The sequence below is a fragment of the Malurus melanocephalus genome, unplaced genomic scaffold (assembly GCF_030028575.1).
Source record: "Malurus melanocephalus ecotype Western Australia unplaced genomic scaffold, MMel_1.1 scaffold_147, whole genome shotgun sequence".
In the NCBI taxonomy this organism is placed as follows: Eukaryota; Metazoa; Chordata; class Aves; order Passeriformes; family Maluridae; genus Malurus; species Malurus melanocephalus.
In genome coordinates, this window is record NW_026623379.1 from 1,640,363 (window position 1) to 1,712,451 (window position 72,089).

The following is a 72,089-nucleotide window of genomic DNA, read 5'->3' on the forward strand; positions in this document are numbered from 1 at the left end:
ACCTTTTCCTRGTAAGGCAATACCTGAGAAGTTATTTTAGCTCATCTATTTGGAGACAAGAAGRAAAATATAGATTCATTTTTTCATCCTATAATTTTTGTGACTGATCTCTTGTTATTTCATAATTTTCTCAGTAGCGTGGGATTACCTGTTTGGAGGTCAATATTATTCTTAAATCCCAGCACAAGATGTGTTTAAACAGTTTTGTATTACTGARAAATTAGCTAAACTCAGAGTTACTCTGCCCTCATACTTTTTMAGTGTACTTTTACAAAGCTCCTGTGAAAGCTGAAGAGGTTTSCTTCTTTGTTCATTTTTATCTTGGYAAACAGTCCCCCACAAYRCAGGCTTYTCACAGATATCTCWCTCCTCTCATGGGATTTGAGTTGGACATGACTACCAGAGATAGAAGCCTGCAGTTTTGCTGGACTTCTTGTGATAGTGTGCAAACAGCATGAATATTGATGCAGCCATTATTGGACTGTTTGGAGATGAGTTAACGTCCCTCACCCCTTTTAATAACTGGCTTTCTTTGGAGGGGCTTCTGGCTGTATCCATCACTACTTTTCAGATGTAATAATAATAATAATAATGATGATGATCATGATGATAATGCAATAGAGATGAGCTTGCAAAATCTCAGGTTTTTTTTCACAGGGTGCACACCTTCTAACACCTGATGATTACATTGGTGACACTATTAACCCTCTGAGCTCACGTTTCACATTGTATCTGCAACCTTCCAGGGAAAAGGTTCCCCTCCAATGTCATGGGATTCCAGCATTGCATGAAGGGCCATTATCCACCAAAGGTGTCCTTGCCTGGTGCCTCACATGTAGGATGCTGTCATTGGCCATACCCCTTAGCTGAACCAGGCCTGGTAAGTTATGGGTATTACAGCATGTGCAGGTGCACGTGTGCTGTGCCTCTGTCCCTCTGTCTGTCGGGTAAAGATCACATAAAAGACCTGATTTACKGGGAAAATTTAGGCAAGTTCTCCATTCCTGCCCCTCCCTCACATAGATTCTTGCAGCAGTCAAGAGACAGTGGAGACCTTTGAATTATCCTTTGAAAACAAATGGTGAGGACAAATAGAGGGAGTCTTTCTCAAACAGCCTGTCATTTCAAAAGAAGGCCACAGGCACAAAAACACTTGGCACCCTTGCCCAAAATGGACTCTTGAACTGGACAAGATACATGGCTGGAGGTTTAGCAACTTATTTATTTCTCCTTCTGCAAATACTGGTGCTAGGACACTATCACCTACGCTGGTGTTTACATTTCAGCCTGCTGACAGGCAAGRTGGACAAGTGTGGCTCAATCACCTCTTGTTCAGCAAAATCGCACCAAACACCCACCACTCATGGTGGAAGTGGTTTAACAACTGCTCAATTTGCTCATACTAGTTAAAAGAGAAGGAAAACCAAGCAACATGCTTGGCTGGGAAAATTRCTAAGGAAAATATCATTGGTGGTGCCACAGCTCTCAGGGGCCGTCCAGGGTGGCACAGGTTCTTCACAGGTCTCAGACCCTGGGCTGCAGTGCTCAGTCAGGGCATTGGTGTTTTCGTGTACATGGGGAGTTTCTGATTTCTACCTCAGAAGGAGAAAGCAACAGTTTATTCAGAAAGCAACAGTTTATTCAGGTTTCAGTGGGAAATCTCCCACTTTAGAAAGGGAAGGTATGTAAAGCTAAGGTGGTGGTTCTTAGTCCAAGAAACCCAATTTGGTGAAAATCTTTCATCATCCAGGCACTTGCCTAAATCTGCCATCATGACAGAGCTTTTCTTACCTCATGGYGGCTCTCTCTTACCTAATTGACTGAATCTGAACCCAGGTCCCTCTGTGAGTAGTGACAACACATCCTCTTCTAGGCAGCTGGAACATGCCCCACAGGCATTGCAGGGACTCTCCAGGCCTAAGAGAGCAGCCCACAACACTCATCATGCACTTCAAAATTGATTCTTACACACCTATAATTAGGTGAGATGGATGTCTTCACAAATAAGTTGGTCCAGTGATGTTTATTTCTGGCCAGATGCTGCCTGCTGCTCCCACTGATGACCACAGTGCATTTACCTCCACTTCTTCCAATGAGAGTGAAGTGTTTTGCTGTGGGGGATAGAGCTATGGATTTGTTCTTCTGAATRTATAATCTGTGTTGCATCCATATAGCATCTGAAATAATGAAACATTTAATTAGAAAAGGAAGTGATTCATWACATCAATTTTAAAGTAAAATGTTTTATCATGATGAAACAAGAAAGTTGCAGTGACTCATTTTATCTTCCTTTAAATGACAGGGCATCCCAATAYATATGTGCAATTTGAGGGAGTCTCCTTTGAAATCCAGCCCAGTATACTTATTTCTCTTAGCTAGAGATACAGTATGACAAGGCTTGGGAGCCTGGGGTGAATTTCCCACATGACACTTGCTGGGTGAAGAAACTCTGCTGAAGATGGATTTACACCCACGCTGCAAGATTGCTCCTTCAGCCTGCCGAGATCCTGGCTCCGACTGTGGATTGTCTTGACTATGCCAAGTAGCATCCATGCATTCAAACATATCCATGCTCTTCTAGGCAACAGAATGTGTGTTTTTGGTGCATGTCTGGTATTTGAAATGTCCTTTTCTGCCAGATTGCCACCACCAGTTAATTTTCAAAAGTAACTTTCAACAATATACAAAGAGAAGAAGGAAAACAGTGTGAGGTACAGAAAAAGTTGCTGTGAGACACACTGACACAGCTCCAAAGGCAAAAAGCTGTGCAAGAGAATTTCCTGTAACTGATGACTTATTAAACTAAGGTGTGTTTATGAACTACAGGAACTGGTTAGTTATGTACTTCCTGGAAGTACTTCAGTGTTGCCAAGAACGTTTAATTCACTTTAACTGATCAAAGTCAGCTGTAACGCAGAAAAACCCAAGTTACAAACAAAACCTGGTGTGCTTTAGAAGAGGGAAGAGCAGGACTGGCGTGTGTCATAAGCCACTGGAGCCAGTCTCAAGCTTTTACAATTTACTTGCTGCATGTCTGCTGTGTCWTCCCTTGCAGCCCTGTCCCCCACTGCTTTCTATGCAACAGCCTTGGCCCAGGAAATGCCGAGTGTTGCTCACCTTCTCTTGATGTTTGCAACGTATTAACTGCACCACTACCACTGTGGCCAGGCACTTCCCTCTCTAAGGAAATAAACCATCACACTATTTTATACTCCACAGAGCCCATCTCCAAAATTAAAACATTTCAAGCCCTGCTCCAGTATAAGAAGTGCCTGCMCAGAAAGCTTCTGCCGTGCCCCTGTTGCCCATCCACAGTGCCACTAGATGGAGATAAGCAGCTCCTAACAAACTGAGTGTGCCATGGCACTGTTTAACCATGACAATTGCAGCTCCAAAACTGAAGTTGTCTGGCAACTGTTCACACACAAAAGGTACCCAGAGAGAAAGCAGTTGTAGGCCTTCAGTTTTGCATTGGAGCCTATAAACCACACACCCAGTGCTGTGTGCTTGCTTTTCCACCTCAATAAACCATGACATTGTTTACTTTCAGTAGATTCCAGCACAAAACCTGAAAACATCCAGCACCTGCTATCAAAAGAAAAGTAGATAACCAAGGTAYTGGCGTGAACTGGGAGGAGGTATGCTGATGCCATGTGTTGAGAAGAAGGAGTAAAAAAAGCAAGGTACTGTTTGTAGCTGAGGGGATGAGCCAGAATATGTGCAAATGTTAGTTACCTCCTTTCCACCCTGTGTAACATTGAGGCAGGGACAGATAAAGAGGATGTGATTTATTATGCAAGTTAAACGCTCACATAACCGGGAAACTGTGCATAATTGAAGATTCCACAAGAAAAGGCATGGAAGGCTTGATCCTGTTAACAAATGAACCAGACCTTGGAGGAACCTGAAAGCAATATCCTGGATGTGGTATTGAGCACCACTTAGAGAGTGTCAACCTGAATTTAATACTTCTATCTTACCAATAAAGAAGGTCTCTTCTCAAGAGCATAGGCTGGTGCAGGATTTTAGATAATCCAAATAAAAAACAAATAAGTAATGGGCAAGCACTAATTTGACTGTTTTGGATTTAGAAGATGCATTCTTTTGCATTCTGGTAGATGAACAGATATCTAGCAATGCGAATAAAGATGCAGCTCTTCTGGACAGAACCACCACAGAGATTAAGAGAGAGCTCTACTCTGTTTGGTAATGTATTTGCAACAGAACAATGGTCAGGTAACAATAACAACATAAATCTGTGCCAACATGTGAATGAAAGAAGGTTGATTGGCAGAAATATAGAGGTATTCAAAAAAGAAAAATATTTCAGCGTTTTGGTGGGTAACTGTGCTGGGAGGAATGGTTTATAGGCAGAAGACTGGCAAGGAATATTGTCAATAGCTCAAGTGACTGTGCAGCTAGAAATAAGCCTTGATAAAGCAGACWGAACAGCAGGCAGGGATCCTCTAGCATGGACAAACCCAACAGTGCCCGTGTGAGCGTCTGCCCCAGTGCTGCTTTGGGGATACCCCAGTTAGCAAGACSATGGAAATAGGTTTACTCTTTTTAATGGTCTTAAGCGTGGGTTTGTGGTTATTATGCTCGGCTTCTTGTGAACTTTGAAACACACACACTTCGGATCAACAAATTCTCACAACCACTAGAAAACCAGTCTGCTGTGTAAATAATCCTAAAACCCCTGTAGGAGGGGTAAAAGGGGGAATAGTTCCAGGGCAATACTTGCAGATTTCTCTGAGTTATCTAAATGTGAGTGTTATAATGATCTGCTAGTTCTATTTGGTAATTTCTCAGCATGTCCAGAAACTTTCCATTGCTGCACCATGTGAGCCAGGAAGGTTGTTAAAAATTTTACTAAAAGAAATCATTTCTGGATTTGGAATTCCAGAGGGTTTATCTTCAGACAATGGACCACATGCCTTTGAAAAGGTGGTTCAGAGGGTGTCTAATTTCCTTCGGTTTAAGTGGGATTTGCACACTGCTTGAAGACAACAAACTAACGAAAAAGTAGAATGATTGAATCAGACTATCAAGAAAAAATGTAAGATTCTGGGTAGATGTATTGCCTATTGTTTTACCTAGAATCCAGATCACTCTATGTGCTAGAGAGGGACTAAACCCCTTTGAAATTCCATATGGCAGACTTAATTAATCTAATTAATACTGTGGTGACAAAAGGCGATCAAATGCATGTGAAAGACAACGGTACGTTGAAAAGTTATCTGTTATATCTCTGTGGTGGGTTTTGTTCTCTCTGCACAGCTATGAGACCCTGCCTTCCTTTGGCGGTGCCTGCCCGCAGCTTTCAGCCAGGAGACGCTGTTCACATCCAGACCYGTCAGGATGCGCTGCTGGTGGAGAGAGCGTTTAGCTGTAGTGTGGGTGATGCAGCTTACAGCCTGAAAAGGGAAAGCCAAGGTCAGCAAAATCCTTCTGTCCTGGCTCTTTTTGGCTGTGAGCCTTGGCCGGACTTTCTCAGTTTCGGAGCTGCCCTTTGTGCTCGGTGAACGCCTCCGGCTCAGTACGGGCTCTCAGCAGGCGCACATCACCATCTAGCGGTGCTGCGGGGCAAGGGGAAAGGGGAAAGGCTGCCCTTGCTCCTTATTATTACTGCACTTTATCATCGCGGACTCTAAACGGCACCAACCAGCTCTGAGATCTGCACTCTCCTTCCCAAAAAATGTACCATCGCATTCTTCCGCTCCGGGCAAAGCCCAGCTCAAAACTGAAGAAGTGCAGCGACTTGTCCCACTCAAAAGGAATCAGGACAGAAAGCTGATGCTCACCTTCTCCTTTTTCACACTGCACTAGCAGCTCTGCAGATATGTGCTTTCCTTCCCACCTATAAACACCAACCGTCACGTTATTTACTCTCACCAGATTCCAGCTCAAAAGTTGAAAACATCCAGGGACTGCTTGCAYACAAAAGTTTGCAGGACCAAAAGATGTCTCTGTGACCTTCTCCTTGCAGTCTGTCAACTGCACCACCACTGCTGGGAGCTGTGCATTTTGCTTGCCAATTGAATCATCACACATGATCACTCCAGAGTGAGACCATCTCCAAAACAGAGCACGTTCAACACAAAAGGTTGAAGACAGAATGCTGTTGCTGGACTCCCCTTTGCTCTGCAGCCCATAAATTGCATCACAAACACTGTGGTTATGAGCTCTCATTCCCACCTAAATCTGCTCTTAGGAAACTTCCCTGTCTGATCACCCAGGAGCCACYYTGGCAGTCACATTCCCATCTCCAGAGACTTTATTTATGTATATTTACGAATATGAAGCCTCTACACAGTGGGTGTCTCCAGTGACCCCATGGGTGCCCCTCYTGGCTCCCTGCACACCCACACTCTCACAGTCAGGCAGGGTTTCCTTACTGGATTAACCCCCAGTTTCCCAGAGCAGAGCCCCAGATATCTGGATCAAATGTCCACTCTGGGCAGGGTGGGAGCACAGAGTGGTCGGGTGTGGGGGGAAGGGCTCTTGGGGGTGTTACACGTAGAAAGGGAAGGCCAGTGACAACCTTCTGTCCTGTCACCTTTGCMACTGAACATTTACCATTTTGGAACTGGGCTCCTGAATGAGAGCATGACGGTGGGAAGGAAAGCATATAGTCCCAGGGCTGGTGGGACACTTCAGAAAATAATTCTTGAAATAGTGGACTTGCCCAGCCAACTAAATGTAYAATGACACTCTCTAAACCACAAGTGTAGCTCCAAAATTGAAATCCTCCAGTTACTGCTCCAACATGAAATTTGCCCAAGCAGGAAGCTGTGACTTTGTCTTCACCTTCCCTTTGCAGCCTAYAAACTGCATGASCAACAMTGGGGCTCTGTGCTTTCCTTCCCACCCCAGCTCTAAAACTAATAATGCCTGAGCACTGGAATCATATAAAATTTGTCAGGACAGACAGATCTTGCCAGCATTTRCATTCCTGCTGTCCCTATTCCACAGCACCACTAGATGGGGCGATGCACTTGCCTATCAAACTAAAAGTACCCTGGCACCAAATCAACCCAAACGCAGCTCCAAAATGGAAAATGCACAGTGACTGCTCCCACAGAAAAGGTTCCAGGACAGAGAGCTGTTGCTGGTTCTAGATCTGCACAGAAAGCAATCTGAGGGAAAAAAAGGGARCAAAAGGGGGCTGTGAAGAAAAGCACTCGGAGAACCATGGGGTAYACAGGATGGCACCTGGTTCCCAAATCCACACACAAAGGGATACAAAAGGTAAGAGATAAACACATTATAGTGTCATTTCTCCCTTCCCCCCATTCTCTCTACCTCTTGCTCTCCACATCCCCTTACTTCTCTGAGTTTTGTAAYATTTGGTGGGTAGAGATGAAGCCAGGACGTGATGCAGGTGTACAGTCAGAGCCACTGGCCATTGCCCACTATCCCTGTGTAGGATGGCACCAATCTGAAATATTGCAGCAGCACTCAATTTGGCAATTCCAGTTCTTAAACCAAATGCTTTCTGTAAAACACAATTCCCATTGCAGGCATGGCCGCAGTCTCCTGATTTTCAAGATTGAGACTTTTAGGGCTAAAAGAACAAATGAACTCAACAATGAGTTGATCTTATGTGGAATAATGTGCTGCAACGATGTACACTGTAAACAAGACCACAAACGGTGAAAGGCACTTGTGGTTAGCCTGAAATTGTTGATGGATTTACAGTTGTTGSTGTAATTTGTAGCCTGTAAAAAACAGTGTCCATAAAGCCTGCTAAAAAGCTGTGATGCTTTCACAAAACACAATTCAATTTTCATATATCGTTTTTCATTCTAACCAATTTACTTATTGTGAAGTTCAGGTAAAGAGAAGCTRAGAGCACTTACTGCACATTAATTGCTACAGGGAGGTGTAAAACTGTATGTCATAGACTGCTTTGAAGRATTAAAACCATGGTTGTATAGATGTGGGCAAAAGTTCTAGAGAAACTTTRCCACAAATAATAATTTGCATTTCAAAATTAATCTTCTTCAGCAAATGCTTATACMCTTTCCAGAACTGCTTCTTCCAAATGCAAATGTTACTTGAATTCACCTTCGCAAGTGTTAGCAGAAGAAAATTCAAACTTAGATTAATGAGAAGTTGTAGAAAGTGAACTTGGATTTCAGTGAAGTGAATATTTTTCCCTGAAAATTCTTTGTAATAAAAATTGTATTAATTCTGTAATATAACAGAATTGGTATATGAGCAATTGCAACTCCCCAATACAGCACAAAGATGACTGGTAAATAATTGCAGTGAAGGTTTTTTTGGCTCAAAAAGCTAAATATACCAAGTATATATGGATTAATAAATTTGCATAGATGAGATTAATAGGCAAGGAAGGTAGCTGCTTGCGAATAGGTTCTTCTTGATTTCTTAACTTGGTTGACTGGACATATTCGATCCAAACAAATAAAGAGGACTGAATTGTTAATTTTGGACAACATACTGAATTCTAACATATCTGAGAAATGCAATGATTTAGGGTACAATGAATCAGAAAAGTGTTKTTCTTATGAAATGAAAGAATTCTGCATTATTCCAAAATATAGGAACCTAACAGGGAAATATAGCTAAACTGTTGATTTTGAAAGGCAGTGAAATGGGGAGAATTTTGCAGTGGAAATACTGGCTAAGACAGAGAGAGGCAGGGAGCTTTTAAATATCAACATTAATCCTAATCTGTTGAGAAGCAATAAAGGCGTATGAGGAGATAATGCTTGGCAGAAATTATGAAGAAGACAATTCCAAAATTCAAGTGCTGCTTTTGTTGCAATTGTCATTCTCTTGAAGCTGACTGAATTCAACCAGACTGGCAGAGGGGAAAGAGAGAGCAGAAAATCTCCCCCTCAAGGACCATTCCAGCTGTAATTCAGGCTACAGCACTTTTCGTGCTGAGAAGGAAGCACGAGGCAGTTCACATCTTGTTCTGTTACCCATGGGCATGCTTTCCAAACTTCAATACCAGCCTTCTGTCCACTCATTCCAAAATRCCAGTTTTTAAACAGAAACTACAGGGGAAAACCAGAAAAGAAACAATAGACCAAGTGGTAGCAGAAGTCACATTAGAGAAGTTTTCTATATGGATTTCATGACAGCAGAGCAATAAATGAATCACTGTGTTCCTTAGAGTCAGAGAGCTCCTCTCTTTCTGTTAAATTGCTCTTGAGGCTTTTAAAACAGCAGCTTTAAATTTTCCCATGTGCCCTGGAGTATGCTTTCCATTGCTTGAAAGTTCTAAGAATTACAAAGAACTGTTCTTCGAGTGGTTATCACWGTTCAGAAGAAACCATCAGTGTTACTGATGCAGCAAAGAGAGTGGTTTCATGGGGATTGTTTGGCAAATACAATTTGAGTGTAGGATTCTGAAATGAGATCAATCTTGATGACTTTGTTGTCATCAGTAGTTACAACTCAGTACTGCTTTACACTCAGCCCTATGGGTATTTTATAAGCAAGGGAGATCAGCTACTATCTCATGACCTATAGAAAAAACATGAAGAAAATACTTGCCCATCCAATCCTTCCCTCCAACTCCCAAGTTTTCAGGATAGTTATGAAAAACGGATGCTGCAGAGGAAGTCAAATGAAATGAGGGACACTGTTGCCCCGTAACTCACCGGAGAGCTCTGCTCAATTTTTTGTATGCCATTCTGTCATTTTTCTTCTTTGTCCCCACATACTKGCCAGTGCTTCTGATTTAACATGAAAAATGCCTTGTCCCCTGTCTTCCCACTTCAGAATGMCACTTTCTTCAGAAGAAAGGAGCAGATCCCTCACAAATCCCCACAAATGAGAATTCGGTAGGTCTGAAACATGAAGAATACAGCTATTTAGTAGATGTTTTCTTATGTATGCCAAAGTTCTGGGGCTCTGAGCAACCTGATCTAGTGAATGGCATCCCTGCCCATGGCGGGGRGTGGGGGGGAAAGGGTTGATCTGTAAGGTCCCATTCAACCCTAACCAGTCTGTGATTCTTTGATTCTAAGCGAATAATTAACATGCAACTGTACGTATTGCAGCAAAACAAAACATGGTTTTTTTTTTCTCAATGTTCTGTTCAAAATGCTTCTCGTGCAGACACATGAAATCATGGTGTGCATGGGTCAAATGTGCCATTACGTGCAGCTCCATGATTTCTTGGTTTAGTGCTGTACTTCTAGAAAGTCAAAACTGACTCAGCATTACAGAACAATAAAGAAGAAGCAAAGGGCCTTTTTTTTTTTTAAATTTTAAGAAACCTTTTCATCTCCTATATACTGCTGATGTTTAAATATAATGTTTCCTGTTAAATGGAGCTTAGTATATACAAACAAGTTTACTTACAGTCCTTGTTTCATAGCTTTGTTACTTCTACATCAGTAGAAAAGGAAATACCTAAAAGGGAAAAATATACTTATTTTCTTCACAAGAAAAGCTTCTGAACTGAAATTAAAGTCAAGTCCTGGTCTCCTGCGTCACTGCCTGGTGAATATACCTCATAATAGATGTAGAAAATGCAGGCTGCAAAAACATGAAATAATTTTTGGTCTTATTTTCTGCAAAAATGATTTATTCTTCCCAATGTGACTATGTCTATGTTTTGGGGTTTTTATAACTTTTGAGATATTTTTTTCTTACCCTTTACATTGTGTCTGTATATCTCTGTTCATATAAYTCATGTGTATTGTTTCTTTGCCCTCTGGTTCCTTGGCACTTCATTTTACCATCATCTAYATCCCAGTTTCTCTCCCTTTCTTTACAGTGAGATTAATCCTTGCTCATTCAGCACCTTGTCCCATGAAGATTACGCCTTCAATTTTCACTCCCTCCTTCCCCCAAGTAAAAATCTTCTCTGCTGCTGGAAATCAGATCTTCACAGAGCTGGAACTTGTCTGCRTTATTAGGACATTATCACCTTTTAAAGGAGTAATTATTTTCACAAAACATGAATCAATGCCGTCATATACAAATCTGCATTCCAGGAACTTAACTCAAGTTGTGARTGTGGTACACAAAACTGGGAAAAGCTAGAATTAATCCTGCTTGTGTAGCTGTGGTTTGGCCATTTGATTGTKTTGCAGCCAGGTCTGGCACTGCAGGACCACATCCTGTCTTTCCTCACGGGCCTTACGTTATTCATAAGGTGGATATTCATGAGCTGTTGTAGTTTGTTTACAAGGGTCCAATCTTTCTACTGATTATAAAAAGTTAATTTTCTTAATGAGATTTTCTTCACAACTCTGCATTCCTTCATTCCCTTAGTGACATCCTTATCTCCTACATATAATAATGGCCTTCAGAATGGCCTCTCTGACAGGATATAAAAGCACTGACTGGGTGGAAGAAAGTGCTGGCTGTCAGTCCCACTGCAGTGCAGTGCCAGCCTAAACAGGGGTGGTTTTGTTCTTGTGGCAGTCTCTAGTCTTGCTCACCTGTCCTATYGGCAGCAGTCTCACTCACTGCACAGCCCCGCTGCATTTTGATGAACCTTACCCAGTTTTTTTCAGTGATGCTGTTTCAGCTCCAGCCTGTCCCTCGCTGCTCACTGCGCACCCAGGTCACCCTCTGCTGCTCATTCTGYCTTGCAGCCTCCACTGCAGCTCAAAGGTGGACCGGTGAGGGATGGATAAATTCCAGCGGATTGTGAGTAAGCTGATGCTCACCACTGGGAGCCGCTGTCAGCGTCAGCTCCCACGAGATCCTCCAGGACTTGTGTGCCTTAAGCCTTTAATCCTTTTCCAGGAGTCATAAAACTCCAGTTTGGTCAAATACTCCCCTAAGCCAGAGAARGCTTGAGCCACTGAGGGCGTTGAGCAGCTAAAATGCTCTCAGATTCTCATTGCTAGGGCATAGGGAAAMGGCCTTCTGAAATTCCCTGCTTGGTGGAAACTCCTTTGTTCGTGTCACCACAATGGAGCTGGGTCGAATTGCCAAAGCTTGGCATGCACATTAATTGATCTTTGGCAGGAGTGAATAGCAAGAAAAGGKATCTGCAGCAGCAATTGCACTTCTATTTCAGCAATTACACTGAACTAGCAATAGCTTAGTTTTTGAATCTCAGCTCATTTACGCAGTAATARAACTTCCAAGACGAGGTTGAAAATAGTAAATTAAAAGTGCTTTAATTCAAGTGCATCATTAAGCATACTACTAATGAGGTGGATTATCAGTGCATTATCACTGCACTTCTTAAAGAGTGAAGAACAGGTTTTGTTTTACGGTATTATCATGAAACAAAATTTGTTCTTTACTGTTTAAGGAGCAGACCAATCATCACYACTTTGAGTTACAGGAATGACAATGTCTTGGGTCTTTCTACATCCTGTCAGAATGCAAACCTCCCTTGGAACATTAAGGTTGGCCACTTCGAGTAGAGAACCAAAGGAGAGAGGAGTGCTTGTGTCCCTTTGGAGGTGGGACTGGGTCACAAAAATGAGCCTGGGCTGTGTGTGATGCTGAGGCCAAAGCGTGCAGTGGGCATGTTGCCTGCCTGCCCTATTTCTGGGTATTTCTCATGCAGTACCTAAGTGGCCTCTGTCTTTTACCTTTTTTCAGTGCTCAGGAATGTGGATYCCACATTTTCTGTTAAATTCATACAAAAATGCAATTTTTTTTTTGTTGTTTTGTTTTGTTTTGTTTTGTATTTGATATCTGGAACACGAACCATATACCCTGCTATTTTAGATTAAATAAGATTAAATACAAGTATTTGCCACAAATGCCTGCAGCATCCATGAACTTTTGCTGGGTCATGTCAAATAACTGCAAGCCACTGATATTAAAGTGGAAAAGGAAATGAATTTTGCATTAGTGTGTACTGGTCACAGCAAAACTGTGACCACTCCCCAATGTTGTGATCACTGTTAGGGATTGATGGATGCCCAGAGAGAATTAGAGTCTGCAACACATTTGACAAGAAAGGAATTCTGCAATGAAAAATTCAGGGTACACTTCTTTTTAATAAACTTATTTCAAGCAAAACAATTGCCTTTGTTTTCTCCTGACTGCAGTCTTCCTTCTTTATTCCTCCAGAACACATTAAACCCTGTGTTTTGCATTTCCTGGGTTTTATTGTACAGCATGTTRTATTTCATTTTCTGTGAGATATTTCAAGAGAAAGTGCTTTCACCTGGAAATGGAAACTTCCTCTTAAAACTGCAATAAAAAAAATTAAGAGGTCAAAGCAGAATTTGCAAGAATTTAGAACTCTGTAATACAAAGCAGTGATATGTTCTTACACCAAATTAACTTGAGTCTTAGATGGGAAAGTACTCAGTTAAAGCCACATAGCTACACTTAATGGCAATAGATAACTTGTATTAATTTATTACAGTTTTTCATATAATTCCAGCAAGTTCTTTCACTCATTTCATACAAAATAATGCTAATGTCATCATAGGGAATATTTTTTTGTTAGATTAAAAAATGAAAAATATATTACTCTGAGCACATATCACTGGACAAAGAGCTTCCAAATAACCCTGCCAGGCAATTATAGCCTAAATGTACTTAGCCAAWTAAATTCCAAATTTTTTAACAGGCTTGTCTCCTCAGCAATGCAGTTACAAAGGAAATGTGTAAAAATACATATATATTTGCAATAAACTTTTTTTTTTTAAAAAAAGAAAAATATATTTTAACTGTTACTGATATAAAATTCAGGTCTGGTATGATATATATACTGCAACAAACAAGCAAAATTTGTGACTCAAGCTWGTTTTTTTTTCTAGAATCAAAACACAGGCATTTGTTATTGTATTTTTAACTTTATAAGGATGACTAGCAATTCTTCTCAGTTTTGATTCTTAAGCAGTTACAGGAATCCAAGACTTGAGGAATTTTTGCTTTAGGAAGTTTAGGGATTCCAAATGAATTTTGAATAGATGATCTGCAGTATTTATTATATAACTTGAGTGAGGCAGTTGTAGAACAGTAAATAGCAAAAGAAAGGCCATGTGGATGGATGGCCATGAGGATGTGAATGGAAGTAGTATAAAGTAATCTGAAGACATTTAGCTCATTTTTACATCTCACAGCATCTTACACTTGATCTGCGTGTCAGAGTTTCTTAGTCCACTCATCCATTATTCACAATGGAAGTTTCAAACGAATCCAGAACATGGTATTTGAGGCATTGCTTGTGTGAAATTGTAATTCAAAATGGGTTACGATAGCACTGCAAACCAAGTGAAGAGTGTCTGTCTAGACAGCGAGTTCAGGGTGCAAAATGATGCAAATAGGCTGGAGGAGTTTGCAGAGTAAAATTAACTCAAAGAGCTTGAAATTGTGACAGAATAACTGTAATATGGATCTTGCATCCTACATGGCTTCTGTAAAGTAATTAATACTTCTAATTACTTTAATTACAACTCCTAAAGGTTTACAGAGGAACTTGTGGTTGCTTTCATGAATCATTCCCATGCTATAAATATCTTCATATGTATGCACATACAGAATTAATGTAATCCTTTGTGCTGTGTTTTAAACCCTGAGATGCTACTGTSACATTGTATCAAATCCAAGAGGTGGGCAGAAACTCTGGGTCTGACTTTTGGGACCCATAGCTTGAGGATATTTGAATCTCAGATTTAATYCACCTCCTTATTTAACAGGAAAATCAGATGAGTTTGACATTGGATCAGCTTTATAAGCCCTGCAGACTCAACACACCTGGTTCTGTCAGGGTCTGAAGGCTTCTGTGGGGGAGAATGGGAGTGCTGGGAGCACCAGGCTCACAGGCCTTCTGCCAGGGGAAAAAAACCAAAAAAACACCGTTTAAAATTAGGCTTTAGCTCTACAGGAATCCTGACTTCAGAGGCTGCTCAAGAAAAGCACAAGGCTGAATCGATATCTGTCAGAACCAGGCATACTTTTTTTCCTCTTCTTTTAATCCTCTGCCAACAGCCTCCTAGGAAAACAGGAATATCATAACATCCTCAACCAGGCAGATTTAGAGAAGATGAGCACCTCTGTGGGGCTGGGCATGAACCCAGCCCTGTGTTTCAGGGGCTCCCTCTGAACTGCTGCCTCAGGTCAGTCCAGACCCTTTCCCGTGTCTGTGTTCCATTTGCAGCCGAGAGAAAAGTTCAGGGAATTGCTCTCCATCTACAAGAGTGTTGGATTGCTTATTATTCTTCCACCTAAAGGTAATCTGAAAAAAAAAATCAGAACCATTTATTCTGCAAATCCACAGGCACAGTGAATWTGACCGGTTTTGTCGGTCCGGCTTGAAATTTTGATCTGATTTTGATAAACACCATCTTCTCTGGCAATATTTGTACTGTCATATAAATGGACATTTCATTCATGGAACAGCACTCATCTGATCCAGTTTCTGTCTTTGTTTTGGTTTTGGAAAGATGCAGATGACTTTTTTCAAATATTTCATGGCCCCTTGTAGTACTGGTGTATTTGATGAGCATTTTAAAGGTGCTGACACCGAGACCTCACCTTCACATGTGGTCATGCCTTTTGTATCTCAGATCAGAGTAAAGAATTCAGGGAGATTTGCTGTCTTGTGAATGATGAATGTGATCAAGGTATTATGCCAATGAGGAGGGAAAGATCAACCAAAGCCAAAGGGCCTGTGGAAGATTTCAGGGGTTTTTAAGAGAAAAAGAAAGGGGCAGGTAGAATTTCATTCTACCATGCAAGAAGGGCATGGTAGAATTTTGTTCTACCAACAAAAGGGCCAGTACATCCCCTTGTGATAAAAACATGCTAGGATTGTGCCTAAAAGTACACTTGACATGGTGAGGGGAAGACACCTGGCATGATGATGGGGAATAGTTGAGGACTGAGAAGAAAGCATAGAAAGCAGACCTTTCCTATTCCACCATTTTACAGTGATTTTCCACTTTTCAATAAGTGCAGGAAAACAAGCTAAACAATATTTTTGGTGACACAAATTTTAATGTCATCCACTCTGTGTTAGAAAAAAATGTCCCCAAATACAAATGTTGATATATTCTGATTGCCAGAAAATAAAAACGTTAGAATTACCAGTGTGGTCACAGAAAGGCAAACTAAACCTGTAGCTCTTCAGTAGGAGCACAGCAATGGCTGCACTGTCCCAGGTGACAGTCCTCAGCCAGGGTCCTGTCCCTGATCAGGTGTGCCAGAACTATTCCATATTTTTGCAGAAAATATCTGAGGAACTGACTTTGGGCTCGTACATTAAAATTCTAGTGTGCTTTCTAGAAGGGGAGCTGACCCAGCAATAGCCTGTAAATCAGTAGTCTCTCTGTTTCTTTCTAGGCAGTCTTGCCACCACAGTTTCATCTCTTTTAATTGAGCTTCCACTTTGTTTCTACCAAGCACAAAACAGGTTTTCAAAAGGCACTGGGTTCATAATCCTTRAGCCTATTACTGTCCCAAGAAGAAAGTCTAGATCCGATGTTATTATGCTGACCTACATTCTCCTCTGGCCTCACAGCAAAATGCTTTTCTGTTCAAGGGCTGCTTGTGCAATGCTGGTGGCACTGCTGTGGTGGCTTCATCTGTGTGTGCTTGACCTGTCACCTCCTTGCTACTGTGGAAGAAATGTCAAGGAAATTCCCAGGCTGGTTTAAATTTGATTCACGAGAGAAACTACTGTAACCTTTCCTAGAAAGCCTAAAAGCATCAGGAACTGGGCAACAGGAAACACAGGGAGGAAGAAGCATAGCTCCTRCCTTGGTCAGAAAAGGCTCATTATTTCCACAGCTCATCTTTGCTCAACAGGAGGCATCTGACCTGGCTGCTGTGTAAAGCTGTGTGTCTTTGGAGCTGAGGGAGGTTACACTCAGCTACACGTGGAGTTCACTTTAGCATTTTTTCTGGGGTGTAGGTGTTGCACCACTGCTCACCTGGATGCATTCAGAGCTGTGCAAGTGCTGCATCACAGACCTCATACTGATAACAAGTAGCAGTCTACAGGAAAGTTAGAAATTGCCAAAATGCATCAGATGGGCTGCTTTGCCTTTGGCAAATGCTGATTTGCTGATAACACAAGTTCCCTAGGGATTATTTCAATTTCAGTGTTGTGGGGTTTGCATTTGGGTTTTTTGTACATTTGTTTAAAAAAGTGGAAGAAGATTAAATAACAGGCAGATCTTTAACAAAAATCAAAGCAATTCATCTGAGTGATCCAAAATTAACTTCAAATCAACCACATCAGGTATTTAAAATACATGTTTAAATTTTGGAACAGAATATTTTCTGTGGTTTCAAATGAAATTTAGAATTGTGATCTAAAATGAAATGAAAACTAATGATTGAAAAAATTTCAATTCCTGCAGGGCTTTAAATACAACCATTTAGTTAAAGCAAGAGGATTTATATTTTATGTCAAACTTAKTGATACAGAAACAAAACACTACATGATCAGTTATCTAGGATTAGCACCACCAGAAGCCATGTGGAAATTACTGTTRTAACTCAAACTGTGTCTTGGCAGGCAAGGTATTTTTCCATATGACCAGCAGTGCTGTCATGTATAAGAACAAAAGTAGCTTTGGAAGAGAAAAATGTTGCATACAGCCATAATTTTTTTTCCCAGTTCTGACCAAGAGTTTGGTTCATTAACATGAGTSGGTTGTACAACCTCCCTTTCCAGAGGCTCTTGAAGGATTCATCCTGAGTGCAGAGAAGAGTACCAGGACTATTTAGGAATTTGAACCAACTGTTTAGAAGGGAGATTTCTAACAAGCAATGCTTACTTAAGCTTCTGAACAGGGATCTGACCTGACACCAGAACATTTGGAATGAATTCCTTCAAACAGAGTTGTGATTCCCCGTGAGATGCATGGCCTGCTAAAGTGTTTGGTTTCCACATGGCAAATTCTGTATGGGGAATGCTTGCAGATGCGTTTCTCTGGTGCTTTCAGAATCTTTGTTCAGCTTAGTATGTACTTACCTGGTCATTTGAAGAACTAAATCTCACATTTCTACTCTTCCATTATACAGTGTGGTGGAGTGGTGTATTGTGTGGTGCTGCCAACACAGTGGGCAGAAATAAACAGCTGAAAGCCAATTTCCACCTTGGAGAGAATAGAATAGCTTCACAGGTCACTAGAGAGACACAATTTAAGAATTATTGCAAAGACAAACCTGCTCATAGTATCTCTTTCACAYTCTATACCTGCCTCCCAATGTGTAAGATTTCCCAGAAATAAATGTCTGGAATGAAATCCAGGATCCATGAACCATAGAAAGTAGATATTCCCAAGGTGAAAYAATATCTAGGAAGACGGATGAATAATTACAACCAAAGGGTGTGGGAGAAAATCCAAAGCCACTGGATTTAAAAAAAAACCAAAAACAAACAACCCTTAGAACTAGGCACATGCTTGATATTGTAGTTATTGTGGGGACAACTTATTCCTCCAAGCTGGGAAACTAAATTTGTGAAGTGGAATGGSAACCTCGGTCCCTATCAAGGACTAGATTTGAGCTCACAGGTGTGGAGTGAAGCTGCCAGCTTCAAATCCTACCAACAGGTTTGACCATATCCCTTACAGGCAGCAAAAGCTATTTGAGAAGTCTTGTTTTACCTATATGCAAAGATATTAATAATTACCATTAGTTTCTGGAATATCCCATATGGAGCTATAGATATTCCAGAAATGAATGGTAATTATTAATATAATTAGCAAAGATAATATATTTTCATATATTTTATATAAACAAGATATTGGCTTGGGTCACATTGAATAGTATCTCACCATTAACTGGTGCTGTTTACATATGCACATATCTGCTTAAATACACTTAGGGGACAAAGAAAGGGGAAAAGTCACTCAGATTTTTTCAAAGGAGAGCTTTACAACTCTTAATTTTACTCCATCTGGTGCTGTGTTCACAGAATCTATAAATTAGCTTTCACATTACAAACAATCCCTTTTGATTTAGTGATACAGGYCAAGATTGTTAATTTAATAAAAGGTGTTGAGGCTCATGCTTGTCTCCACCATTAATTCACTAAAGCAAAGTCAGCTGTTTATCATTGAGAAAACTGGTGATGCAGAAACAGGATGGCAGGCACTACATCAGCTGAGTGCCTGATAAAATCATCACAGCAAAACCATTTTGGCAGCCTACAGCTCTTTTGCAAACAATGACTTCAGTAAAGAAATGGAGCTTACTTTTAGGTAGGTGATTACTCCTGATGCAGCAGTTAAGTCCAGAAGTAGGTYTTGGGAGCAAGGGGAGGCAGGAGGCTTCAACAGCAGCACTTAGAAATAAAGCCACCTGCAGGACTGTGATCTATGCAACACCTTAGAGACAGGCTGGTTTGGTTCTGCAAGTTCTTATACACACCCCTTTTGATTACAGTGATAATATACAGCATAACATAGCCCAGAGATGGGGGGGAGAAACATTCTCCAGTACAGAAAGTTTACCTTTATCCTTTATTGTTTTCTTCCTCTTTCTCTAAAAGTGTTGATTTATGCAAGAGTGACTTAGAGACCACCTAAACAAACCTGCTGTGTTAAGCACTTAACTAGGGAGAGCCTCACTCCTTCTTTTGTGACCTTAGCATGGAAGAAGGGCTACCAAATTTTCTTCAGAGCTCTCAAAACCCAGGAACTGATGTTCTCACTGGTTGCATCTGTCAWACCAATATGCAGAAAAATGACTGGCTTAAAGCCCTGCAGGTATTAGAAAAAGGACAGCACTCACCTGAGGCCAAGTGACATCTCTGTCTGCCTGAGCACCGTGCCTCTCAGACCCACAAAACCCTGCTGGATTCTAGCCCAAATGCAGCTGCTTTTAGGTCTGAAATGATCATTATGAGATCTGAATGCTCATGGATATGATGCTTGGCATGACTGGAAGCAACAGATCAGAGACACCAGAGGTAGCAAGARTGAATTGGTGAATGAAATGCTTACATCTAACACAATAGGATACTTTGAAAAAATATATAAATTAGGAATAGTTTTGACCAGAGTAGATTGAAATATTTTTGTGCCCTGGCATTCCACCTTAACTAGTAGTCTCTTGAGGATGTCTGCATAAAGAGCAAGAGTAAAACATTTAGGAACATATCATTTCAAGTGGAGGCATTTCTTTGCTCCATCGCTGTGCTGACGGGTGCCTCGTGAGCTTCACCGTGCTGCTGTCACGTGCATCTCACACYGGTGCTGTGACACGGCTGTAGGGACAGGCAACTCTGATGCAATGTAGTGTTTGATGGTGTGAACACAAGGAGAGCTGACTCACAGGGAGTGCCACATTTTACCTTCCCTGCACAATCAGGGCCATGCCAAGAGACGCTGCTAATGGAGGTGCTCGAGGGCCACCCKGGTGCAGTGTCCCAGCAAGCCATTTCAGAGCAGCACATGGTCCCAGGAGAATTACCTTCTTGTTACAGAAGATGAGGGCTGACAAATGTGACTGAAGCCTACAGGCTCCCATGTGGCAAATGCTTAGCCCTAGAGGACCCTCCTTCCCTCTCCCACTGCACTCTCCTTGCTCTCCTTTAACTAACTGAATTATCTCTCTACTCCATGCTTCTTTTTTAATTTCTTTCTCTGCTTACTTTTCTTCTATCTTTCTCTCTTCACATTCTCTTGRAATGGTAGAATGATGGGATTTGCTTCTAGCAGTGGGGAAAATGCATATATACTGTGGCAGTTCTATTGCAGACAGATCTTTCCAGAAACTCAGTTTGCAGTGTGTGAGACGAAACTCATAAGGTTGTGCAACAGCTTATCATCTTGTCCAAAGCAACCGTCTGATTTCCTGCAATTTGGCTTCTGCRTTGATAAAGCAGCACATAAACTGTGGGATAATCAGACAGGAAATTGTCGGTAACCTTGTAAACATCAGTAACTGTATAAATAAGGAGTTACTGTACAGAAGGGATCTCAAAGGCTGTATGAACTCAGTGTCATAAGGGTAGCCCTGAGAAATGAGCTATTAAATAAAAGACCTCCTCTCATTTCTCTGCCACTCAATGAAGATATTTAAATAAAATTCTCATTTCTCAAGGATATGGGAAAATCCTTCTCTTTTGATGCAGTCTTGTAGGCATGTTTCTGTGCTTGCAGATTCACAAGGCAACCCCAGTCCATGCTGTGTACTTGATTTTGCACAAAAGTACCTGAGTCTTAGTGCCCAGCTCCTGAACAAATGCCTGCAGGCTTAAATAAACTTGACTAAACTCTTGGGGTTAACAGAAAGAAGTTATCATTGGATTTGTCCATGACATCATCTTTCACAGTTTTTAATAAAATTGTCAATCACAGAGCTTTTCAGATGGATTGGAGAAGTACTTCTGGGATGTGCAAAAGGACACTGAAGAATTCCACAGTGGTCTGTCTCTGATTCAGATGCATCTCTGATTTTGACTGGCTAAAATGGACTTTGTTCACAGTCTATTAAAACTGGCTTCATCTGATATTTCCTAGTTTACAACCTGTAATTATTTTTTATCACTCACCGTCATAAGAGCGGCCCGAAAGAGACTTTGACTTATATGATGTGGAAAGTGTGGGGATGATAATACCATAAATACTAATCTAGTTTTTTTCTTTCAGCTACAGAAGCAGAGCAACCTGATTAACTCTGSTGCCTGCATCCAGAACTCACCAAACAACTCTAGGTCAGCCATAGCAGAGGATGTCATGAACACACTGTATCATATCTTCACCCCTACACATATAAATCCTCTAAATAAGAATAATGCCACACTCAGCATTTACCAGCACCATGAATAGGTAGTTATTCAGGCTTCTTCTTTTGTAGTAGCTACTGCTACCAGTTTCCTGTCCCCTGAAGAAGTGCAAATTTTCCACAGGGTTTTTCTTTTTTTGGTGTAACACCATATAGAAACTGTGCTGCTGTCTAGAGACGGGAGATTCCATAAGTGAAAAAAAATAAAATAAAAGAGAACATGTATAAACAAGTTCCCAGGTCTCCTCTGAGATACCATTCCTTTCCATCCTAAAGATTTTCTACACCAGACAGGGCAGRGCTGGAGAATGATGGAACCACTGACATCCTCCTTGTCTTTATGTGGAACGATCACTGTATGATAAAGACGCACACGCTGGGACGTTTTCTCCTCTAAGAAATGAGAGAAATGTGAGAAAACAGTGTCGAATGTTTTTAGTATTAGAATTAAAACTGGTGACAGAAAGAAACAAAGCCTGACTAGAGCATTGGTAGTGAAGAATAGACAGCACGTGAGCTTTTTGAGTTTGGCAACAGATGCTTATATTTGTGATTGGAGATGGATCAGAAAGGAAACTTTGGTTCTCCAGCCAGCCCAACAGCATGGTTTTGACTTTTTTACAGAAAAGGATGCTTTGCTGGATTCTCTTTGATGCCAAAAAGCCTTTGTGCACTTTTTAACTCAAGAAACTGCATTTCCTGTATCATGGAAGAACTTGTTTTCTCTCTTGCCTTCTACTTGATAGAAAGGAAGCGGGGCCATAYCCTTCCCACAGGCACTGGTCTCTTACCTCAAAATCCAGTTCCCTGAAAGGATTCCATTTTTAGATCCCACTCTTYTTCTAACTACATTAACTACCTCCCAGCTTTAGATGCTGTGACTGGGCTGCAACAAACTAAAGTATGTAGATTCCCTGCTAAGGAATATCAGGTGGAGTGACAGCCATTTTACTCATGTCACCAGAAATGAGGTGACAAAATGAGGGTCAAAATGCTTYACACAACCTTCTGTTAGTTTTTTTAAGGGGAAGAAAAACCAAGGGTGTAWCTTTGACCTTTGAAATATGATGGTAATTCCCCTACAGACTAAGGTCAGAGGAGTTAGGAAACAATAGAGTTGATCAATTTGAGACAGCTCARGGGTTAGAAAACAGAAGGAGAGATCAACTTAATGCTATAAAAATTATCACCATTTAAAAATACCTTTCATCTCTGAATTTACAAGGCCCATAAAAAAAGCAAAATAAAAGTGCTCATTTCTCTCAGAAGTCCAGATGGCCAATATTCATGAAGAGCTCTATCTACACAGGAGTTCATAGAATTATTTAGGCTGGAAAAGACCTCTAAAATATGAAGTCCAACCATTAACCCAACACTGCCAAGCCCAGCATTAAACCATGTCCTAAACACCACATCTACAGCTTTTATAAATACCTCCAGGGATGGTGATGCAACCCCATACTGGGCAGCCTGTTCCAATTCTTCATGAGGAAAACCTCAGTGAAGAAACTTTTCCTTATATCCAATCTAAACTTCCCTTGGTGCAACCTGAGGTCATTTCTTCTCATCCATTGCTTGTTTCTTGGGAGAAGAGTCTGACACTCACCACACTTGAACCTCTACATGAAAGTAAGGATCTTGAATAAAAGCAAGTAAAACAAGGATCCAAAGGTAAAGAATCTCAGATTTATTCTGACCTGGGGAGCATCATTTGTATGCATTTGGTGCTACTCATTATTTGATGCTCCCTGGAAATGTTTTCATTTTTCTGTTTAAAAAACTGTGGGACAATACAAAAGTCTGATTTACACATATGTACACATAATAGGTTTATTGATTTAACAAACCTGTCTGTGTCTTAGATAAATACATTTAATCATTCTTAAGTTGAGGCCAGTTTTTTTGTTCCTACTCCCAGGAGCCTAAAAGGGCATACTTCATGAAAATGGAGCTTTAAGTAAGTCTGAACAAAGCTTACCTTTCTTTACACCTTGCAGATTCTGTAGCTTTGTAAGCTTGAGTCCTCCTTGTTGTAAAGCCAATGCTCCCATCCCTGTAATTGTTAGATGGGGCCCTGAGCACCCTGGTCYCATGGAAGGTGTTCCTGCCTKGGGAGAGGGGTGGGTGGGTGTGGAACMAGATGGTCTTTAAGGTTCCTTCCAACCCAAASCATTCCATAATTCTATAACCACAGGACTGTAAAAGCAACTCTCCACTTACTTTAACTCAGCAAATTGTTGCAGTTTAATGAGTTAGGCCATGTAATGTGAAATTCTGTTAATTAGACTAATTGAAAGAATAACAGCTGGCAGCATGCTATCTCATCAGCAATGAAGGATGTGGGGTCTTCACAGGGAGGGGCAATTTGAATGTCAGATGCTGCATCCAGCACCCTGGACTGAGGAGCAGTTTATCGCGTGGCAGGTTGGGCTGAAGCCCTCTGTGCTAGGCAAGTTTTGGAGACATTGGTGGGTTTGGATGCCTCCAGCATGGTCCTTGAGAAAGGATGCCTCTGGGTCCTAGGGATGCTAGGCAGCATGCTTGGAAATATTTTGGTGGTTGGAAAATAAAACCAGCAGAAATTGCGGCGTGTTGCACCCAGGCTTATCCCTACTGATCCCAGTTGTAASCCCTTCCCTCTTCAAATCTGGGTTACCTGCTCACTCCTGGCAAAGATCCCTTCTTTCCATTTGTTGCCAGAAAGCTCAGTGTTGCATAAACTGACCTGTGACCAGAAATTCTGCTGGTAACACCAGGCTCAGAGCCAGGTGAATTTGTAGGCATCTGTGTGATTTTCCTGTTTCCACCCCCATCATTCCCTGAAACTGGTGGGATGGAGGAGAACACCATTTGTGTTCCAGATCCTTCAGCTGGGCTAYGAGGTCCCTCTTGACTGACCTCAGACTTCTTGTTGGGACTTCATCACTGCCCACCTGAAGAGACCGTAATGGGTAATAACCAGAGGGCTCTACCAGGCTGGAGAGTTTCCTGTCACTAACTTTGTATGTTTGCTCATGAGCATTCAGGCCCAGGGACAAAACAAACAAAGCTAAAATGAGCCACATGAATGTGGCCAGCCTGATGTGGAGTTCATGTACATTATCCCTGAACAAGCACCCCCCTCGCACACACAGCCAAATCGTGAGAAGCTGCTGGAAAATGTGTAACAAAACTCCAAGATGCACCATCACTGACAGCCTCAGGTTTAAACAATCTAGCTCTCAAGMAAGAAACTTGAGATTAAAATATAAACATGAGTGAGAAATGGTGCCAAGCTTGGAGGGATTAAGGGATTCAATGAAAGATGAAACTTCAGAAAGTGTTTGAACCTGTTTCAAAATCCTTGAAACTCAAAGGCACAGAAAAGTAACCTCTTAGTTGCTACACATGCCTTTGCCACTGCCTGCAAAGGCAGCTCATTTGTTTTAGTGGCCAGAAAAGTGAACAGCTCTCAGAGACCTGTGAACTGCTCCAGTTAAATAAACTCTTCCCTTTCTGTCCATGTGTGAGAAACACCATGTTACTCRTACAAGCACAAAGTCTTTCTTAGGCTTTTCAACTGATACTAATCTAACGTAATGAAATGTTCATGACTTGAGGCACAAGGAACAGAGTAGAGGTACTCATGACAGCCTCAGCTGGAAAACACTATTGTGAGAWTTATCAAATCCTTCAAGGCTCCATGATCATCAAGAGCCTTGTGAATGAATGGGACTAACCAAGTAATCACCTGTATTTCTACAATTTTTTTTGTYGCCTTCCTTGGTGCAACACAAAAGGGCAAAATGTTCACCGACCCTGACTGAAATTCAGCTGGAGGATCCAATAATGGAAAAAAACAATGGTTCTGCTCAAATTAGCATGTGTCTAGATAATGGGTCCCATGGATAGGCCTCTTTCCATTGGAAGACTTTCTTTCTTCTAAACCAGTACGCCGTTAATACTGCACACCAGTTTCTTGGCATGAAGTATTGCTCCAAAAGCCCTTTCAAACTATGTTCAGGAAGCTCAGACAGATGTCTATTTCCTTCAAAACACAGGGAAGGACAGCTTGAAGTAAAGCCCAGAGACCATGGAGAGCAGCCAGAAACAAGGACCTGTGCTTGACTTGTTATCTTGCCATGTCTTTCTCTGTAGAAACGCATACATTCAACCTCTTGCTTTGCTTTAATTCTGAAAATTGGGGTAGCAGTAATTTGTTTTGCACAGAAATATAGTGGGAGTKCACAACTATCTGGAAAGGTCAGTTAAGGCTGTTTTAGTGTTTCATTTTGTTGAATTTCTCCATGCAATGACCTTGTAAGCTACCAATGCAGCAATCACCTGAAACTACACAGCTTCCAGAAAGAAAGGAAAATTACTGTGTCTGCTGTTTCTCAAGAATGTTGGGCAGTACAGAAAGCTTAGTGCTGCCAATGTTGTTGGCTCAAACAATGCTTTTGACATTTCAGGAATTAAACATGAAGGATTAACAGATAAATGCATATTGTTGTGTGTGAAGAACAATCCTTAACCCTTCACACATCCCAAAAGAACATTTGCATGGTCTGGGTGGGCAGTGAAGAGGCACTGGGGAAGGGCCATTTGRCTTTCCTTTTGTATTCACAAAGGATTCACATCCAATATTCCTCATTTGCTTCACATTCTGAGACAATCAGAATGCAAGAGTATATGACTAGAACTCTGCTGTCAAAAATTTGACAGAAGAKACAATGACAGCTAGGGTAGGGTGAATTATGCTTGTTAAAAGAAACCTAAATATCATCATTTTACTCTTGAGGATTGGGGTATAGTGATTTAAGACTCTCTGAGAGTCTCTCTCTTTCTCTCTGAGAGCACTGAATTGGAGGTTTAACTTGCTTTAGGATATACATATAAACTTCACACACTTAACTCTTCCATGTCCACTTTGCTGAATAGACAGATGACAGTCAGAGGCAGCCAGAAARCCAGGAGCTGAACTAGGAGCCGGCAAGTACAATATTATCTTCTACAACAATTGCTATGTTTTTCTTTTTGTATGAACTCAGCTGGGATGACACATGCTGCAGTGCTCCTATTAYCATCCATTAACTTTCTGTTATGCTGGCTTGCAGATCTCTCCCAAAGCAMCTCTTAGTGAAGTTTAGGAGGCATGTCCTCGCTGCACATCGAATTCCTTTTACCACACTGAAATACTGTCAGGTCTTAACATGCTCAGGCTGCACCAAGGCCAAGTGAGATAGAAATCAGTTGTCGTGCTTGAAGAACATTTGCTCTAATATTTGTCTGTACATTTCTGTCAGGGAAGCACTGCCAGGGAGGTGCCCTGGGAGGGCAGAGGCAGGGAGCAATGAGGAGCTGCCATCCTGCATGTGTGCCAAACCTCTAGAAAATGAGGAAAGTGTGTTTGTACAGTTTCACTGTTGGGGTCTGCAATGGTGTTTTCAAACCTTCAGTTTTCCCTTTGGGATAACCARGAGCCTGCATTACAACAGCATGAGCTGTCCCATGAGAGTGGGATACAGTTGTTACCAGACAGTGCTTCTGCAATRTTCAACACTGTAATCTTTACAGCCGCAAGGACCACTCATCCTTCTTGCTTCAGTTTTTACTCCCTAGTAAATATTTTTATTTGTGCCATCTTTTATTTTTTCCTGTAAAGCTGTGAACATTACCTTTAGGAAGGAATCTCTAGCAGTTAATGGACTTCTAATAGGCATTTCAGTTTTCAAATAAGAACAATCCCTTTCTTTGTAAATTGTGCCAAGAAAAAGCCTTCAATGCCTAGTCTGGCTGCAGTCCTCCCTCACCTAGACACATGATGAGGCACATTTTAGAGTGTCATTGCCATTAAGAGAAATCAACTCCTTTAAGATACATGCATTATTAAGTATAGACAGGTAGGTGTCATCTAAGTGGTTTCTCTGTCATTGCAATACTTTTCTTGAGATGAATGCAGTAGCCATCCATAACCTATAATTTTCAGAGGAGAATGTGTTTGTAAATCTCAACAGAATGCAAGTTTGGATACTTCAATTTGCTCAAAAGTCCTGTTTAGAATCATCTGTAGAATAAGAATAAAATATGGATGAGAATTATCAATGGAAAAGGCTCCTTTCTGTTCATTCAGGATGTTGCTAAGTGTTCTAGAGCTCCATGGGCTTGAATACCCTTCCATTAATATTCTGTCCACAATCTATCTATCTATCTATCTATCTATCTATCTATCTATCTATCTATCTATCTATCTATCTGTCTGTCTGTCTGTCTGTCTGTCTGTCTGTCTGTCTGTCTATCTATCTATCTATCTATCTGCCATGATATGTAACTACTTCACAAAATGGAACACTGATCTGAAACTTGTCATCAATATTAATCACTTAGCTACAGATGGCATCAATTTACTCTCTGCAGTAGTTTTACATGAAACCTATAGACTCATTTTGCAACCATCTCTCTTATTAGCTCATTAGGGGAAAAAAAAAAACCCCAAACAACAAACAGAAGAGTAAGTGTGGTCAAGYGGTCAAGCAAAGAATTACATATCTTGTGGCACTGAGAAAACTAAATGCAGGTAGAGAATTTTCAACTWAGAACAAAATTAGCAAGTAGTCTGTACTCACTGAAATCATAACGTCATTATATACAAATCTCAAAGCCTGAAGTTTTAAACTAAAATGTACTTATCTAGWAGTTATGAAGCCTATTTGTTTTACTGCAGGGTGGTAAAAGGTAGGTCTTTGTTTAAATGCTATTTCCATTAAAAAAAAAAAAAGGTGAGAATGTCTCTGGGAGGACACATGCATGTCTTGAATCTACACTATTTGCAAAAGAGCAATATTGCTACATTAAACGCAGTCAGGCAGGCATGAGTYCCAGGCTGAAACAAGGAGCAGGCTTCAATGACCAAATAGATTCAACAAGTGGGTCAAATTCTTGCTTCTCTTAGCACTGGCTCCAGGTCTGATTTCACTGTTACCTCTGGAAATTTCTCTTTGGAATATGCAGTTACTGCTTGGCAGATGTAGTGCAAGCGACACGGGAAGTGCAGGGGCCAAGTGTCCTGCCTTCCCAAGCAGGTCAGGGCTGTCAGGGAGGGGTGCAGCTCACGGCTTCACCACCCTCTTTATGACTCCTTGTTCAGACGCAAGATCCGAGTTCCTAGGAAGAGGTTGAGAAATCTTTTTTTGGATACTCATTCAATTTTTTTTAAGTCCTTGAATGCAGTGCTGGTGAGGAATCTGCCAGGGCAGCATTTTTTTTTTTCCAACCAGGAAATTCCCTTTTGTCAAAATTTGAAATATTTTGTGAAAATATATAAAAATCAAAAGAATGTTATGTGAAATTATATTCTTGGTCAAAACAGATAGTGATGGATTCTATCCGGCTCAAATATGTGAAGCTATGTGGTAATAGCAAGATGGGTGAAGATTTTCTTAGAGCAAAAGATGACCAAGGTAAGAGAATACTTCATCCATTCAACTGTGATTTGCCAGTTTAAAAAAACCCAAACAAATCAAAACCCCCAAAAACCAGAGGTATTGTGTTTTTTTTTAGTGAAGGAATACACAARTGCAAAAGAAAAATCCCTAAATTGAATTAGAGGGTGGATTTTAAAAGACTGTAGATGCCTGTTGTTAGAACTGTGAAAACACAAAAGTGCTTGCTTCCTTGTGCAATTGTTAGTATTGTGTAAGTGGTTCCCAGCATGGTAAACAGCRAAGGTAGGATGGTGAGATACAGGCAGCTTGGAGAAACATGTATTTATTTGTCAGTACCATTTTGGTGAGTGCAACTACAAATAGATTTGATATTGTATATGCAGTGTTGGGTATCATTAATATTTATGAGCCAATCCAATAAGGTGTAGAACTGTCAGTCCTTTCATCAAAGACAAACTTYATAACTCCGTATTTGACTGCATATTATCTGTGTAATATTCCATTCCACCTGAAGAGCACTGTGCTGGTTTTGGCTGGGATGGAGTTAATTTTCTYCAGAGTAGCTGGCATGGGGCTRTGTTTGGATTTGTGCTGGAAACAGTKKTGACAAMACAGGGATGTTTTCYTTATTGCTGAGCAGTGCTTACACACTCAGGGCCAAGGGCTTTTCTACTCCTCACCCCTCCTCAGCCCACCTATGTGTGGTCTGGGGGTGCACAAGGAGAAGACACAGCTGGGACAGCCGACCCCACCTTTGCTCAGGTTCCATATCAGACGACATCGTGTTCAGTACATTAACCTGGGGGAAGATGAAGGAGGGGGGTGTGTTCAGAATTATTGTGTTTGTCTTCCCAAGCAGCTGTTACACAGCCCTGCTTTCTTGGGAATGGCCAAGCACCTGCCTGCGGAGGGGAAGTGGTGAATGAATTCCTTGTTTTATTTTGCTTGCGTGTGCAGCTTTTGCTTTACCTATTAAATGTGTTTATTGCAATCGTTGAGTTCTCTCACTTTTCCCACCAACGGGGAGTAAACAAATGGCTGGACAGAGTACAAGACAGCTAAATGCTGTTAAAATCAAAGTGAGGAAAGGAAACTGAACCCAGCTGAGGAAACAATTTAAGAGACTTGGTTCAGTCTGCTTCTAATGTAATTTGCAAAGCTGCTGTTTTGAAGTTTCTTTTCAGACAACTCTTGTATCTTCTCTATTGTAGAAACTTTAAATGGTGTTTGCTCAATACTAAACTCTAAAACTACTGCTAGATGTTTTCTCTTTTCCAAATTTCAGAATCATTGGAACTGACCTGAATTCTAACTCATTCCCTTAATTCTAATGAATGTTGCACYTAGTTCTTCTGAATTGTGTACCAAATAGCTCCTTGATATCCTGCTGCTGCTATGTTGAATATTCTTGCAAGAARTACCCTGCAATCACTAGAGATCCAGTCATTGCAAAACAACCAGATGARCTAATGGCTCACATTTGACTTCTCTTTGCAGTCTTGTTTCCTAAGAAAGCTTGTGCGTGTCTGAGTTCGTGTGCATCTCCCCTGTCTGCCTTTCCTTGGATCTTTTTCAGCTATTGATCATTTTGACTATTTGACACATGAGTAGGAGTCCCAAGGATACCACAGGTTCAATGGAAATGGTCAAATGAGAAAAAAAGAGGGCACATTTTTTTTTRAACCGTGTCATACCTGGATCTGATTCTGCTTAAGAACTCACATCAGAACCATCCTAAAACTTCAAGCTTCCCCAAACTCACAGACCCGTTTTTATGTCACGGAGCTGTACAGATTACATACATTGAGACAGATCTGATCTTCCATGAAGAGTAAAATCAGGGGTTCCCAGAATCGTGCAAAGTGAGCTAGAGGCAATAGTAATTACTTTGTTCTTTGCCAGGTGATGATGAAGAAAAGATCAGGAGAATCACTGCTTTTAATTTTGATCTCTTTTCCACCAGATGGTGCTCCTTCCCTTGTCCTGAGGTTGTTCTTCCTATCGAGTAATACCTGTCCATATCAGACCCTCTGCATCTGTCTATCTCTCCCCACCCTGTGTCCATGGATGCATTGCTTTGGGTGGCTGCCTCTGGCCAGCACCACTTTCCCAGCCCTGACCTGCAGCTGTGCTTCCCAGGATGTCTGGGGTCAGTTTGGCTCTTCAAAACCTTCTGCATTATGAAACAGTGATATTGCAGCTGAGTCCAATCACATTGCATCAGAACTTTGTTACCACCATTCATATTCACCTTGGTGGCACTGTCTGAGACAAGCAAACCAAGAAATGGGTGCAATTCCACGCAGCAGCATGACTGTTAGAGGTTATGATGTATCAATCAAGCGTGGGATTGTGACCTGTGATGGAATGTGCTAGCTCTTTGGAAATCTGGTTTCTCCAGACTCAGTCTGTATCAGTGTAAACAAGTGGATGGCAATACCAAATTAAAAACAAAGGCTGAGTCAAGAAGGAAACAACACTGATTTTACAGTGTCTGCATCCTGGGTTTTCCAGAGCACTTGCTGCTCTTTCCTTGACAGTGCTCCCGACRGAGAGTTTGATCTTGCACCGGTCAGGTGCAGGTCAAAGTGCCTTGGCTCACCCAGAGCAGATCACCAAAGTGCTCTTGTAACTTCCACTTTTATCTAGGACYAGGAAAGGATGTTKYAAAGCATCTTTATCTCTCCTAAAAGTATARAAAGTTAACACAATGTCCCACAACGTTTTCTCTGCCATTTTAGATGTATGGAGTGACACTGCACAGGAAAGTAATGCCACAAGTAATGCTCCTGGCACCTGATAGTCTCCCAGCCCCTGGGTGCTTTGTGGGCACAGCAGAGTCAGCTGCAGCCCCATCCCTCAGCCTTCTTACTGCCCTCCCTAGCCCTCAACTCTGCCTTTTTCATGGAACAGCTATTAAGAAAACTCCTGAAATAACTGAGCATATATTTTTGTGYAAGATTTTCCCTTAATTTCTTTCTCCTGCTCAGTATATTTAGCCTGCTGTCAGTCCCCACCTTACCTCCCAGTTCCCCGAGAAGGTGCATTATTGGTTTTGTGGAGGAGATACACTTACCAGATGTGTCAGGAAGGGATGGGCAGAGGTTCCAATATCTGATACAAACAGATGGTGAGCAGGAAGAGTTTCTTTTCTGCAGGACTTTAGTCCTTTGTTCTTACTGTGTTACTGGGCTAGGAAGGAGGCAGGRAAGAGATTGTAGTGGCAGAAATACTTCCTTTACAGTAAGTTCTTGAAGTGTTTTATGAGGCTGAGAACCATCACTGCCCCATTCACCTCTTCCTGAACTAAGGAACACTTGCCCAGGCTGCACAGCGAGTCACTGCTGAATGGATGTGYCTCGGCTTTAGCTTGCAATTCCATAATGATTTTAGGGACTCTGTARCAACAGAGGATTGAAAAGAGAATTAAAATGAGTAAAGAAAACCTGCATGAGAACAGATGACTATAACAAACATAAAAGTTGTAACTGCTGGGTCCTATTCTGTCCTGTTGGATGTTGCTAATTCACACAGGTCCTTACGTCCACAGATCAAGAGCTATCTTAAGAACAGTTAGGACTTTTGCTTAAAGTGGAACTAAAATTACATTCTACTTCTTTCCTTTTTTATCACACTGTTTAGTGGAAAAACAAATAATTCAGCTGTGAATCACTTTAATTTGCCTTTTTTCTTTGAGTGTTTTTTCATTACCTGTTTGCCTTATATATGTATAATTGTGAATATTTCATTTTAATAGCAAAAAGCATTATACTTTWCTCACTGTCAAGCAGCAGAGTCCTAGAAACAGCTTCTTCACAGACTGCCTATGTGCAGGAATGGTGAGTAATTGCACAGACCTTGAGACTCATCCTGAGCTTAATTTTCCTTGATGTCTTGGTGATGCATTGGATCATGTCATCTGTTGTGAGGTTTGTATGTCCCACATTTTCAAATGCTTGGATGTTCTAACCTTCAAGGACAGATCCACTCTTAAGCTAAAAAGAGCAAAGATATATTCCCRCAGTTATGATTAGTGATATAGTGTTTGTGCCAAATATTTCAAGGATTAATGACAGTAAATGTTGTTGCTCCAAGATCTGTGTCTTAGTGTGGTCTGGGAACTCTGTTTCGGTTTTCTTCATTTCAGAAACAATTCATAGGAGTGTTCTCATCTTCTCTCTCCAGCTACCTTAATAGTAGGATGCATTTATAGCAGAAGGAAAATTATTAGAAGAATTTATGCTCTCATCTGATTTACTACCCAAGAGAAAAAAGACTTCRGAGTATTTGTGTCCAAATGTATTTCTCTTTTCCTATTCTGAACTGCTTGATTCACGTGTCTCTGGGAATGATTTTTGCCAGAGGACAAATTGAGTATTGAGTGGTTGGTGTGAAAACTGATTTAGAGTCATAATTCTGATGAAGATGGGACAATAGGACTGCAGGAAATACTTGTTTGTGATGCAAGAATGCAAATGGTACAGCGTGTGAAGAAGACTTAATCCAACAAAATGTGTTTTTATCTCAAGATGCAGTTTAAGACTGTGCTGCCCTTCCTTAGACATTTTAATTGCAGGTGGAGAGCGATAAGCTAGCACTCAAAGTGACAGCAAGCTAAGACAATGCTTTGTATTGAGAGCAAAGGAATGAATAGCTCATTACCAATTTCAGGCATGGGCAGGCAGAAGGAAAGGCAATGTTAAGATCTGGGACAGGTCTAGAGATCCTGCTTCYTCCCTGCACCAGCCAAATGGGGACAGTGGAAGAATAACTCCAAAGCTGGGCTGGAGCAGTTTGGGCTCTTAGTGATTATTAATGGGCTAAAAGTTACTGGGAGACACTGTTCTTGATGTTTCATAGACTCACAATATAATGCAGATAGTCTTRCACTGACAAAGAGAGCAGCAGTTTAACCCAGCATCTTAGTTCTACCTCAACTCCAAAATTAGCAGGCTACAAAAGCCAGTGCTGGAGCAGAGTGAAGCAGGACTCGCTGGGGAAGGAGAGGACTCTGTCTCCAAAAGTTTACCAAGGAATGGCTGTGATTCAGAGCTGAAGCAACAAAAGAAGAATGTGTTTTCCAGAAAGCTTCCAGCTATGCAGCTCAGATGGGCAGTGCTCCTGGCAYGGAGCTGTGGTATCGATTGCTGGTGTCCTTGAAGCTGATGGCACACATCATCTGACTTTGGCCCCTGCATTTAGATTTGGGTGTTGGGTGTTAGGAGGCTCTTTTTTTTTGCTCTTCTTTTTCCTTCTTTTCCTTCAYAGATACTATAGCAAACATTCTGTTTGTTTACCAAAAAGAGCTCAACGTCTAGACCAAGTTCTCATTCACCACCAAAATCCTCKCAGAAGACTTCCAAAGGCAGAGTAGGAAGCACTGTGCAGCATTGCCACTGGCAGTGCCAGTGCCTCTTGGCACCCACTGGGACATTGTAGCTCCTATGGCTGACGCATTCCTTTAGAAGCTGCAAGTATTTCCTGGGGAAATACATCCAGCTGAAGGTCTCCCAGCTACATCCCTTTTTCTCTCAAGGACATAAGAAGAGCACACCAAMACTGTACTGTACAGGTCCTGCACGTTAGTGAAGCAATGATGAGTTTCTCCATGTCTTTCTCAAGGGAACTTTGAAGTCATTCAAAGAGCTCTGGGAATGTATATTTTAATAACAACCCGGGACTGCACTTGCTGGTCTTTGCATTTGGCTTWGCCATTTTGTTTACTATAGTGTTTGTGAAATAGGGACAAGCCATAAACATCCACCTAGCTGCACTTCTGCAATGACATGCTCTGACATGCGTGAGTATTTTCAGTGGAAGTGTTCCTGCACCCTTCTTCTTTGTGGGTTTTCAAGTCATCCAGTTAGGGAGAAAAACAACCATAACATGTTACTGAGGTCACAGATGAATAAGACATTATGAATAGTCATGCTGGAAACAAAAGCTCTGGTGAATACTTGGTGAGAACTGTGGGGGTTGACAAAAGTTTGCGAAGCAATTCAAATTAATGAAGCACATGGAAAAATGTTACCTTGTGGATAATTTCCAGGCTAAAGGAGTTTTTGAATAAACTGTTCAATATTGGGATTTCACTCGCCCTTATTTTCATCTGAATTGTGAATCATCCGATCATCATCTTGAAGGTAAATCATTAARTAAAAAAATTTAGGGGGTGGGGGTGAGAGGAGGGGGTGGCAATCAATGTGTCAGGTTTACCCTATGTCCCAGAGCAGTGAATAATTGCTGTTACTGTAGCAACTGATGGCTTAATGCCTAAGCTTAAACTTCTCCCCAGCAGTGTCAGATCTTCTCAGTGGGTTGTAAATAAATACATTTTYGCATCAGAAACTTTGCCAACAGATAAAATACCTTTCTTTCTTATGCCGTTTTAAAGGAGARCATATACTAACATGCCCACATAATAATAACTTGTCCATTTGTGACAAAGCTTTTCTCCATATCAMGTCTTACTGCCAACAGTAACAGTCAACAACTTCCTTCATGAACTGCTGCGATTTTATCTGGAAGTTTGATTCAGATGCATGTTTGTAAACTTTTCTCAACTACAGATTGTGAGCATTTATACATTTATTCTCCCAGCAGCTGTGTAAAATGATTCAGTGCTCTACAACTCTGGACCTGAAAGACAAATATCGTATAACCTGGCTATAGTGTTAAAGAAAGTCTACAGCAGAAAGAGAAACACATTCCAGATTTCCAAAGATCAACTCCAGATCCTTACGTACATAATTACCCAAGCTAAACATCAACTCTGCAGTCATGGGTCCAGACATATCTGTCCCTAATACGTTAAATGGCAGAAACATGCTGGCACAAAAAGATGGGGTGTAGTTGAGTGTTAGAATATCTCCTTTTCTCAGTCTTATGTAATTTTAGCATGTTAATCTATTTTTCCTACCTTTGAGGTAGATTTTACAGATTTTTCTCAACTGATACAATATACTTCAAGCTCACTTTGGTCATTCAGTCACTTATTTCCCCTTTCTTCCAAAAAATAAGAGAAACTTTGCCACCAGTCAGGAAATTTCCAGTGAAGGACAAAACTGGTAGCAGCAATCAGCTGAAAGTAAGAATGTGCTTATTACATGAAAGTGCATGCTTAGCAATTAAAATTTTCTAAAACAACATTGTAGCTGTTTTTGTGCTTTATATACAGTATTAAAAATAAAATCGTCTACCACATGTAATTTATGAAAGCACCTAATAATGAGTTCATTATTGCATAGCAAGACAATGCTGCAGTCGTGGTTACAGGCCTAGCCAAAGTCTTTGATCTTTTGGTTCATTAATGTATAAATGAAAAGACCTGAGCTAATTATCTCAGTAACTGGTCTCACTCAGGTCTCAGTCAGTTCTTATTCAAGGGTTTACTCTTTCATTTTCCGTCCTCTATGCAGGGAGTGAGTCACCTGAGTCATGATTTATTGTCCTTTCGTATAAGAGATTTGTTATTTTCATACCTCTGTCCAAGGGACTCCTTTGTCAATAATATTTGCAGTTGAAACAATTTGAAAAATGCCAGGTGATGTAGCTATTTGCAGTGCCACCCTGGATATTAGTAAAGAGGAGCTGATTTTAAATAGGTAAATGCAGCACTTAAGAGTTGAGCCAGCCGCAGGGCTGAGCTGAGTATCATCAGAGCATCACTCTGGGCACTCTTTGGGCTCCTTCCTCTGCTCCCAGGCAACCAGGTGGTGAAACCCATGACTGGGTTTGAGAGTCCAGGGCATTTAAAAAACACATTGMAAACGAATTCTGGAATCTGCTAGCCTGACTACTAAGAGTGTACTCTGTTAGAAGTGAGCAACAAATAATTTTCTCTATCAGCTCTTGGCTCTCTACACAAAAAACATGGTATAGTTTAAAGTTTTCGTTCACTTTCAAATATTGCAAATGGTCACTTCTCTTCAGATAAATTTCAGTCAAAATTATATTTATATAATATTTATATCTATAAATAAAAATTCATTCTGAATTCTATATGATTGAAATTTGACTTCAATGGTGATTCTAAAATGTGGACTTCATTTTATACACAGATTGTKGTTTTCCACTTGCATGTCAAAGAACAGAAATAGTTACCAAATGGTGCTTAATAGATCATTGCCAGTCTCTCTCTCCACCTTCTTCCCCCATCTTTTTCATTATTTTAATAATGACAGTTCAGTGACAGCAAATAGGAACATTATGTTCCAGACTTAGAAGTTGCATACCAAATTATTTTACACCAGGATTCTATGACACATCCCTTATTTCTTATTACTATATACAAATCACATTCCACGAAGAATTGTGTCATTAGAAACTCATATCAAATTCATATGCTACAGTATTAATATGATGAATGTTTGAAATAATAAGGTTGCTGATATGTCTTCAAGTTCTAGTATAATTTATTTTTTGCTATATCTTTCAATGAATCCATGTTATGAACATATCCTGGCTTACCTGCCTTGACTTCCATTGATTTTCCAGGGAKGAGACCTGGTGCTGGGAATGGAATCTGTTTTATGCAACTATGCTGTGCGGAGAAAAAGGCTGAAGGTAATATTTAACAATGGTTGGACTCACATATAATTAACCATTATTTTCAGAGGAATTTGCTTCTGCTTTTTTTTTTTTTTTTACTCTACAGAATTTCACATGAACAGGTGGCTGCTTTCTTTCAGCTTGTATCCTTGCAGACAGTGGATTTCATGGTGCCTTGGTGCTTCTACCTTCAGCATTATTTGAGATGTGAAAAGAAATATGAGGTTYGGTTTAGAAGATGCAGTCACACAATGAGAGGGATATGACAGTAGATTATAACTGGAGTATGTGATTCAACATGATCAGGGCAAAACTGAGYCCRATAAACTTCTTGCCAGAATGAGTARTATCTCTGAAGAGTCTGTAAGGGGAGAGGTACAAGTACCATTCTGAGAAACATTTAAAACTAGTCTAGATGATAGACTGATTACAGTGATACTTATAACAGTAGTTTCAATTCATGCAATACCCTTGTTGGACCAAGAAACTACTTTAAAGGGACAAAAAAGCCCTAAAGCCTGTAGCAACCTGGTCTGATCACTTAGCTGACTTCAGTTTGAACAGGAAGTAAAACTACACACATTCTGAGGGCCCTGAGAGCTTGAACTGCTCTATGAAATCACAGAATGGTTAAGGTCAGAAAGGACCACTGCAGGTGATCTATAAATATAAAAAGCRAATAAATACAACCAAATGTATGGTGAAGAAAAAAATTATAGAAAATTTCATTTCCTATGAATTTTAAACACCTTCTTGGCTTTTTCCCCCTTTTCCCACCTCTTTCCTTTTCTTCTCCGGTCCATTTCTCCTTTTGTAGGTTTTGGGCATACTAACATATTTTCCTGTGTTTTCTGTGCTGTGATCCAAGAACGTGCTTTTTGTGCACATTCTGTGCCCATGCAAGAATGGTCAGATCTACGRATCTCGTGCCGGTCCCCCATTTAGATTAGACCATCCAGACCATTAACTAAATTATGTACATGGCAGTAAGGACAGAATATGCAATCCATTGTAGTAGCAATGGTGCAATCTCCTAGTACAGAAACTGACTGAAAGCCTGTGTCTATTCTTTCCTCCACATCTGGCAGCTCCTTAGGAGTTTCTTTCAGGTGTGCTCTAGAGAGGCATTTCTGAAGTGTTTATTTGTGTGTGGAAGTGCATGATAAGGCCACCTGTCTCCTTAACCTGTGGTGGGCTGATTCTCACCGCTGGAGTGATTGCAAGAGGCATTGCTGCCTGTTAAGATGTCTGCATGTAAGCAGAAGGATCTCCTGCAGGGCATGAGACCAGTGATGAAGTTTCCTGGAGATCACAATTCCAGCTCCAAGGCTTTTGCTGTCTTAGGGAGCGGTTCAAGGAGAGACTCACTCCTTTGAAATTCAGGGCTGTTTTGCTGTGGGTCACTGAGCCCAGTTTACAAGCCACAGAATAAATCCTAGTAAAGTCACTACAATTCTTCTCATTCTTTCCTCCCACAGATGCACCATGCCAGCTGCTAAAAGCCTTTTCAGAAAGGGCATGGGAGAAACTTGGAAGAAGGTTTTTCTTTCTAAATAAATCAAGTCATTAATTCTGACTAATGTTGCATAGTAACCCTGTACAGGGGTGATGAGGTGCCAGCTTCATGTCTGTGTGCCTCACTGCAGTGCCTGTTCACATGGTCACCTTCCAGATTCAATAACCTGGTTTGTAATAGGGAKATGAAGCTCCACAGCACAAACACCCACAGAGCTGAACTACACTGCTCCCCTGTTCTTGAAAAAGTGATGTACATGTGCTTGAATTTGGGAACAACCTGCCACATATAAGGCTTAGAGACATGAAATCTTTGCTGAGTAAAAGGCATCTAGAAAATATTATGGCTATCAGACAAGAACAGCCCACCTCAAATACTAATGCAGCAGAGACCTCTAAGGACAGTGGCTGAACTTCTATGCCCCTCGAGTTTAATTAGCATGATTAATGCTAGTACAATAGTCTGGTACATAGTCTGGTATATCCAAGATCTTCTTTATGGCATCCCTAACAAACTGTATTCATCTCCACACATATCCACTGAAACTTGGAAWGTCTCACGAGCAGGAATGTATTCACCTTTACAGTGTTACATTATTTCAGGCAGGGTAGCATCAGGACTAGAGACACCTCRAGAGACAAATAGCTGAATATTTGCCAGAAGAATAACCCATGGCTCAGATGTCCTTTTTCTTTCCTGCTTAGCAAAAGTCTCTGCCCCACGGTGAAAGTTTTGTAGTGGGAACCAGCTGACTTCCAATGAGGTCAGTGTTAAACATTTGCTTATTCTATCCCCCATCTTGTTTAGAATGATATTTCCCTCAGTCACAAGCTCATTTTCCAGCTAAAGGATGTGAAGGAAACTCTTGGGACAGGTAAGGATTTAGTGCACACATCTAGGGCAAGATTTTCTTTTAAATGCTAGCAAAGTGAAAGCATAGAAAGGAAAGGGTGCATTGTTTCAATTTCTTTATACAAACAAATAAAAGTACTTGCAGTTCCATGGAATTTTAACACAGTTAATCATAAACTTGATATTTGCATCTCACAGGCACTGAACATTGTGTAGTTACTGGAACTGGGATAAACTGGTTTCAGAAGATTTGCCTGCTATAGCTGTGTTCAAGGGTTAACCCTCACTCCCCTGCTCAGATGCTGGCAAAGGAAATCCTCTCATCATCACSAAGATTGGAAGTTAGCCTATGAATTGTTCACATCTCTGCCTTGCAGGTAGCTGCTTGCTTTGAGATGTCCTCAAAAGATCTGTTCTGGTACGATTCYTAAGGCTAACTCAAACCATGAAGGKTTGGGTTTTTATTGTCCTTTGCACCTATATAGTTCTTAGACCCCTCCTCATTCATTTCTGTGAAGCTATTCCAACTTTTCCTTATGGCAGATATATCWATTCCCTGACTCTAAATGCTGAAATCTTGGAGTCTTCTTTAATATCCTTTCCCAAATGCATGAATGTACCCCTTTGAAATCACTTGGCTCACATTCATGCACAAAGACAGAAATGTGCATGAAAGTTTCTCAGTYTACCCTCTCCTCAGTCATTCAGTCATGCAATATTCACACACACAGACATGCATGAAATCCTGCTCTTCAATGTCATGAAGAGTGAGAAACTCACACTGAAGGTCCTGGGGACACACATATTCATGCTGTCATGGATCTTTGTTGCACATATTCCTATTTGAGCAATSCAGGGGAGTAGCACTGCTACCATAGTTCCCTCATAATGAATCAAATCCATAATCTATCAGTCAGATTCTCTGCACCTCAATTTGTCTGTCTCTGTATTCTCAGTTAGGATGTGTTGTGCCATCGTGCCCTTAAATTAYTTTTCATCTAAATCTGGATGTGGGTATTTGTGTCTAGAGTTGCCCTTGACTTTTCATCTCTTTTTCATTTTCCCATGCTATACCAATTTTGCAGTGGACTTTTGTAAAGGGTGACTGCCTTGAAAGTAGGTGATTACAGTGTGAACAATTTCCATTTTTTGATKAAACTGGCCCTGCCATTCCTTTTCAATCCCATTTTATTGGCCCCTTGATCTGCTGTTTTAGCATCTTGTCCTTATTTTTAATTTTCTGCTTCCCCWGCACATAAGAGAAATTATCTCCTTGTAGGTCTCTTGTAGAGATGAGCTAAACACAAATTCTCTTTGCTGAACAGTTTTTAATTTTGGGAATGTTCAAAACATTAGATTTAAAAAGTCTCCATAAGGTTTTTAGGGAAACCAACACCCTTGAACTGGGATAAGTTTAATTTGGTAAAGCACACTGCACCGTAASAATCAGCCCTCTGTAGCTGGGAGCCATTTACCCACTTGCAGACTTCTTACAATGTTTGATATATTCTGTGTATCAAATGCAATAGTGAAATACAGTCACTGGTAAGGATCTAAGTGCGGGAATGGACTTGAACTCCTGTCCAGCCAACTTACAGCATTTACCCCCACTTTTCTCACATTTGTACTTTAAGGACAAGGCATCCACATGACACAAGATCTCTTCTAGGTTCTATAGCTGTGCTCCAATTCCTGTCTCTATGGTCCTAGCAGAAACCTGTTTCTATATTCACCAAATTTTGGGAGTGAGGTGCAACACCCAGGAATGGTGCCTCTCATGGTCCCTTCTGGTTTTATCATGTCCTGGCTTATGAATGTAACAGTAGAAGTATTTGACCCCTACTAAAGTTTATCTCRCAATATCTGTGCTCCTTTTATTTTTTAATCTCTGTGCATTACTTTGTGTTTGCCTTCTTTATGTTCTAATAATTTTGCTTTGGTTCTGGCAGCATCAAAGTGTTTCCTAAGAGATTCAAACCACAACAGATACACAAGACCCATTAGGTCATTTTGCCCTGCTTGTTGTTTAACACCCTCTATTGCATAGTTATGAAGTTTTCCACTGAGACATCATTGCACAGTCAGTATTGCCTCATAATAAATTAAATTTTTTTGAGTCCTGAAAAGGCAATATACACAGCTATATTAAAAATACTAGTAGATACACACTGGCAAAGCCTTACAGAAATCCGTGGAATGAAGTCAGCTCATATGGGCAAAAGATAGTCTTATAAATACTTTCTTACCAATTGATAGTGTTGCCTCCTCACAAACTTTTCAATATTTTTTCCTTCAAATCAGAAGCAAGATATAACTGGTGGTGCCCTGGATTTAGTGGCCTCTTCATTGCCACATATCTTTTTATTTGCCACAGCCATTATTTATTAGTATTAATCTTTCTCCCCCTATTTCTCATACAAGTTTATTCCCAACAGTTTGTGCAACAATGTTACAGTGCGTTGGTTTGACCTGCTCACTGAGGAGACTAAACCAAATAAATAATTAATTATAAACCTGTATTATCTCTAGGATTTGCATTTCTTTCTTTCAGTGTTTGTGTAAGCAATTTGTGTTTGCCCTGCAAGTTCATTCTAGCCATTTATTACCCTTATCTTTTCCATGGAAAATTTGATAYGTYTTTTATTTTTTTTCTTCTTTCTACCCTATCCCTCTTCTATTTCTCAGTGCAGATGTCTATGTTTTTTTCCTATGAATCAGTCTCTCAGAGCATGGACAACTTTACAATRATCCTTGCAAAGTTTCTTACACAATTTTTTTTCCTGCAAGTCCTTAAACTGAGATATTCACACTTGATTTTGCCTTTTCTGTACTTTTAGACTAAGATGATGAGAGAAATGGCTGTGATGTTTTCAAGAAAAAAATCCACCTCTTGATCTAAAATGTGGCAAGGGGACCTGACAGGTCAAGGTAGAGGGGGGTGCTCTTCTCCAGGAACAGAGGTGGTGCTTAAATGGTATTTTCTGGTTGGCAGATGGTTTTCTGGGAATGGGATTTAAGGGGTTCTGCTTTTATCCCCTTATTCATTGGATTATCCAGTACCCCTTTTGAAGCACAYCTGGATTTTCAGGATACGTCCTTCTCCTGGGGAGACCCTACTGAACCAAGGAACTTTGTTACTCAATTATTTTCACTTTCTCAGATCAAATTTACAGAAAGTTGGGATCTGTTTGATGATTGTTGTGTGTGTGAAGAAGCTGTAGAAATGCTAAAACATGTAGCTGTATTGGTTTAAAATTTGAATTTTCACAGAATTGTCTGCAAAGCTCAAATCCTTCTGTGACCACTGTCAAGCTCCTCATCATTGCTTTCCTTACTTGTAATTTATCCAGTGATCAGCAGAACTATAATGGACTATGCCCTGCTAAGTGCTAAGACCTGAAATGAGAATGCCTGGTAGCTGTGCTTTCAATTCTTTACATAAGTATAGAATACTAAGTGCTTTAAGTACATGGTGCTCAGGCAACTCCAAATGGATACCCTGAATTAATGAACACCTTTGTCTTGATCTTTTTAGGGTTCCCCATTACAATAGGGACAATAAATTATTACTTTCTCACCTCACTAGGGATGCATAAAGATCAATAAATGTTTTTGTGTTAATACTGTAATTTCAGCGTTAATTCGTTAATATAATGCAATACACTAATCTACATATATTAAATGTTTATTTACATTATAAATACATGTGTAACTATAATACCTAAAATACCATGAAGATGAACAGCATACAAAAACTCATGAGGAAATGAACAGAAGCTTTCAGCGCAAGTTTGATTCATGTGCAGCAAATTCAGCTCAGGGCCACTCCCTGTATGCATAGTATTGGGTAGCTTCTCTTTGAATGAGTACCCCTCACCCTAAGTACTCTAACTCCTAACCCATGACAATGTTAATAATGATCTTTTAGCTCTGTTCCCTGCATGCAGTTTCTGKATTTTGAATAAGTGGTGTGCAGAGACGGCGGTTTCAGCGTTGAGTATCCTGTGGGTTAATCCCATGAACAAACCCTGCAGTTTCCCTCTACAGACTCTGCCAGTTGTACTGAGAGTAGCTGCTGGACCAAATGGAGGAGTCATTGGAAAATTTGCTTTTTTGAGTTGGAGGATGTACAGGAATAGCCTTTGTTAGTTGCTAGGAAAGACTTGKGAAGCCAGGAAGTAGAGAACATTTGCTGCAAAAGAAAGATGACAGAATGAGGCTCTCCCTCATGAATCCACTACGTGGATTATGATGTGAGGGGAGAGCAGTGGATGTTGTCTCGTTGGACTTCAGCAARACTTCAGCACTTTCTCTCAAAATATCCTCCCAGGGAAACTCAGGAAGCATGGACTGTCTGAGYAGACAGGGAGGTGGACTGGAAACTGTCAGGGTGGAAGATCCCAGGGGGTCATGATCAGTGGCACAGGACTGAGTTGAAGGTCTGTCATCAGAGGTGTCCCCCAGGGTTCAATWCTGGGCCCAGCCTTGTTTAACTAATTCATYAGTGAGTTGCAGGAAGGGGCAGATGCCTCCTCAGCAAGTTCCCTGCTGACACAAAGCTGGGAGCAGTGGCTGATCGCCCAGAGGGCTGTGCAGMCCTTCAGAAGGGCCTYGACAKGCTRGAGAGAYGGGCAGAGAGGGACCTTCTGAAATTCAACAAAGGCAAATGCAGGGTCCTGCAMYTGGGGAGGAATAACCCCACACACCAGGACAGGCTGATCTKCTGGGAAGCAGCTTTGTGGAGAAGGATGGGGATCCTGGTGGACAGTGAGCTGTCCATGACCAGCAGTGGACAGGAAGGCCAGTGGTTTSCTGGGGTGCATTAGGAGAAGCATTGCCAGCAGGTCAAGGGAGGTGATCCTTTCCCTCTGCTCAGCCCTGGTGAGGCACATCTGCAGGGCTGTGTCCAGTTCTGGGCTCCTCARGACAAGGGAGACTTGGAGCTGCTGGAGTGGATGCAGTAAAGGACAATGAAGATGACTGGGAGAGGGCACCMTCTCTGTAATCAGAAAAGGCTGCGATGGTTCAGCCTGTTCAGCCTTAAGAAGAGATGAACGAGAGGGGACCTTATCAGTGTCTGTAAGTGTGTGACAGGAGGGTGTCACAGGATGGAGCCAGGCCTTTCTCAGTGGTGCCAAGCAGCAGGACAATAGGCAATGGGCAGAAACTGATGCACAGAAGTTCCACCTGAACATGAGGAAAAACTTCTTTACTGTAGGGGTGACAGTGCATTGGAACAGACTGCCCAGAGAGGCTGTGGATTCCCCATCACTGGAGATATTCAGGATCTATCTAGATGCAATCCTGTGCCATGTGCTCTAGGATGACCCACTGTGGCCCCTTCCAACYGTGCCYATTTTGTGATTTTKTGATYTGTCAATAAGCTTTAAACAAGCTAATTTCAGTTGGATTTTATTAGGARTGGTAGATAGTACACCCTTAATTTGACAGCCTGTTGTAATCAGTCCTTGCTTGAAACATAAATGTTCCTGAGCTTTCCAAAGAAAAGGCAGCAATATTTCTTYCTATAARTACAAAGTAGAGCACTTTCTTTAGYWTTTTTTAATTAGTCAGAAAAACATATAYTATTATGGATGACAATTATTCAAAATTTTGCTGCACAGCCAATGTCCATGAYGAAAAATTTCAATTTAGCCAAAGAGCTAAAGGCTAAAATTCAACAAATTTTGAAGAAAAAATTACAAGGTCTTGCACGCCTAAGTAATGGGCAACTTTAGTATTAGGTGGCATTTGTTTATAACATAAAACTCAACTTGGAAATAGCATCTGTCCTATTTCTTCTGGCTTCTCTAGTGATGTTTTTACAGAAAGTGTATKATTTTACATCAAAGTTTATGAATCACTTCTGATTTTGCTGCAGCAGAATGAAGGCAGGAATCTCATACTTTGTATTCTCAAATTGCTTGGCATGTCCAACCTACATATCAGCATTATACCCACCTTTTGATATTCCACTGGAATTTAACAAATGAAGCAGAGATTAATATTAATGAAAAAGTAGAAATTACCATACATTTGTTCTCTGTTTTCATCAGGTGTCAGACATTATAGCAAGAGACGCCAATTTAAGAATCTAGACAGATTTAGGTAATTTCCTTGATGCTTGATGCCTATAATTAAATTAATTCTGGAAATCTGCACTGGCATTTCTGCCATACTGTGATTGTGGCCTCCAAGTTCCTAGTTATGAAGTTTTTAATGTTTGCCACCTAGAATTSTGTGAGGACCAACTTCATGTTAATTTTGTGGCCGCAATGCTAAAGAAGGACATGCAGAGGRAAAGGTCTGACTGTCTCTGAAAGCCACCCGTAATCCTCTCAGTGCTGAACCACATGTAAGTGTCAATAAGCATACTTGGGAGCATGGGGGCAGCATAGTTGGCCAGGCAGGGCAGCAAATTTAGGGAGCCACCACCCTGTGTGGCACCCTGCCTTTGAAAATAGCACAGTAATAAATAATGCATGCTGGTGCGCCAACCAAGCTAGCTTCACCTTGTCCAGACCTGTTGGTACCATGTGCTTTTTGGTCTGYCTGGAAGTATCCTGTGTCTTAGCAACTAGAGCTGTCTCTGCCCTTAGGAGTTGAAACAGAAAAAGCCAACAGTCACACAAACAGAAAGTCACATTCCAGTCTCTGTACCATATAGGAACCACTTTTTGTCTGCTTTTGCTGATGTTCTTTTTAKCAACAGGAAAATTCTGATTTCCCTGTCTGTGTTGAGATGCAGTGGATCCTCCTGTGGTGCTTCTGCAGCATATGGAACAGATGTATTTCAGTGTGATTCTTTAATCTCCCACATTTTGCTCAGTGGGATAATAGAAGATGCATTTCTTGCTAAAGGTATCCTTCCTGGGAAGGGAAGTTCTCTTTACTGCTTGCCAGTTCTTTGCTCACTTCTTAGCTTTTCCTGCTCTGGACTGATTGTTCAAGCTGATATTATGCTAAGGCATTATTTTGATGATGAAAGCTTTAAATACTCACCAAGACATGAACTGGTATGCAAATACTTGGACTCAGTGACATGAATGCTTAGAAAAATCACCTAAGTGCTAGACCTGCTTATCAAAATACCTGCCTAGCTGTCTGCAGGGACAACCTTAACCCTTAGTGTTGTAACTACAAGACAGTAGAGCTCTCCAAGATGGATATTTACCGTCTTCCTTSTGCCTCAAGGACAGCTTTCTTTGATAGGTGAGAATCAACGTCAGAAGCCATGGAACTTGTACTTGGCCTTAACCTGGATGAAGAATGATTGAATCTTCCCAAGCAACACTTGTACACAGGTGCACCTTATCTATGTGAACAAAAGAAACTTAGATTTTAATTGGTGTTAGTGTGGATGATGGGAACAAAGGTGACATTCCTTGAGTCTGAGATCCATTATTTATCTTGAAATCAAGTTCAGCATAAAGAATATTTGTGAAATATTTCCCCTACCTTGACAATGAGCCTTGATTAATAATTAATAGTATCTCTGGATGCTGAAGGACAATTCATTCCCTGTGCTTGGTAAATCTAGCACTGAGAACACTTGTCAGCATCTGTCAGGGGGAAGATTTATGATGAGACTTGAGACCAAAAATGAGCAAAGACTAGAAAATTCACTTCACACACACCACTGAACAGTCACTGAATAATAATATTTAGCATTTCTTGTTTTATGCATACAAATTAATGAAACCTCAGAACCTTCCCACATTACTGCATTTTTAACTGTTTCCATGTTGGTGCCTTTTCTGACTAGAGAAATAATGAGAAACAGGTGAGGCTTCATAATTTCACTTAGGTACCTGGTTTCCTGCCCAAGTTCATCGTTGCAGGCTGGAGGGATAACTCCCACATGGTCAAGGAAAACTTTGGACTCAGTGYGTCTACTGATTGTCTGCCCTGCTAACCTGCATGTAGCTGAACTTTCATACTCAACCCACATGCACCCACACTGATGATTTTTTCCTTGCTTCTTACCTTCTCCCAAATACCCAGAGAAGCTGTAAGRCTTCCCTTTCACACATTTTTCGGGATTTTCAATGTATAAAAGAAAGGAYTGAACCCATCACATGGGCTCACCCAGTCCACCTCCCTGCCAGCACAGGGTTATTCTATGTGATGCACCTCCTAACGTTATTCCCAGATTAATTGACACTCCTGCTTTTCACTTCTCCTCATTCTAATTATGATCTCCCTATCTACCTGCAATAACCTCCATATAAAAAAAAATAAAATAAAAAAGAAGGGATGGTCTTAAAAAAACAACTACAAAGAAATCAATCCCTCATCCATTACCAGGTTTTTCTTTTGTTCTGGAGCCACGCGTGTAACCCGGTTAGACCTGTTCTCTTTGAATGCCGAGGACTGAGCTGGCCTTATGCAAACGCTCTCAACCTCATCTTGGTTGTTGTCGTTGCAGATCCAATCAAACGAACAGGAAGTGACCTAAGGAATTCCCCTATTGGCTGCTTCAGTGTTCAGCAAAATGTTTTAAAATTAGTATCACATCCATTTATCTTCACTCCTGGGAGTCTTTAGTTGACATAACCTAGTACCTGTGCTTACCCAACCTACTGTTCTGTAGACAGTTTTCCCATTGCCTCAGTTCAGGATTTCCACTCCAGAATCTGCAGCTAAATGAGGTAAGGTGTTTGGAGTATTTATTTCTTTCTTTTCTTAAATGCAATTCTTTTAAAATAACACCAGTGAAAATAAATAACAACAACAACAACAACAACAACAACAATAATAATAATAATAATAAATAATAATAATAATAATGACTAATTGTCTGCTGGACTCCTGGCCACCATACCAAGGCTCTCCCTTTCCACTTTGGAACAGCAGCTAAACTAATTTAATCAAAAAGCTTTTTAATGTTACAATCAAAATTTCTGCTTTTCCTGGTTTGAACTTATATCTTCTATTTAAATACTTCTGTTATGTTTATGTTTGAGTGGGGCCAGAACCTGAGAATCTTTTCTGTTATGATGTAGCTCATAATATTCTGAATCGTAAATCTGCTACTTTTGTCAAGAGAGTTGTCATCTGTTCAGTAAGACAMGGGGCAAAAAAGTGGACTTTCTCAWTGYTATTGAGAGTGCTTRTGYCGCAGAACCGGGAGACACTCCACCGCAACAGTGTTTCTGCTCCTTTTAGTGATGAGGATATTGATGGAGATTATGCTCGTAACAAAAAATCCTAAAGTACATTTGTATTATGGCTTGGTTTCAGCCTCAAGGCAATTTCTTGGCAGTTGTGTGGTGAAGAAGGTTCTGCTGATCTTAGTCCTGTCTAAGCAAAAACACTGCACAGAACCCAGCTCAGGCACTGGGTAGGTAAATACAGTGTGAGGCCCGCAGTCTTTGTTTAATTTGTTTCTGTTCCAATGGTAATTTTATTTTAATAGAACCAGAACTGGCCCCTTAAGGTATAGACACAGTTGTTTAAGTAGTTGTAGAAGAGAATGTAAAGAAAAAGTTGCTCCAAATCTGTGTTGATTTTGTAAAATATGTGCAATGGGCTTAGTGAAAAATGTTTGCATTTCAACACATGAAACATTTTAGGCACATACTTTTGTGTATATTGTTATAGAGTTATTGAATTACATCAGAAATGCTTTTTGATTACTTCATCTAAAGATATATGTCATGTTTGCTTCTAAAGTGCCAGCCATCCAATTATCCTTTCTTTCCTATCTTTCCCATTTTGTAGAAATAAACAATTCTTAGAATTAAACAAGCTCATAATGACAGAACTGTACCTTGAGGTAGAATTTTCATTTGGTGATTTTATTTGTACTTGTCTCACATGACACTGTGTTAAACAGATCTAATTTGCACCAGTATTTTCTGAGATTTTTGAAAACTTGAGTAAAATAAAAAAACACGCTCCTTTAAATTATGCCTTGATAGCAAATTTTCAGGGTGCAGTTTAAGCCAGTTTTCTGACATCTGTTTTGTACTGTAGAAAATATTAGAGCTGAAAAATATAGCAGTTTTATATTTAATGCAAATGCAGAAACTAAAGAAAAAGGTTGCAATTAAAACTAGAAAAACAACAGGATTAAAGTGTTTCATTTATAAATATCACAATGACAGTTTAATTCCTTCCCCTTACAATTTTCAAAACCAATGATTGTTGCAAAAACAACATAGGTATTGCCAGAATTTTTCAAAGATAATTACGTGMCTTGAAGTAGAGCATATCTTTTAGAAAACTTCCAATCTTGAAAAAAAAAATGTTGAMATCCAGTGATGGGAAATTCCCCAGAACTTTTCAAAGTGTCCCAGCAATTAAATACCATTCTTCTAAAAATATTTTCTCTCATTTTCAGTCTGACATGGTCTTGCTTTAACATTTAGCCAACTGTTTTTGTTGTCCCTTGATGGTTATTGCAAAGTTCCCCTGGGAAGTAAATTTCTGTTGCTTGTGTAGTTAGCTGGGGACAAATCCTTTCTTAGCTTAGTGTCTGATAATTGTGGTAGTCTGAGCTCCAAAGGCTCAGACTTTTCATGGAGAAACTTACAGTACAGTGTAAGTTTCTCCTTTTCATGGAGAAACTTACAGTACAGTGAAGGATCTCAACCTGTTTCACTGTAAGATTTTCCATCCTTTAATCACTTCAATGCTCTCCTCTAATTTTTTAACAGCAGCTGTGAAATTTGGATGTCAGGATGGATCACAGTCTGCAGGAACAGCAATGCCAAACAGAGATATTATGAGTCAATATACTGGGAATTCCAGTTCAGGGGTTTATGAGTGTGCCTAAGGCTTTCTTAGAGCCGCCATCCTCCAGACGCCCTTCTCCCCCTTGAGCTCTGGTCCTGTGTACAGAGACAAGGCTATCATTACTAGAGTTGATGTTTCCTTGCTTTTAGCTTTTCCATTTTTTATTGTACTCCAAATACCACTTGTAAAGCCTATAAGAATGGTAAATACATGTATTTTCCCCRAGTCCTGATACTAAAGGTTTTCATATGAAACCAGAATATTGCCTTGCTTGCCCCAGCACAAATTAGGTCGTGCTTCACAGCAGCCTATAGAGTGACAACCATATATTACCCCAGTCGTGGTGAGATCAAGTAGTAGAATGTGGTCTGTTTAACATAGGATATCATTACCCTCTTGTCACCTGAGAGAATATACTGTGGTATTGCCATAGCAATTTCTTATTACATTAGATATTCTCAGGGTGTTGTGGGTTTTCAGCAGTGGTGGAAACAGACAATAGGACAATTGGATAAATGAAAAATAATTTGACTCCCACTCAACCTCCTTAATTTTTTTCATTCCCAATGAATTTTATTGTTAACATTTATACTTGTTCTGTCTGGGTAGTGCAAGGTAGCAAATTGCAATGGAGAGAGATCAAACTAAAATAGAAAAATCATTCAGAAACACAGATGGASAGAGATAAGAGGGGAAAAAGAAGGATTTCTCTAGGTATGTTTGTGTTTGGACAGGAGTGACATGTTAGTCTGTTGCGTGTCCCGCAACAATTTGCATCAAACTCCTGTGTGAGGATGGAATTCTACACCTGCTGAAGAAGTGTGTATTTATGTACATTTCTCACAGAAAAGGATTAATGATTTTATTGACTCAGCAAACTCAGAGAACTGCCCACGAGCCATAACACCTTTCCAGAATCAGCGTTTAGCTTTCCTTCCTTGTTCACCCCCTCCATGTTTTTTATAAATATGTCTAACTCAGATCCAAATCAGGAAAACTTTTCACTGACTGCAACGTAGCCTGGATCTGTTCTGTAGAGTCTAGTCACATGCCTTCTGTTGCTGTTAATTTGTTAAGATTCAATCCCCACACCAGTGTCTGAGCTCTTTCTGCTGTGAATACCATCTCTGTGAACTGGGACAGTGACCTACTGTACGGAAAAACAGGTTGGAAAGTGGGTGCTCCAGGACAGACCTGTCCGGTTTAAAAATTCGTCAGTGTGCTGAGATCAAGATACAGATAGMGATGAGTGACCCCTTTTTAATCTGAGGACTATGTGCCCACCCTTTATAGGATTTTCTGTGGTCTTACAGTGTTCTCTTTCTCATCAGACTTCCTTCAGTTGTAAAGTAGGCATTTTTGTTGAGGTCTAGGCATTTCTGCAACAAGCAGCGCATGAAATGGCCACCAACTTAGTTGTCATTTGTCATTAMTAGTGACACACAATATTAGGATGTGGTAGAACGCAGTGTAAAGGATTTGCTGTACACAAGGAAATGAACAGAAACACTATTTTTGTAGCTAGCATAGTTTGTGATGTTAAATGAAGTAGTCTCTGTCCAATCTCACAGCTTCATTACTATCGCATTTCAACCAAAAAATCATAGAATTTTCTCCCTATTAATAAGCGCCTTTTGAGGGTTGGTGAAGTTCAATGCCATCTTCAGCAAAGCACTCTGGTTTCAGCAGTTCCGCCTGCCCAGTATTCAAGGGCACTCCAAAAGCTCTWACCACAAATGTCTGCATCTCTCCCTCACTGTCTCTGCCTCAGCAAACTCTACAGCTTACATGTATAAGGTCCCTGATGATCCAAGGAAGTATTTTAGTAAGTTTTCAAGAAAAGGGTACATTGCAAACTTGGTAACACTGAAGCTCATGAGTAACACTGCCGATCCAAAGGCTAAGCAAAGAAGGATTTGTTCTCATAGYTGGAATACAAAAATGTAATGATTAATTTGTTTTTGTGGAAGTCATCAGGAGTCTTAGTATGAGAGCACCTTTGAGCTCTACTGGGGATGCAGTTTGCACCAAATCCCACACTGAATGCCTAGAATACTTGGGGCATTTGTTGGTCGTTGGTCTACAGATGGGTGAGAATGAGTAAACAAGGAGTCATGTAGCCTGTGGAGCAATCAACTAGCATTTGGCATTTTGCATGTCTCCCTCTGAGCAAGAGCTCTCCAAGGCTCCCTTTCCAAAAGCTGACATTGCACATGGTTATCATTACCTATTCCTCTGCTGATCTTGTGAAATGTACTTCACAGGAAAGAGTATGAGAACTGGTAGACAGAACTGCCAACTGGATCTAGGTAATCACTGATCGTAGACCAGTAAGAAATGGTAATAAAAGATAATTGCATTGTGTYGGTGGAAAGAAAGAAATTCTGCCTAAAGAAGCTACCAAAATGTCGAATAAAAGTTATTGACTGTTATGGAGAAAAGATATAGACATAAACATTTGAGATATTTTCTCAACTGACAATCATATGTAGCCAGAATAGTCTCTTGAGCCCCTAGAAGTCCATAAGGATTAAGCAGCCATGTGTAAAAATATTTACACCTAAATTACTAGTGCCATCATAAGAAGAATTGGTTTTGGTTTTTAAAACTTTCAGGTTTTCTTTCATTTAACAGTGAGCTACAGCAGGTAACTAATTTATTTTGCTATATAGTTAAAGAACCCATGTAAAACTGCCCAAGATGCGATGGTCAGGAATCAGTCTAAGTCCATGATATAGTGATTACCCCCAAACTTTCTTAATGATTTTTTACTGCAACATGCAATTATTATTACACAATAGTTTAGTAGCTTACATCTCAATGATGAACTTGCAAAGTATGCTTACTTAAGCAATTGTCTCATAGATTGGAGGGGCTTTATCAGGGAGTCAAATTCTGACACACTCAAGGGTGCTGTTCTCATCTCTTTTGCAGTGAGATCTAACATAGCACTCAGATAAAAGACTCTTAATACTCTCAGGCATCTGCCCTGAYAGAAGAAGATGAAAAAGTTTTTAAAGACTGAATTAATAGGTGATTAGATGAGTAAGATATCCTTATAGACTTATCAAAATTGGAATGTACAAAATAAAATAGATGTAGTTTTTTCTATATTTAGTGACTRGCAGATATCCTTACCCTCTCTAAGACTTTTAATGATGGATCTGTAATACTTTGTAACAACATGTAGAAACTTCCCTTCGTTCTTTAAAATCTTAAATGATCAAATATTTTTGGACGAGAGTCAATGCCGTAAATTTCTTTGTCTGCCTGTTGCCGATTCCAACAGTCATAACAAACACCCTGCACTAATACATAGAATTAGAGAATCATTTAGGCTGGAAAAGTTCTCTAAGATCATTGAGTCTAACCATTAACTCAGTATTGCTGAGTCTACCACTAAATCAAGTCCCTAAGTGCCATATCCACGTGTATTTTAAACACCTCCAGGTGTAGAGACCTTACTGCTTCCCTGGGCAGCTATTCCAATGCTTGATAACCTTGTAAGTGAAGAAATGTTTCCTAATATTCGATTAAAACTCCCTTGGTGCAACTTGAGACCATGTTCTCTCATGCTGTCAGCTGTCACCTGAGAAAAGAAACTGACCCCCAACCTCCTTTCAGGTAGTTGTAGAGAGTGATAAAGTCTACTGAGCCTCCTTTTCTCCAGGCCGAAAACTTCAGTTCCCCGAGACGCTCCTCGTAAGACTTGCAAATCTCTTATCTCCTTAACCGRCTTTCTTGCTGCAGCTTTTAAAACAGGAATTCAAATATTTCTATTCAAACTATTTCCTAGTTTCAACCATTTCTGCTCCCTAATCTGAATAGCCCCTGATTTAATCCTTTAAAATGCAAGGCTTTGGTATTTGGCATGCCTGTTGTGTCAGTAGGTATAAATGAGTGACTGGCATTGTCTTGTATCGACTGAGGGGCTGTTCATGCCAGAAGTCCTAGACCGAGCTGTTTCCCACTTCCAYGCCTGTGGGTTTTGCCCTGTGCTGCAGTAAGTTTTTTTTGCAGGAGCACGTGCATGGCCTGAGAGCTGGGCTGCCCAGGGCTGCCCTTCCCCAAACCCTGGACTATAAGCAGCAGATCAAGGCATCAGCCTTCCTGATGCTATGACGCATCTTCAATATTAAAAAAACTGAATGAAGATTTAATCATTAAAGATAAAAAGAAAAGAAGAAAAAACTCCCCAGCACCAGAAAGTAGCTGTTACAAGGATCCCTGATAATACCCCTTTCCCAGAATGTTGTTAAATAGGTATAATTCCATGGTCATAAATCTACTTTTGAGGAAAATAGTTGTTTGAAATAGTCTGGAAATATTTTTATTGGTTTTGTTGGGGATGTCTCTTCCAGTTACATTGATGACTGAGATACATAGAAGTACAGGGGAGCAAAAAGAACTGGAGGAAGCAAGGYTTTTCTCCCTATTTCTGACTCCTCCAGCCTCCCTCCTACAGACCAGCTACAAACTCTGCAGTTTGTAAGACCTGGCATTATTGTGCCACAGATAGATAACTGAAGATGATATTTTAATCTGTCTTACTGGTTACTAGATTATGATGTATTGAAGGAAACTTACTTGTCCCAGTCAGTCAGTCTGACTAATAAAAAGGTAAAAAAATTAAAGAGAGAGGGTAAAGAGGAAAGAAAAATTTAAAAAAGTGAAATAAATAAACAGGAAGAATAGGAATAAAGTGTTCAGTGAAAGAGAAGGAACATGATCACAAAATTCATGTCCCAGTTCAGTTTTGGGGCAGTCAGAGGCTGCCTGCATTTCAGGATTAGCGTGGTTGGGCTCTGCAGAGGGTTCCCTGGTGACCCTATGTGCAACAGCCGTGTTAGGCGATTTTATTGCTCCCAGCACAGCTGCTCYGCGGGATATTACTGCCTGTGTGCCTTAGTTTGGTGCCTCACATTTCTGTCTTCTACAAACAATTCTACTTAACAAAGTTGGTTATTTGATACTTGGACAACTTGAATATAGGTTTTTACATGTCAGTTGATTCCCTAATGCCAGGGAACTTTCTTTTAAAAATTCCTTTCTTTCATTGTGATTAAAAGAGAGAGAAAAAAAAACAACAAAACAAACCAACCCTCAAACAAACAACCAGAAAAATGCTAAACCACACAAACAAACAAAACTGAACCAACCAACCAACAAACCCAAACAAACAAACAAAAACCTTAAAAAAGGAAGGAAAAAACCCTGTGGAAATAGCTACAGTTCCACAGAACATAAATTTTGAATTTCAGCCAGCTCTACTTAGGATTTTCTAGCTCATTTTCAGGATCATACATAGGTCAAGGGCAGCTTTTTGATTTAATACTTCAAGTGTAGATTTAATTGTTTGGCTAACTTATCATTCAAATCTCTACTAGTCACATAATAGCCATGATGCATAGAAGAATCTTGKTTTCAGTCTGAACAGGTCTCTTTCCTTTCTTGAGAATTCTTTCTCTTGTTTAATACCTTCTCTCTGCCCTCAAAAAAACCACATTCAACCTAACTCATCTGCATGTTGAAAGATTTCCTGGAGACGTGGTGCAATGGATAGCAATGGAGCTTCAGCTGGAAGATATGAGCTGGACTAACTTCTCCATTGACTTGTTATGTGACTTAAGTGAATAATTTCAGCAGTGTCTCAGTTTTCCTTTTTAYAATGTGGATGCAATGCTGGTTCCTTCTGTCATGTCTGTGTTTTATGCTATTTACTGCCTTTGCTGTCTGTGTGGACTCTTCCTTCTCTGCTCCGTGGTTATCAGTGTTTCAGGAGTTTTTCCATCACCTTGGATGCTATTAGAGTAGATTAGCCCTGCAGGCCTAATTTTCAGAAGAATTTAAAAGTAGCTCAGTTCCCAGCTGAGTACCTACTTCTCATAGACTCAATGTTATTTTTTTCCTCTGTGAAACAGTAGATTAAGAGTTGGAGTGTGTGTGGGGTCATATGGGAAAGCAAACTGTCCCAGTCTTTCAGGTTTTCTTTATCTCTCAATAAAGTTCATTTACTTTCCTTAATTTGCTGCTTTTTCCTAGTAATTTTTGAACCACCATGTCTTAGACTTCTCCTTTATATATCTTGAATGACACTTCTTCTGACTTTTGTCTTAGAACAGGGCATTACTTTGGTTCCATTGATGGAAAAGAATAGTATTGAGCTCTTTTCTGACACCAGGTTATTCTGTAGCAAAGGACTATTTGTGAAACAGGAGAGAGTTCACGTAAGAATTGAAAGAGCACATTTGTACAAAGCCCAATGGGAAAAGCTCTATCGTCAAACCGGCCCTGGCTGTTGAGGCAGATGCCTGGCTTTGCTTTTTTTGTTTATATTCCAACAAATCAAAGCTGACCTGTGTTGTTATCGGAGTAGAGCAGCAGGTGCAAAAAAATAACTCTGCTGCCAACTCAAACGAAAGGGTAAGACTAATACCCTCTGGGAGGTATTGAGGAGATAACAGAGAGCCATGCCAGCAACTGAATTAACGGCTCTATTTACGGTGGGTTTTACTTAATAACCTGCTCCTAACTCTAACACATAAATACTCCATTGTATTGTTCAACGCAACCACTGGAGAAATCAATGGAAACAGGATGGGCAGCTCTGGCTGTGCCAGGTGAGAAGGAGCGACGCCACGGAAGCGTTGCTCTTCTAACCACAAGCAGGAGGGAGTCAAGGGAGGTGTTCTTGACTTTCACAGAAGTGGGGAGACATCATTTCCCACAACTTYTCGACTGACCTGTAGAAAGTGGCTACAGAGCAAGGAAACCACATTCCCCCATTTTCTGGTTGCTTTTAATAAAGGCAGTGAGTGTAAATAGGTGGTGACATATATGTGAAGTACTGACCCATTGCCATGTGGCTCTGGGAGGCTCACAATCCTGGGAGCAGGGGGCAAGTGAGCCTGTTAAAYGCAGCAGTAAAGCCAACAGCTCTTGTGCAGCCACTGAGTGGGATACCAGGGAAGTAGTCKTGCAAACTCTTACTCTTTTCACAACAAATACAATATGAAGAAACCGCATGGATATAGCTGGACTCCAAGTAATTGTTTACTAAAGACACGCAAACTTCAAATTTCGTCTCAAAGGCAGTTAGAGTAATGGTCTGACAGCAACTTTCTGAAACAAGGTCTATGAGCTCCATTGGGCTGTTTCAGTAATAGCCGCCCACTTGGGAACAACTTCCTTGGCAAACAGAGGCTCACCTACAAGAGGGATACGTGGTAGTCTGGGGAGGAATGCAGGGCAAGCAGGTGTCCTGGATGGAGCTATCCCATAGGTGGGATCAGCAAGTCCCAGCTTGGTACTATGGAATGTGGCAGAGAATTAATGGCCAGAAACCCCCTGCCAGCTGTGCAGACTGATCCTTCCCATCAGGAAGCCTGCATTGCCTCTGCTACATCTCCTCTTTGAAATAATATGCTGTTGCTATCCCATCAGCAAAAAAATGTGATCATATTATGGTTAGTMAGGCATGGGTTGTAACACAGTATAAACACTGCTATCAAATAGATTGGATCCCCAGAAACCTGCATAAAATGTTTTATGATTAACTTTGAGCTTCTCTGTCCCAGTTAATTTGTACTGCGACCCTCACGTGTTTAATGAAGAAGCACAATCAGTTTCTTGATTGAATGAATCAATTCATGTAAAAAGTAGTAGTCTGATGGGAAAATCTGCACATTCCCCAAGACACTGTTTTAGGTCTTCATGCCAAGTTCCTTATTCTGTTTGGTCTCATTCTGAAACCAGCCCTAAAGAGGAACCTTGAAGTTTCTGGGCAGTTGCCCTCCATTAAAACAAAACATATGAAACACAGTTTACAGAAAGGAAAAGAGAGAAAAACACAATTGCAGGTTTGTTGTTTTTTTTTTTTTAAGTAGGCAAATTAGTGGTTGTTACTGTTGAAAACCATACTAGTCCCATAACAAAAGAGAAATGCTGGTGGTGATAGTGGTTAAAATAAACTTCCACATGAAATACTGGCTGTTGCTGCAGCATATATCTGAGTGGCTGTTATGTCAGCAACGAGTCAGCATCTAATGAGAGCCAAACATGAATACAAACACAATTATTACTGTTATTATTGTCATTATTCACGAACAACTGAACAGTCAGACAGGCTGTATTAGCAGTATGGAAAACAACTCCCTCAATATGCTCTCTTTAAAATAGTCTTTAAAGCAATGCAAGGAGAAGCTGTCGTGGAAGGCAGAGGGAAGTGGTTGGGGAACCAGAGCCAAGGGAAAAGGAGAAGGTGTTAGAACATGATGGTAATATTTTGTTAGCTGATGAGGTTCATSCGTAATTATAGACGTGTGGCTTGTCAAGTTACAGGGCCATCTAGAGTGCTTTTTGGCCATTTGTATATTTAGTGTATTGTAAGCAAAAGAAATGYGTTTAGCAAAAGGAGATTAGGGAGATGAGCTGGCTCCTGGTTAGAGGAAGGATGTACCAGGGAGATAGGAAGGACATGAAAGGAGGTGTGGAGTTGTTCCATGAGGTGTGGTATTAAGTGCTGAAAGAAGAATAAAGAGCAAAGGCAGTTTTTCCCATTATTGTGTTTCCAAGACTCTGTATCCCTGAGGCTAGCCTGATGAATCTATGGCAAACGACTTCTAAATATTCAGGAAAAAATGGTTGACCCAAATTATCATGAACTTGCTGAGGTTGTGCAGACAGTAATAAAAGCATAGCTGTATACCAGTCAAAGTCAACTCTGAAAAGTAAAAAAGAAAACAGCCCGCATATTTTTGGCCAGTTTTTAGTGAATCTTTCTGCTTGTTCCAAATGTTCTAAGAACACGTTACTGTAAATGTAACCCAAACATCTATCACAAGAAATAAAATCTTTTCTTGATTCACTTTTGCCTCAGCTCCATGATAGCTATTTCACTAATATTATATGGGTCTCTGCACAACTTCTGCAAAAAGGAGGATGAGTTTTTTGACAGTAAAATAAATGATGATACTATTTTTTTCATATTCAAAAACTAGTGGCATGGCAAGAAGATTCACATCTAAGCTGTGATGTGACAGGAAAGCATGGATCTGAAACACCAGATCCTTGTTAAGTGGCAGGTTCCATTTCACTATTTTCTCTGCTAAAGTAACATGAAAATGGGTAAAACTTGCAGAAGAACAAGCCATTGGTAGTTAACACTGTCAGGCACATCTATGCCTTGAGGACTCTCTGGTCATGATCTGCCTTCTGTTTGCTTCTGATTTAGAAAAACAAACAAATAAAAAAACCTCCTCTTTTAAAATTCTTCCTTTTATTTTCATTTTACTAATGAGTTCCTTGAAAATTGAAGTCAGTTCATATGAAGATTATTGGAAAAAAMTGGGGTCAGAGAAAAAACAGCCTATGAGACTTTGCATATCATCAAGTAATTTTTTTTCTTGTGTTCATAAAGTGAACTTTGTTCTCTCTCAAAAAGGAAGCTGAACTATGGTTTTGTCTTTAAATTACATCGTTAAAAGAGAGATAAGGACCAAACCCAAACCCTGGAGCAGAGGGGTAGCTCAGATACAGATCTAGATCCTAACTTTTCTACCCAAGGTTCTCTTTAGTTAACATATATATGCAAGATTTTAAAGCATCCATATGAACATGTTAAAACAGCCACCACATATCTCTTACAAAAGTTGCCTTGTAGTGCATCATGAAAAATCTTTAGTAATAAAATATTCCAATCAAGCTTTATTTGGTTTTGTTTATCATGATCCTATCTGTAATGTAGCTATATGTTAAACATTCCTTCTCTATTCATCTTCCTTTCTCTGGTCTTTCAGTTTACCTTTATGTATACATTTAATGTACAAGGTTCAAAGAAAACAAAAGAATAAACCAAAGTCTTCCTTTCCAAAAGCCCACAACAGTAAATGATCAAGGTCTCAATGTAGTTKCTGAAAGCTCACCAAGAGCTCACCAGTTTTCCACATGCAGAGGTGGGTTTATATATATRAACCACAGCTGTATACTCCAAAAAGATGTAAGTGTAGAAAAGTGCACTTCAGAGAGGTGTAGTAGGAAAAAAGATTAACMCCAAAGATCCAAACCAGAATCCTGCATACTATGAATTTGGGAAATCATTTAGGAAGTTTTCTTATAAAAATGGTTCCTTGAACTTTATACTCATAATGTAATTCAGTAAACAGATTTTGTTACTGTGGCCCAAAGGCACAAGAGATGGACTAAAAATGAAATGCATCAAACGCTCGGTGTGTTTTACAACAAATATTGAGTGCGATCACAGTGTTTCTTGATATGAACTTCCATCAAAGCTTTCTGAGAGTTTTTCAGTTCTCTTAGTGGTGAGTCTTGAGGTTATTATCAAACAGGTTAGGCTGCATAGACTGTCACCTGAATGGTACCTTTCAGGCCATAGCAAAGTGATCTAAAGTTGAGCTTTTTGTTGTGAAGCGGATACCTGCGAGTAATCAGCGTGCAGATGAGATGTTTCTCTTGAGGCTTCTCTCTGCCCTATAGGCTCTATAGGTATGGAAACAAGAAAGTGTGTGATAGCTACAAGTGGATCTACATGGCCAGAAGAGATGCTAACACACTGCAGAAAAGGTCACATTTGAAAGTGAGCCATGGCAAGGGTGATATCTTATCTGGGAGTCTGGCACAGACACCAAGGATGAACCTGAGACCTTTGCAAATTAGACAGATAAAGATCATAGGGCAATCTTTGGGTCAGCCATAACTGCATGTATAGACATACTGCCTCAGACTAGGACCCTGGAGCCCTGCTAGTAAGGCACGTTAAATGAAAGGGAATAAAAAACCCATAACAGAAGACCCAAAGCTCTCAGTAACATGCAAACAGGCTTTCAACRTTCATATATTCAGTTTGTGCCTGCCCTTACCACCACTGGAAATGTAAAATAGCTGGTTGGAATGCAAAGCAGCTAATTGATCATATACATTACAAGTACAAGGCATTTATGTTTCCGAAGTAGCTGTATGTGTAAAACAAGTCCACGTGCTACATTGTACATGTCCATTGTTTGTGACGTCTTGAAAACTCTGCCCAGTTAGTTGTCTTTTGATTTTTCAAGAAAAGGATTAAAAATCCAGAATTTGTTACCTCGATTGCAATTATCACTTGGTATTATTTATTTTAGATTACTGTGTAAGTTTTTGACGGTAATCCAAGATGCAATCATGATCTAACATATTTAACATACTCTGTAGATACTTGTTCCATAAACTTCAAGCCCTAAAAAGCGGGGATTGTGTCTTCACTGTGTACATAACACACTTCAAAGAAAATAGGCCCAGGTGAAATCTACATTTGAAGTTCAGCCATGATGGTAAAAGGGGAAAAATGGGGAAGAATCCCATAGGTAAATATGCCAAAAGAGATCCACCCTTTTGGACACGCCAGGAGGAGCTGCACTGAGCTTGTCTCAGCTAGAAGTCACTCTTAGACTTTGCATAGCTTACAGGTGGAGTCATGGCTTAGCAGTTTCAGTCTGTTTTGCCCTAGACATCATTGTTGTGTTTTGTGCAGAGTGCGTGGCTTTACCAGTGGGAGGGCTGGGAGCCTCCTTCCCCTTTGGAGCCCTTTCCCCTATTGGCTCCCCCTCCATACCCCCTTAAATTCACTTCAGAATTTGTAAATTCTGTGTCCATGAGCAACTATACAAATTGACATCGCTCTGGTTATACCAYTTTAGGATTTAATGGCTTTCTCTGTACCACTTATTCACCTTTCCTGTGTTCAGAATTTTTGTGTAATTTAGTGTAAGCTGTTCTTGAAAGATTCTGGTTCAAAGAAAGGAGAAACTATATGGTTGTTAAGATGCATTGGGCTGAATGTGGAAATGAGGATCAAAGTAATTTATTTTCAGAGCACACCTGTAGTGCAATAAAATAATTCGCATAGAGTGCACTATATAGTGTTCAAGGTTCAAGGATTGGCAAATATGTTTTTCTGCAATGCTGGATTTGCTCCACAGGCAGGCCATGGCTTCTTGCTCTTTCCATTACTGCTGATTACTCAGAGTGGTCAGGTGGTCATGGAAAAGAAGAGCAGAGCAAATGACCTCCTGCTACTGCCAAGTTGCTGGGTTGTGGCTCAGCCAAAGCTCCTTCAAACTCCAGTGGGAGCTTTAACTAAGAGAGGCCTTCAGTGTTTGGTCTTAAAATACCACCTGATATAGTGAATATAGGTGAAAGAACTTTGTTATTTTAAATGAATTGATTCTTTCTAATAGGATTCTCTCTAGAAAGAATTTTGCTGAACACCAGCGCACAACTATATTTAACTGTGCTGATATAGAATGTACCATGTCATAATAGAGGGGCAGATCTCAAGATCTTTATATTATTTTCCAAAATCTCAGCTCAGCTAGAATCCCTTTTTAACATGGTTTCCAGAGGAAATGAGGCTTTTGTGGTTATTCTGTGTTTTGGCTTTTACATTTGGCCTGTAACAATCTTGGAGTTCATCACCAATTTTAATTAAATTTGATATGGGGGTAGAAGTCCCAGAGATATGAAGTTTTTATGGGATTAATGAAGACTGGCTGCCAAGTRCAGAAGGAAAATCCATTAATACTCAATCTGAAAGAAAGAGTGACGCTTGAGCTCACTGCTTTGAGACAATGCGATATTATGAATGCCCCAACCGTGGGAAAAACTTCAATCAGAACTCACATCTTACGAGACACTAGAGAATCCAACCACAAGATACACATTCATAGGAAACCAGGCTTCATTAGTTCCACAATTCACTTTGATACATGAAGTATAATTAAAAGAAAACTGAGCTTCTTATGTGTCCTTCCCTTCGAGGTTTCACACCCTTTAACCAGGTTTGTCTGTACACCAGGGATATTTGAGCATTTGGCCCTAAAGTAGTGAGGAACACACTACTTCCAATATCCTGACTGAAAACCCTTTCAAGCATGGGATTAGACACTGCTATAAGCATAATTCTTCCATGAATTTTTAGCAAAATGGGTAACATGAAGAAAATCAGAGTTTAGTATTCATACAGAAAATATTGTTGAGCATAATGCTGTGTACTTCCAAGCAAAGGTGTGGAAGTTTTAGTTTAGGACTTYATACTCTTCCTGAACAAAGTGCTAGAATGATTTCCAAATAGGTAACACCCTTGTATTAAGATAAAGGAGGTGACCTGACAATTTTTGAGACATCAAAAAACCCTTTCCTTGAAGAACTTCGCAGAACTTCGGCAAAGTTTGGGTTAAAGCTTAATCACTTTAACCTCTTTCTGTGATTAAAGGCATATTGTAAATTTTCCCTCTTAGGCACAATTGTTCCTACAGATGATACTGGAAATTAATTAAGTTGTTCTGGCTTAGATAATTTATTTAACTTCCAAAACCAGGATGTGTTSATTGATTAAATTGTAAAGCAAGTTCCATGGATATTACTTGAAAGTAATACTGATGTTGTTCAGGGTGAAGAGCAACTGTCTGCTAGACTGCAACAGGGACAGGACATTTTAAAGGAAAAGAACTAACATACAAATCTAGGGGAAAGGCTGTCAGAATTCTTGTTTTCAGATCTCTAATATGCATTGGTTTTAGTTACTGCTGGAGTGGAAAAACTATGCAAGACACATGATTTGCTTTATTTAATTATTCATAGCTTCAGTTGCYGAATCAAAATGTCATAGGATCTTTTGGTTTGGAAATTCACCTGTTAGTTATGAAGAAGCAAAAATTAACTGATTTTTCAGGACAAAATTACACAGAAATAATTTCAGTTCATATGCACGCATTTCCCCAGACACCTCTGTAAGCATTTTGCACAAGTTATGAAATCTGTGTAGAATTCCAGAAACTACAGAAGTTGCAGAATACAAAACCACATAACACAGTATTTGTAATTCTTAAATAGCTTCTGTAAATGTGACTTCAGATTAATGGATTTATGTTCTGAAGTGCATGCTATAATGTTTTTTTTAAAAGTGAATTCACCAACCTAAGTTTCGAAGTGCGTTTTCCTAATCCTCAAGTTTTATAGCTTTCCCAGAATAGCTGGTATTCTCCCTCACCCCTATTTGATACTGTAACAGGGTCTTTTTCATTAATATTTCATTAATTCATACTTAATTGTCTTTAATGATTAAAACCATAGTTAAAGAAATAACTTGATAGATCATCAACCTGTACAGTCTCAGAGGTGTATGTATTGACTGTCAAAAGGCCATTATTGCTCAAAAGTTCTTATTCACCAGGTAYGTAATTTATATATGTTAGGGCCTGAACATCTTCATAATCAAGATATTGAATTCAAATCCTTCCCCACACCTTCTCACTCGCAATACCGAGTCACTTGGCCTTTACACAGGGCTAAAAATATCTTCTAACTTGTATAAACGTACAGACTGATATGATAGTCATCTTCCATTTGGCTAGAATGGGACCAAAAAKTATCTCTAGCTCAATTGTTAATATTTTATAGCCCCATATACCTGCTATGAGAAATTAAATCCTCCTTGCTAGTGGTCACTGAATCACAGATTGGCTAGAAATAGGAGCRGAAAGCAACTGCTGAATTATACATGGTTTGATTTTGCCATTYTGTGTAGCTACCAAAAATAATTTTAAAAATTAAAAAAACTAAAAAAAAAACAAACCTAAAGTAATTTATACTGTAAAGCACCATTCCCTGTGATAAACTTCCTTAAACTTCCTCAGGCTCTGTTTTTTTAAGCAATTGTCTGTAACCCCTCTCTCTCCCTTTCCCTCTTAAGATATAGAGGGGTAGAGGAGTCGGGGAGGGGGAAGAAATACATACTTGTAACTTTAAGTTATATGATTTATTTTAAATAACAGAGGAAAATACCAATCTGGATAATTTTCAGACTGCTCCTTTAAAACCAAGGCTATAAGTGTTTCTATTGACTGCTTATACCAAAAAGGTTGCTGGCATGAGCTTGTCGAGAGCGTAGACATGTGCTCTCAATGGAAGTTTTTTCATTTGCCTCAATGGATAAACAGCCAGTCACGATCAGTGACTTTAACCTTCACAAGTTCATTTTGTATTTCATAATCTTTTTAATTCGAGGGTGAAGTCTAGTTGCATGCACATGCCATCCTGATGTCTAATGTTTTGTTTTTACCGACTTTGTGGCTTTCTATTTTTTGAACAGTGGTTTGGTTTTCTTTTTTTCTCCTGTATATATAAGAATAACAATCCAAAGCCTTTATAATGTTTAACAAATTAGTTTCTGAATCTTCTCAATGTCTTTGGTTTTAATGTATATTTTTAAACTTCAAAACTTTAAACCACTGAAAGATAATCTAAAATATCAAGAATACCCATCACCGAGGAATTTTGTATACTTTCACTGGAATGATCGAGCATGGGATAAATGTGACTTTTTTCTAAAATAGCATACAAGCAGGGTTTTTTTTAAGTATAAAAAAGTAAAGGACAATTATATTCATGGTGCTAATGCTAMGATACATGGAAAGGAAAGTTTGCTTGAAAAGGGAATGCTGTCTTGCAGGTGGTGTCACTCGAAAATATYGATTCTGTTTTTGATTTATTATTTCTGTTTATTGATTCTTTGACCACCACCTGATTTTTTTGGTGGTTCAAAACGTATGATCTGTGATATTTGTTACCAAGAAGTGTTATAGACACTGCTGACACAGATCAGATAAGAAACTGGGTCAGCTGACAACATATTCCCTGTAATGCTACCTCCTTGTAACATTATTACGTGTATCCTTTTGTGTGAAGGATTTTCTGAGCATGGCTTGTAGTCTACTTATAGTTTAATTTGCAATTATTGAAAAGTCCTTTCTCTCTCCTAAAAAAGAAAAAAAAAAGCAAGAACATGTTTAAATCGCATTTCCCTTTAAAATAGAAAAAAAAATTGTACTTCATTTCTCAAAGCTTGGCAGTTTTCATGTATTGCTCTGTCAGGAGCCTTGTCTTTTCATCTGGCTTMTTTTCTGATTACAGATTATTCATTTATGGATGGGCAGCTGTAGAAACTTGCTTCTTGCATATGCAAATTAATCATGGTAATGTTTATCATAAGGAGATTTTGTGGCAGTGGAAAAGGGGTTGTGTCAACATGTTCTTGATTTCAGTTGTATCTTCTACAAATGGAATTGGCCTCCTTGCTTCACCTTCAGTGGATTTTTTTTTTTTTTTTTTTTTTGCCATTTACCTCTTGGACTAGACACCAGTCACTAAGGAAGCTGTTTGGTTCACTTACAGATCATGATTTTGGAAGGAGCTGGCAGAATGAGTATCAATTCCAGCAGCAATCTACTCCACCAGCAGCCTTCCTGGACAGACGGATATTCCACATGCAATGGTAGGAGGAATTCAACTGCTCCGAGCTGTGTTCTTTTTCGGGAGGCCGGGGGAAAGGGGCTGCTACACCTTTAAACGTGTACAAGAATTATTTTTCAGTAGTAATAATTTACTAGAGTTTCACTTCTGGTAAGAAAAGAATTTCCATTTCTCATTTTATTTGTAAGAACTTTATTTGAACTTGCAAAAGAGACCAGTTTATACTAGCCCTTTTTCTTAAAATTTAATGGTGTTGAAAGTGCCAGAAGTTCTCTCTTCTCAGTCCAGAAGTCTTTCTCCCTTACCTTTAAACGCTCATGTTTCCTCTGAACCAACATTACTCTTTAATGCTAATCACCCCTCTGGCTTTCCAGGGGAATAGCCTTTTTGCTTCTTTGCTSTATTTATTTTTTCAGCTCAAATTATTGGATATTTTTCTAATTAGACTGGCATTAGAAAACTAGATAGCTTGTGGCTTGTGATTTTTTTCTCTTTTTTTTTGTTTCTTCTTACTGTTTTCTGGTTACATATCTGTGTACACAAAAATGTATTCATATATATTTTTTCAGTATAGAAAATATATATTAACCTATATCTCTATGTATAGTGCTTGATGTAATTTAAAAATTATTTTCATTATTCAGTGGAYAGGTAAAATATAAGCAGATAGTCAGTTGTCCTTCTAATCCAAATAATGCTGCTGCTGCAACAAAACTTATCATGATAGCTCCCACTTAATGAAATGCTTACTCTTTTTTATGTGTAATTTCTAAATAAACAGGAATACATCAAGATGAGCTTAATAAATGTGCCCATCTGTCTATAAGAGATTCATACAGCAAAAAAGTCCTCAGTTTCACTCTGCAAGAATTTCATGGAGGGAAATGGTGGGGGTCTATGTTAAATTTCCAGTGTGAAACTTCTCAGGATTCACTTATGTTTTAGTGGGACAGGAAACCCAAAGCTCAGATCAACCTGTGCAATAATTCGCCACTTCAATTACTTTTACCTAGCTACTTTTTCCTCTCATTAAATATCTTCACTAACATTAGGATTCTAGTGGCCTCTGAAATCACTTTACTCTTCTGAACTGATAAGAATACAAGTCAACCTCCTTTTTMAAGGGGACATTTGACAGGTCCAGTAAACTTTTTCTCTCTGTTATGCCACACTATTAATAACCTCCATACTCATTCCACAAATYCTTCAACAGGAGGATGAGAGACTGTCCTCCAAACTCTCTAATTTACTGACACAGGTCTTGTTGAATAATATTGATAAAGAAAGCTAAATAACTGTGGGGATTGTTTTTGTGTTTATCTGGAATCTGTATCCTGTTTCTCAGTTGAAGAGCCTTGAGATCTAGTGACACCTGAGTGAAGGTGATTTCCTAAAATGTGCCGACTGATGCTTGTCGTTCTCTAGCAATATCCACCGTTGTCAGTATTTCTTGCTGTGTGGTTAAACTTTTTCTAAGGGACACCAGGAACAGACCAGTGCTGTATCTGGAGTGGGKCCACTGCAGTGCCAGGCCATGGCAGCCTCTCCTCCCTCTGTAATCTCTCATTCCCTCAGCCTTAAAGCCTTCATGCACTTGTGAACATTTTATCTCACTGTCACCTCTGCCTGGCATAGTCAGTTTTCCTCCTTTCCCAGAGAATAAATTGCAYTGAACTTTGTGAGGACAGACCAAAGCAGTTCTGCCTTTGCTCTTATCTTACATAATGATCATATCCYATGTACAATTTCTTCCATTTGCACATGTAAATTATTGTCGTGCAATGACAGAACTGAGAGCAGTTTAAGAGATTGCCAAGAAAAGATTTCAGACATTCTAACATGAAAATGAGGCAGCTTCCATAACTAGAAATGAGTTTTACAACTATATTCAGAAACCACCTTACACGACTATGGCAATAATGTGYGTCCATCAGAATGCCAACTCTGTCATGAAATCATAGCCCACATTGATAGGCTTTTACTGTGGAGCAGTATGAGAGTGCTTTAGCTTTTAACTGTCCTTTTTTTAACCCCACGATTCATATTCAACCCCTTCTAAGTTCTTATTCAAAGAAAGTTTCCACTATGAGAGTTTTGCAAGGCTTTTCTGTCATTTTCTGATGCAATAAAATGATTTTTCCACACAACCTTTTCAACAGTGTTTYGGTAAGGTATCTTCCCTCAAAGAAGGGGTCCCTTAAAGTATATTTAGCTAACAATAATAAATTAATTCCTGCAAGTCAATCAGCCAAAAGGTGTATAATGAAATAATGTCCAATTTTTAGCTGGAAAACTGAGGCAAAAAATCCCACAATACCTTCTCCAGCAATGTTGTTGATGACTGTTATGCTATCATAGTCAGTAAATATTTTTTTTCTTTTCCAGTATCCAGTAGCTTCTATGGGACCCAGTGGCACGAAATACACCCGCAGTACTGGACGAAGTTTCAAGTCTGGGAGTGGCTGCAGCACCTCCTTGATACCAACCAACTAGATGCCAACTGCATACCTTTCCAGGAGTTTGATATCAATGGGGAACATCTGTGTAGCATGAGCCTGCAGGAATTCACTCAGGCAGCTGGGACAGCAGGACAACTGCTTTACAGCAACCTCCAGCACCTAAAATGGAATGGTAAATAGATTAGACAGAGACACATGTACCGTGGTTTGAATTCTGAGATTTTTAGGAGTCACTTATGTTCCCCAGAGACCTGCCTGGCAGATTATATTTGCTATGTTTGCTATTCTGCTTATCGCTCATTTACTGTATTGCTAAATTTATTAGCTATGACTTAAGGCAGAAATCTGAAGGATCAAGAAGAGAGGTTATGTTTTCAAAATCCRTCCTCTGGCACAGGTGTAGAAGTTGCTGTTTGGAGCTAATACATTTGGTTCCTCCGTGCGCATTCTCATACCTCATCTCTGCCAATTTGCTTTCTTGCAGGTCAGTGTGGAAGTGACATGTACCAATCTCATAATGTCATTGTGAAGACAGAGCAAACAGGTGAGAAACATTTGGTTGAATTGTCTTTTGACAAGGGGGGGACCCCTCTTCCAAGAGAGAGAAAACAAAATTTATTTATTTAAATAAAATGGAAAGTGTATCATGCAGAATTAGAGAAGTAGTACAAATGTTAGTTAGTGCCTGCTTCTGAGTTTTTGGGTAATACCATGTGCATGTGGCTGGTTTTGGGAGACATCTGCAGCATCAGCAGTCTACACTGATGTTCAAAGTTSGAGTAGTTTGAGGTGGTCAGTGAAGGCAGCTTTGTAGAGGACTTCATTCTATGCATTGTTCAACAGATTTCAAAACAACTATCTTAACAATATGCTCAGTTAAAAAAAAATAAAATTGTGAAGTGCCATTAATGTTTGAAACACGAGATTTCCCAACAAGACAGCTTGGAGAGAAAACAAAAYGTTACATTTTAATTTCTTCACATTTCAATGAAACTGAAGTTCAGGCAGTAGCGTGATTTGAGCAAATCTGCATTTTTCCTGTTGCAGTTACTTTTCTGAGTGCATTCATAGCTAGATCCCTTTCCTCCCAGGACTTTGTTTCATTGAGAAAAGAACTTCAGCTTGGTAAATCATCCTCTTTAGGCACAATTATTTTCCTGGTTCCTTTGCTAGAGAATGCCTGCCCATATCCACACACAGTCCATGCCACTAGTCCCAGCCTCTTTGTATGTAGGTGTGTCCATAAGCCATGTTTTGATATCTGCTGACAGAACAAATACAGATTTGTTGCATGTGGTGTCTCCAACAAAGACTGTCAGCCTGTTTATCCAGCTAACCTAGAGAGCCCAGCCTCTCCAGGCAGGGACACCATGCACCTTCKCCCTGCAGCAGGCAAGGATTGCAACCTGCAATGCGCTCCTGACCTGTGCCTGTGCTGTATGGGAGATGTGCATGAGGCAGCCTCGCTGCTTTTCATAGAGGTAACTCCAGCAATCCTTTAAATCCCCTTTTATGAGGTCCTAGTACAACATTATTTCCTCCTCCTACTAGAGATACACWGTGCAGGGCAACGTACCTCAGCTGCACATCTTGGAAAGGACTAACTGATGGATGTTCCTTTGGATGTGCTGAATCAGGAGAGGCCTGGTGGGGCTCTGGTGGTGCTGACCATGAGCAGTTGGGAATGGGTTTAGTTTCTGCATATGGAGGAGCAGGAATTGTGGATTAGGGCTGCTGGGAAAGTTGCTTCTTGCGAGGCAGTGGGGACAGGGCTGGTGGTTTTGAAGGGAAGCCCGGCTCACTCCAGTAAACCATTACAGCTGCAAAGATGTGGGTACTGAAAAAGACCAAAACGGGAAGGCAAGCCCTGTCCCTATGTTCTGGCTGGGTAAGGCCTGTTTTCAGAGGCAACATTAGGCAGATCAGGTGTCCAAGCAAGCAAAGGGTGTGTGCTATTGTAGGAACGCAAGCTCTGGGTGCCCAAACATGCAGCTATTAGTTAGCATGCCTGCTAAATTCCTATGTCATAAGTGGTAACTTAGCCAAACATGATGATTTAGCTGTAACTCATTTTGGGGTTTTTGATTTCATTTATATGAACATGAAAAAATTAGGTTTAACCTGGATTTGAACCTTATATCTCATCCTTTCTGACTTGCTTTGAAAAGAAAAAGACATTTTTAAGGCTTCTGACTTCAAAAATGCACTGTGAAGGAAGTAATTTCCAGACCAGTGTACAGGTCATAAAGACAATACTTCTGTTCTGCTTATTGATCCATATGACCAAAAGATCACTGAAAATTATTCCTCTTTAATCACGAAGGTGTTTTTTTAGTTTAAGGATGGGGACTTGAAGTGCCTGGAATAAAATGGCTCTTCATCTAGGATTAGTCTTTGATGTTTCTCTCTGTGTGCTTAAACAAGAAGCTGTGTTTCAGAGAGGACTTTCGAGTTCTACCATTATAGAAATAAATGCTCATCATAAACATCWTTCTGTTTCACTAGATATTTGAGAACACTTTCATCTCTGTGGCTCCAACRCATTGTCATACTCATCAGGGGCTGAGAATTCAGGACTGGATTGGG

The 72,089-nt window shown here is 40.1% G+C and overlaps 2 protein-coding genes and 2 long non-coding RNA genes across 7 annotated transcripts in view; 1 reads left to right on the plus strand and 3 right to left on the minus strand.

The window, feature by feature from the left end:
• Positions 1 to 6,868: 6,868 nt before the first annotated feature.
• ELF5 (E74 like ETS transcription factor 5) lies at positions 6,869 to 12,971 on the minus strand (the record flags this gene model as incomplete). The annotated part of the gene is given in 7 exon segments (XM_057371513.1): positions 6,869 to 9,029; positions 9,639 to 9,687; positions 9,690 to 10,002; positions 10,496 to 10,521; positions 12,672 to 12,787; positions 12,789 to 12,866; positions 12,868 to 12,971. Coding segments are annotated over 7 exon segments (780 nt in total), but the record flags the coding sequence as incomplete, so codon positions are not given.
• A 7,141-nt stretch (positions 12,972 to 20,112) lies between these two features.
• LOC130576661 (uncharacterized) lies at positions 20,113 to 37,612 on the minus strand. Of its 2 annotated transcripts, none has more exons than XR_008965688.1 (4): positions 37,554 to 37,612; positions 32,866 to 33,079; positions 32,161 to 32,482; positions 20,113 to 20,766 (listed from the first exon to the last, which is right to left on the minus strand). It is a non-coding gene; the product is annotated as an uncharacterized LOC130576661 (long non-coding RNA). The 2 variants fall into 2 exon arrangements; XR_008965687.1 differs by lacking the exon at positions 20,113 to 20,766 and adding an exon at positions 29,707 to 29,883.
• A 9,253-nt stretch (positions 37,613 to 46,865) lies between these two features.
• LOC130576664 (uncharacterized) lies at positions 46,866 to 48,395 on the minus strand. Its single transcript, XR_008965689.1, has 3 exons — positions 48,307 to 48,395; positions 47,461 to 47,564; positions 46,866 to 47,317 (listed from the first exon to the last, which is right to left on the minus strand). It is a non-coding gene; the product is annotated as an uncharacterized LOC130576664 (long non-coding RNA).
• A 110-nt stretch (positions 48,396 to 48,505) lies between these two features.
• EHF (ETS homologous factor) overlaps positions 48,506 to 72,089 on the plus strand; it is a 33,714-nt gene continuing 10,130 nt past the window's right edge. For 2 of the 3 annotated variants that reach the window (XM_057371507.1, XM_057371509.1), the window contains exons 1-4: positions 48,506 to 48,653; positions 66,967 to 67,066; positions 69,430 to 69,675; positions 69,988 to 70,047. In XM_057371507.1, the coding sequence (XP_057227490.1) occupies positions 66,970 to 67,066; positions 69,430 to 69,675; positions 69,988 to 70,047 (403 nt within the window). In that variant the 5' untranslated portion in view covers positions 48,506 to 48,653; positions 66,967 to 66,969. Of the gene's footprint in view, positions 48,654 to 49,245; positions 49,346 to 66,966; positions 67,067 to 69,429; positions 69,676 to 69,987; positions 70,048 to 72,089 lie in introns of all 3 variants that reach the window. The other variant, XM_057371508.1, reaches the window with a different exon arrangement.